Here is a 65,446-nt window from a genome sequence, read left to right on the forward strand (position 1 = left end):
TGATATATCAGTGTTATTTGCATTTCAAAATAGTTTATTTTCCTTTAATTCTGAAAATAGACCCTAAAAGCAACACAATACCTTAAAAAAGCCCGAAAAAGAGAAAAACCGCACTGTCCTAAGTTGAGCGTGAATAAGAAGCTACAAACGCGGAAGCGTCGCGTCTTTTAAGGTGGACCGGATAGCGTCAATAAGAAGCTGCGAATAAGAAGCTGGATTCAGCCTCCTGATTAGTCCACTTTTAAATAAACTTTTCCTGATAATTTACTCACCCCCATGTCATCTAAGATGTCCTTGTCCTTCTTTCATCAGTCGAAAAGAAATTAAAGTTTTTGATGAAAACATTCCTGGATTTTTTTTCCATATTTCCAGACTTCAATGGGCACCAAACAGTTGAAGGTCAAAATTAGTTTCACTGCCGCTTCAAATAGTTCTACACAATCCCAGATGAGAAATAAGGGTCTTATCTAGTGAAACCATTGCTCATTTTCTGAAAAGAATTGAAAATTATATAAGTTTTAACCATAAATTCTCATCTTGAACTAGCTCTCTTCTTCTTCTCTATTACAATTTCAGAAGTGTAGACACTGCTAAGTGTATTACTGCCCTCAACTGGTCAAAGTTTGAACTAATTGTTATATACTAAAATATTGCATATAAAAATGAGTTAAAAACTTTGACCTGTGGAGGGCAGTAATACACTTAGCAGTGTCTACACTGCTGGAATTCTAAACTCTTCAGCTAGTTCAAGATGAGCATTTATGGTTAAAACTTATATAATTTTCAAATTTTTTCAGAAAATGAGTGATGGTTTCTCTAGATAAGACCCTTATTTCTCACCTGGGATCGTGTAGAACTATTTGAAGCTGCACTAAAACAAATTTTGACCTTCAACTGTTTGGTGCCCATTGAAGTCTACTATATGGAAAAAATGCTGGAATGTTTTCATCAAAAACCTTAATTTCTTTTTGACTGAAGGACATGGGGGTGAGAAAATTATCAGGAATGTTTATTTAAAAGTGGACTAATCCTTTAATGAATACATACATATGCAAACACACATACATACACACACACACACACACACACACACACACACACACACACACACACACACACACACACACATATACATGTATAGGCTATAAACAGTTCATAGGTCTAACTATAACAGAAACACTCAAAGCTGATCATTCAACTTTATTTAAATTAAGATTATTCATGACATTCCATATTCAGTGTTCAAGCAGGTAAACACTTTATATTAGTGTTAGATAAAATAATTTGGAGATCAAATATTTCGAGAAATTCTTTTAGGTTGAGCAATCTAGCACAGAAAAGCAGGTACCGGGATGCCAAAAAATGAGACAGACACAGAGTGCAGTTCAATAATTGGCACACAGTTTATTGTCCAGGGATGCATTATATAATTAGAATATAAGAAGTCAAACTAGCAGTTCAGTGACTGAAGTACATAAAGGGACTAGACTATAATAAGATCACTCATTACTATGACGTGAGGCCTGCATCCTTTTAAGGTGTACAGAGAAAGATCACATGATAGAAGGAGACAGGGCACAATATAGCTGCGTTCCATTCGACAGGGTCCCTACGCAGTGTTCACTGCTCCCTACTCCCTACTCCCTGAGCACGGCATATCAGTTGAAGTGGACTTCGCTGGTAATCGCTCATTTGGAACACACTACAAACGTCATCAAAGAAAGTCAACGGCGGTGTCGCGCAGATTATGATATAAATATAAATAGATATTATAATTTACTTTTGAATTTAAAATTGACTCTTAACATATTTGAAGCTGTAGCCTCTCATGCCATATGAAAATAAATTCTCATTTTGGTTAACTGTATAAATGTATTCTTAATCCATGGTCTGGGTCTCATCTCGTGCACTTGCACGCGCAGCCACATAGTAAACACTTCTGATGTAAATAAAGTAAAATAAAAAATGACAGAGCCTCAGCTGCTTTGTCATGCCTATTCATACAATAAAATATGCAAATACACTCATCGCCATAACCATTACTTTCGTTTGTATAATAATAACAAAATGTATGAATACTCAAAATTCAAATGTAAATTCCTCGGAGAGCCGTTTAAAAACTTTCAACGGCTCTGCTCCATCATAGTTCTGACTGGTGACGCGGCGCGCAATGACAGTTGGGTGATTTTACTTCTCTACTTCGTGTGAAGTGATGTATCGATGTTCCCTTATTCCCTATGCCGTTCGCAGTGCCCTTCGAACTGAACATGTTCGCTCCCTTCGGAATGGAATCTCACTTAAGATGGCAAAATACCCTGTGAAATCCACTTCGCAGTCCACTTGCGGTCGAATGGAACGCACCTTATGTTTCTAGAATCTCACAATTAGCTCACCAGTAATGACAAAAACATTAGACGAGTCGTACTTGTTCTCAAGTTAAATTCCGCAAATAAATAAAGGATAGGCTATAGGCTTTAACGCGTGATTAAAATTCGTAAAAGATTGTTATATGCCGCTTAAAGTTTAAACTAACGTTACGTTAAAAATAGCTGATGGAGACCCGATTTCAAGAGACCCTTTTCACAGTGACGTCAGTTAACTTCCGCCTATCCGCAGTGTATCAGTTGTTCCGTCTTACCTTCGCGCCGGCGACTTCTCGGGAAAATGCTTTAATAACTTTAAATGCGAACTGTTTATGTCAAGAATTTACACATTCGGGTTCTTCTGGTAATGATATTTATTATTTCCTTTCTGTAACTGCCTTGGTTAGGGTTTCCACGAGCAGAAACTTTAGCAATGTTGTGTCCGTGAATTGCTGTCAGTTTTATCACAACGATTGTGTGTCCACACAAATCTGTTAGCCTATTTGGAATAACAAGAACATTGTCTTTAAAAACAAATGTTTTTAGAAATTGGTAGGCTATAATAATGGATATTGTTCTTGTGAGATTTATATATGAGTAATGGACACCTGGAATAACACATCCACATATAATACTCCGAAGAATTAATAGTGGGAAGATTTGAGATAATTTTACATCATACCAGTTTAAAATGAACTGCTGCAATATATTAAGAGTGTATAATCTGTAAGGAGTGTATTGAAAATACAAAACGGAAGTAGCCTATGTGTTCATTTAATGTTATTCCCTGGAGAAATAATTTGATTTCGTTCATTTAATGCTGCTATAACAATGAGTATACTATTGTAAATCCTCTGTATATTTTTGTATGCGACGATCTTGTTCTGCAATAAAGAGATGAATGATGACAATGTTTTTTTTTTACTATGGTAAAAATGCCATGTACATGAGTAAGTTTTTACATTACAGTCTTCATGTAGAAATAGTATTATATTAAACACAATTTGCATTATTATGTGTCATATTTATCGAAATAAAAGTATAGACTTTGATATTTAAAAAGAATAAGCTTATGTTGATCTTCATTGTACATAGACCTGTAGGCACTGAAGTAGTACATTAAGCTTTGAATGATTAGTTTTTTACTGCATGTAAATGTTGGAAACATGCGTTTATTTCACAAATGTATATAAACAGCTTCATCTGCAATAAAGACAGCAAAGTTTGCAAGATATGGGCAGCAAATTGCATGGCCTCAGTAACTGTTATGTATTCAACTCCTCTGACTTCAAGCAGCAAATCGCGCCGATCGGTAAGTTTGTTTGAGATCTGCGGCTGCCAAATACCTCACCTTGAATGTACATGAAATTAGGCGACTACAGTTATCCTTTAACCACATTTGTGGCATATGTACAAATATTGAGTGCACTTCATTCGAGTCGCGCTAGTATTCCACTATGCTGACGGAAGTGAGGATACACTGCTTCGAGTCCTAACGGAAGCTGTGTGACGTCATGTGAAAAGGGTCTAGTGAAGGCACGTTTTGTCTCGACACTTGGTGATAGCCAGACAAGCCTGGCGCTGCTGATGTCCTGAAACTGCGGGCGCTGCAGGTCTGCTGGAAAAATCTTGTTTCAGGATAGCATCCAGGCGAGCAGTCTCAGACCGGAAGTTAGGGCAGAGCTGACAATCACCTAAACATACTGCTGATCTGGTTCTGTCTGGATAAATGCAACTTTATGGAGATATCAATCGAAAAACGTCATGTCTCTCGTTTCGAGTTTCTGTTGAGTTTAGTTTATGCATCATATTTTTTTGGATGCTTGCAGTTGTTAAATATTTAGCTAAATATTGCAGAATTTTATTGTGATTATACTAGCTGGGTTTACAACAGTGACACAGTAAATTAACACAGTATATTTTCTTTGCATATCCTAACTGTAATCGTGTGTATAATTATAATAGCCCCATAGAGAGGCATTTAATCGGCACTGAGCAGGTTTCTTTCGGCTACAGTGTAAGGTGTAAACATTAGGCGTAAACACAGTGGGACCACAGACTGTAAAAAAAGTGGGACTCTTGACTAATGAATATTAATTAGATAACGTGACTGTGCGCACCAGGAAGCGATAGGTAATTCGTTTTTGCATCAAAAAGCTTACTCACGTCGTGGAATGAGTTGTGAATTTCCTTTAGCGCCTTCGATTGTTTTGCTTATTGAACAGTGGCGTCGACACACTTTTGGCCTAGATCTGTACAATGGCTTGTATGTTACATCTCGGGAGATCATGATACAATCTTAAGATTCTGTTTGTGTGTGTGTGTTTTTTTTTTTTTTTTTTTTTTTTTTTTTTGATGCGGCGTTGATCAGTGCATTCGAAAATTCCCACGCTGTTAGAAAAATGTATAACAGCTAACGTTACATCGACATCGGAGAATCAGTTAGCTCAGTATGTGGATCCTTATGAGAACACAAAGCTAAAGGTAAGTGTGAATGATGATTTACCATTATTATACTAATTCAAGTCAGGTGTAAACGAGAGCATGCTACTTTATCGATAAACTATTTGTGTATGGCAAGCCGTTTGGACTTTTATTCATTCTCTGGATATGAATTCTTGATATCATCAATTCAATTCTTGACATCAGGAATTACATTTCCCACTATTAACAATGGCAATTTTAATATCAAGAACTGACTAGTGCCAATTGAATTCTTAATATGTCTACAATTCACATTTTTACTAGTAACGATTATTGATATCAAAAATTATGAATTTTACTAGTAAGAACTGTATTTCTGATATGTGAAATTGGAATTTCAACTAGTAAGAAATCAATTCATGATATCAACAATTGAATTTGAATGGCAACCTATGGTAACATTTCACTAGTGAAAATACAATTACAGATATCAAGAATTCTTGATATCAAACATTTGCATTATAACTAGTGAAAATTGAATTGTTGATATCAAAAATTAACATTGTTACTAGAGGAAATGTTATTCCTCATATCAAATTGCCATTGTTACTAGTATCAAGAAGTATCTGATATCTAAAATTGAATTATTGATATCAAGTATTGAATTGTTATCAAGAATTCATATCCTGAGAACGAATAAAAGTCTAAACAGCTTGCCATAGTTTGGGTGCTATTGTGATGTGCAATATACCATATAAACCAAATTAGCTGTTTTTTGAAATGTAGTGAGTAAACCCTGTTTGGGGTCACCAGACACTTGAGTAGTGAAATGATATGATAAATGAAATATGTCATTATGTTTTTATAAATATCTTTTTGACTTAAATGATTAGTCTACTTTCAAATAAAATTTTCCTGAAAATTTACTCACCCCCATGTCATCCAAGATGTTCATGTCTTTCTTTCTTCAGTCGAAAAGAAATTAAGGTTTTTGATGAAAACACTCCAGGATTATTCTTCTTATAGTGGACTTCATTGGCCTCCAAACGGTTGAAGGTCAAAATTACAGTTTCAGTGCAGCTTCAAAGGTTGTTTCTCTTACATTTTGATATTTAGGACAGATGAGTAGAAAGTGTTTCTCATCCTCTATGTGCTGTAGATCACAGTATAGATCCTCTGCTCTCTCTCGCTGTCCATGATTGTCTGTCTTCCTCTTATTTCTAGATCATGGTCACTTAATCTGTACAGTGGCAACAAAAAGTATGTGAACCGCTTGCAGAATATGTGAATAATTTTAATAAAATTAGAGAGATCATACAAAATGCATGTTATTTTTTGTTCAGTACTGTCATGAGTAAGATATTTTACATAAAAGATGTTTGCATTTAGTTCACAAGACAAAACAATAGCTGAATTTATTAAAATGGCCCCATTCTTAAATATGTGAACCATTGATTCTTAATAGCCTACTGTGTGTGGTTACCTGGAGGATCTATGACTGTTTTTTTGTTTTGTGATGGTTGTTCATGAGTTCCTTGTTTGTTCTGAGCAGTTAAACTGAGCTCTGTTCTTCAGAAAAATCATTTAAGGTCTTGCAGATTCTTCAGTTTTCAAGCATTTTTTGCATATTTGAACCCTTTACAGCAGTGACCTAATGATTTTGAGATCCATCTTTTCACACTGAGGACAATTGAGGGACTCAAACTCAACTATTAAAAAAGGTTCAAACATTCACTGATTCTCCAGAAGGGAACACGATGCATTAAGAGCGGGGGTGAAAACTTTTGAATTCAAATATCAAGGTAAACTGTACTTAATTTTTTTTCCAGGAAACATGCAAGTATCTTCTGTTGCTTCCGAAGGGCAGTACTAAATGAAAAACAATAATATTTAAACAAAATAAGAAAAATTGTGACATCTTCATCCTGTTCAAAGGTTTTCACCCCTGACTCTTAATGCATTATGTTTTTTTATGGAGCATCAGTGAATGTTTGAACCTTTTTTAATAGTTGTGTTTGAGTCCCTCAATTGTCCTCGGTATGAAAACACGGATCTCAAAATTATTCAGTCACTGTTGTAAAGGGTTCAAATATGCAAAAAATGCTTGAAAACTGAAGAATCTGCAGGACCCAGAGGATTTTTCTGAAGAACAGAGCTCAGTTTAACTGCTCAGGACAAACAAGAGACTCATGAACAACCATCACAAAACAAACAAACAGTCATAGATCCTCCAGGTAACGACACACAGTATTAAGAATCAGTGTTTCACATACTTATGTATTGGTTTTTTTTAAAGGTGCCCTAGAATTAAAAATGTAATTTTATCTTGGCATAGTTAAATAACAAGAGTTCAGTACATGGAAATGACATACAGTGAGAGTCTCAAACACCATTGTTTCCTCCTCCTTATATGAATCTCATTTGTTTAAAAGACCTCAGACGAACAGGCAAATCTCAACATAACACAGACTGTTACATAAAAGTCGGGGTGTATGCCCCCAATATTTGCATATGCCCCCAATATTTGCATATGCCAGCTCATGTTCAAGGAATTACACAAGGGCAGCCAGTATTAACTTCTGGATGTGCACAGCAGAATCATCAGACTAGGTAAGCAAGCAAGAACAATAGCGAAAAATGGCAGATGGAGCAATAACAACTGACATGATCCATGATAACATGATATTTTTAGTGATATTTGTAAACTGTCTTTCTAAATGTTTCATTAGCATGTTGCTAATGTACTGTTAAATGTGGTTAAAGTTACCATTGTTTTCTTACTGTATTCACGGAGACAAGAGCTGTCGCTATTTTCATTATTAAACACTTGCAGTCTGTATAATTCATAAACGCAACTTCATTCTTTATAAATCTCTCCAACAGTGTAGCATTAGCCCGTTAGCCACAGATCACAGCCTCAAATTCATTCAGAATCAAATGTAAACATCCAAATAAATACAATACTCACATAATCCGATGCATGACGAACACTTTGTAAAGATCCATTTTGAGGGTTATATTAGCTGTGTAAACTTTGTTTATGCACTGTTTAAGGTAAGCGCGAGCTCCGTGGGCGGGGAGTGTGAGCATTTAAAGGGGCCGCAACCTGAATCGGCGCATTTCTAATTATGCCCCAAAACAGGCAGTTAAAAAATTCATAAAAAAAAAAGGGGTATTTTGAGCTGAAACCTCACAGACACATTCAGGGGACACCTTAGACTTATATTACATCTTGTAAAAAAACGTTCGATGGCACCTTTAATAAATTCAGCTGCTATTTTGTCTTGTGAACTAAATGCAAACATCTTTCATGTAAAATATCTTACTCAGGACAGTACTAAACAAAAAATAACATGCATTTTGTATGATCTCTCTTATTTTATTAAAATTATTCACATTTTCACAGATTCTGCAAGTGGTTCACATACTTTTTCTTGCCACTGTATTTGGAGAGGATTTGTCTTTCTTGAAATTGTTTCATTAATAGATAATTTGCCAATTTAGTGGTTCTATTTAGGGTCGAGTGACATTGGAGTTTATTTTGGAGTTCAAAATGTGCTTTTGATTCATCATGAGTATCTTTTAGATTTTTGTCAATTTCTTTAATAATAGTTTTGAGGTTGTAGCTGTGGTCATTTGGGAATTGAGTTTCATGGAAAACTTGAAGAGCGAGTGTGTTTAGAGGATGAGATTCTGCTGAGGTTTCATTGGTGAGGAGGGCTTTATATTGGACTAAATCTGGATCAGACTGATGGAGGTGATGCCAGATCTGAACACATCTTCCGGATCTCAATGTTTAGTGGGTACAAACTTAATTCAGCCCTGCAGGTGTCATTGGATGTGCTTCTGTGAAAATGTTAAAAAGTTTTTGCCAATTTCCAATTGTAGTTTTTCTACTGAAGTTCTATCCCAATTTCAAAAATTTTGTACTGGTCCCCAAATTTCACATCCATATAAAAGAATTGGTTTTATTATTGAATTATATAATTTTATCCAAGTTTTAATGGGTAATTTTAAGTGACCACATCATGAATTTATAGCATTAAAACCCCTCTGAGCCTTTTCGCTCAGTGTTGTGACAGCCAAACCAAAGCTTCCCGAAGCGCTGATGTCTGCCCAGATAACAGTAGCTGGTGCTATGCTGTAGGACCTGGCCTTTATAAGTGAACTGGTGTTTGTTTCCCTGAGATCTGTTTTTTTTTTTTTTTGAACACCATTAATCTGGTTTTTGCCAGACTGACTGTCAGGGCCCACTCATGACGGTACTGTTCCAACAGGGACGGGCTTTGCTGGAGACCCTCAGGTGTGCAGGACAGCAGGATCAGATCATCCGGGTACAGCAGACATCTGACCTCTGTGTGGTGTAGAGTGAGGCGGGGGACAGTAGAACGCTCTAGTGCTGATGCCAGATCATTTATGTAGATGTTAAATAGAGTCTGACGCGGACTGCATCCCTGCCTCACTCCACGTCCCTGCCGGAAAAACACTGTTCTGTGGTTATTGATTTTCACCACATATTTACTGTTGGTGTACAGGGATTGTATATCAAAGGTTTTCCCGCTAATGCCAATTTGTAGTAGTTTGTACAGTAAACCGTCATGCCAAAATGAGTCGAATGCTTTTTTAAAATCTAAAAAACATGCAAATATTTTCCTTTGTTTGTCCTTGGTGTTTTTGTAAATTAGAGTGTGAAGAGAATAGATGTGGTCAGATGTGCGTTGTTTTGGTAAAAAAAATGATAAATTATTATGTGAGTGACATATCAGTAAGATTTATTTATCAATGTCTTTTTTAGATAACTGGTATCAATCTCAGACAAAATAATTTGCCATGGAACAACCTCTAAGTAGGGTTTCCCTAGACCTGGCAAATTATTTTGTCTGAGATTGATACCAGTTATCTAAAAAGACATAAACAAACAAACATTTTCTTAGAAAAACTAAAATCTGAATGTTTATTGTACTGAAATCTTACTGATATGTCACTTGCATAATAATTTGGAACACAGTGTATTTAAAATGTTGTGTGTGGAGATGTGTGTGACAATACAGCTTATGATGCTGCAGAACAGTTTTCCTAACGCATTGGAGTTTATTTTGGAGTTCAAAATGTGCTTTTGATTCATCATGAGTATCTTTTAGATTTTTGTCAATTTCTTTAATAATAGTTTTGAGGTTGTAGCTGTGGTCATTTGGGAATTGAGTTTCATGGAAAACTTGAAGAGCGAGTGTGTTTAGAGGATGAGATTCTGCTGAGGTTTCATTGGTGAGGAGGGCTTTATATTGGACTAAATCTGGATCAGACTGATGGAGGTGATGCCAGATCTGAACACATCTTCCGGATCTCAATGTTTAGTGGGTACAAACTTAATTCAGCCCTGCAGGTGTCATTGGATGTGCTTCTGTGAAAATGTTAAAATGTTTTTGCCAATTTCCAATTGTAGTTTTTCTACTGAAGTTCTATCCCAATTTCAAAAATTTTGTACTGGTCCCCAAATTTCACATCCATATAAAAGAATTGGTTTTATTATTGAATTATATAATTTTATCCAAGCTGTGTGACAATACAGCTTATGATGCTGCAGAACAGTTTTCCTAACGCACTGCCCACACAGATGCCTCTAAGTATTGGGGTCAAATCGATCACCTTTTTTTAAATATGGGGGTGATCAGTCCCTCAAACCAGATCTCAGGGAAGTTACCGGTCCATAAAACCAGATTAAAAAATTTGCCTAGAGCTTTATTCATGCTGGGACTGATGAGTTTAAGCATTTCATTGCTAATGTCATCTTGACCACATGCTTTCTTTAATTTAAGTCTTTTAATATGCTCTGTTATTTCAGATATTGTTTATCTAATGGCTGGTTAAGGTTAGTATGTTAATTTTTTTGACAAAGATTTTACGAAGCAAGATTTCCAAATTGTGCCATTGTTCCAAATGATATTTCTGATTTGGGTTTTTCAAGATTCATCAATTTCATCAATTTTAGTTATAAAATAATTTTCTCTTTTGTTCCACAATAGTCACTTGTAATTTTTCAGACAGTAAGCCGTAATGTCTGGCTGGATGGATCTTTGTGCTTTTTGTTAGAAAGTCTTCTTAGTTCTGTTCTGAGACTTGCACATTCATCATCAAACCAAACATCCTTTCTTATTTTCTGTTGATTTGTTTTATGTTTATGAAAATGTCATTTAAGTTTTTTGTTGCTAAATTTATCCCATTAAAATCTAAGGTGAAATTAGTGGATATAAAGTCATCCAGCATTGTTAATATAGTAGGATTGTTTTTGTTTTCTTTGAATTGTTCAGAGCTGGATTGGTTCCATAAGTTTAGGTTTCAAAGGAAACATTTTTTCAGATTCAAGTGTTGCTCCTTTCACATGGTGGTTTCAGGTAAAGCCTGTCTGTGAAGGCATTAATAAAATTTGGATCAATATCTGTTATTGATTAATCAACCACACTGGTTCCTAATCTGGAGCAATAGGTGAATCTACCTAATGTATCTCCTCTAGTTATGCCATTAATTATGTATCCTTTGCTTTCCATTCATGTTGACTAAACTATCATAACTGTTTCTTGGTGTGATACTTGATGAGTATCTACAATATTTACATAATCAATTTCCTCTGGACTGAAAGTGAAAGATGTCAGTCTGTAGTTTGGAAAAGCTTTGCTCTTCATAATAGGGAGAGTCATGAGGTGGAATATACAGTAGACTGTAGACTGTGATATGACAGATTTCACTTCAAGCCAAATAGAAGATTTTTCAGTTTTAACAATTTTAATTGAATGTTTCAAATTGTCTTTGTGCCATATAATAAGTATATAGTATATATAATATAATAATATAATATAATAGCATGTGCAAGTTTTTATGTTTCTGAATGATCCAGAGTTGGATGTTTCTTTCAGAATGTGGCATGAAGGAAAATCATATGTAGTATATGTGCATACCTGAAGTATGAAATGCTTTAAGACATTGGTCATTAGAGCGTTGCATGTCCACTCATAATGCTTGTGACCATGTTTTAAATATCGGAAGTACACCCATCTCAGGCAGAGTAATAGGCCTACTGTTACTGTGAACTAATAAAAGGAATACTGAGGGAATGAAGATAGCTAGTGAAGATACAGTTATAGCAAAAGTAAGTGGAGTAGGTGCAGAAGCAGTGATTGGTGAGATAAGTGGAAATAAAATTGAGCAACAACCTGAAATGTTATAGGGCTTTGAAATGAGTAATGACAATGAGATAGTGGATGATGATGATACTTGTTTTGAATGTTTCTGAAATTGGTTCCTAAGTTATAGGAGATCTATATGCATTGCAGGAAATAAATGATTTCTTGAAAGATTTCTTGATTTCAGGAAATACATGATTTCTTGAAACATTGGGAAAAACTTTTTTGGGGGAAAAACTAGGAAAAACTTTTTTTCTTTTTTTTTTTCCATATGTGGATAAATGTATTACTTTATGTTGCTACAGAGAACAGTAAACTATGAGGTGCTGAGTAAGAAGAAGAGATTTAATTTAAAGATGAAAATTCTGTCATCATTTACTCATCCTCATGTTGTTTCAAACTCGTAAGACTTTCATTCATCTTCTGAACACAAATAAAGATTTTGATGAAGTTTTAAAGGTTTATTTCCCTCCATAACCCGCTACGCAACTACCTCTTTGACGCTTCAAAAAGTTCATAAAGGGATTGTAAAACTAATCCATGAATTGAGTGGTTTATTTCAAATTTTAATATAAATAAAATTGCTATATAAATACACGGTTTCTCTTTTGCGCCTCAATTTTAAATTGCTAATTTGAAAGCAAAAGTAAAATGTCCACGGCCGCACGGGCATTCATAACAGTGCAGAGCAGAGCGAACGTTTTAAATTAATTTATATGGAAGTTGAGCTTCCATAGGAATGAACTTAAAATGCTCTTCAGCAGTAGACGCCTTTATGCATGCCCATGTGGTCGTGTGCATTTTACTTTCAAATTAACGCCGATTCGGGGGCAGCAGTTACTTGAATAGTGGGTTCTAGGGCTGGGCTATACAGCTAAAAAAAAAGATCACAATATAGTGTCTCATATTGTTCGGTATCAATAATTTTTGAGAGAATTTTTATAACTTTAAAAAAAAAGACCAGTAGAAAAAAAAATGTTTGAATTTAACAAATGCATTTTTAATTAAGGCAAACAAAGATAAATAAGTAAAACAAAACAAAATAAATAAGTAAATTGTAAACAAATCTTTCTTATATTTTATATGAAGATTAAATTAAATTAAGTGTTAAAGAAACTTAGTTGCACAATTCTGGATAAATTAACACTTTTTTTTGTTTGTTTCAAAATGAGATCATGATTCTTACTGACAACTAAACGAAATAACGTAATTTACTAGAGGTTCTGACAAAATATTAATTTCAATGACTCACTCATAAATACTGTTTCATTACTGTATGAATTGGTGTATTTGAAAGAATCTGTTAAATGAAGATTAAGTATGGTTTATAAACACAAATGATCGCCTCGCAATTGCTTCCGCCAGACCGCACTTCCGTATTCTTCAAAAAACTTACGCTGTATGTCCTACACCTTCCCTACTCAACTTATGGAATGAACGCGGTGCCAGTCCCGTTTTTTCCATAAGTTGAATAAGTAAATTATGAGGAAATTTTAATTTGATGCCTCTGTAATAGTGATTGACCGATATTGATTTTTTTTTTCATTTATTTTTTTTAGAAGTGATAATTTGTGTTTATGTGCCGATAACCAATATGCAGAACTGATATTTATTTACTGTTGTACTTCCGTTTTTGACACGATTACAACACCACTGAACTGAACAAACATTACATTTACATTTACATTTAGTCATTTAGCAGACGCTTTTATCCAAAGCGACTTACAAATGAGAGTAGTAGAATCAATTAAATCAACATGACAACAACAGTATGTAAGTGCTGAGTGAAGTCACAGTTATGTCAGTAAAGTGCTCATAGCGAAAAAATTTTTTTTTTTTTTTTTTTTTTTAATAAATAAATACACAGATAGGAGAAGAATATTAGTCAAGGTAAGTTCTACTACTACTGGGTCAAGTGCTGACGAAAAAGATACGTCTTTAGCATTTTTTTGAAAATGGCTAGAGACTCGGCTGCTCGGATAGAGCGTGGTAGGTCATTCCACCAGCCAGGAACAGTCCCGGAGAAGGTCCGTGAGAGTGATTTTGTTAAACCATTTTATTAATAACCATTTTATTAATAACAATCACTCCCTCCTTGCATAGAAAACAAATCTTATTTATACACCACTACATAGAGGGGTTTGAAAGAAGTTTGTATGAGCTGTAGTTTATTTATCAGGCGAGCAGAACAACCACCAAATAGTGTTACAGTAATCTAGCCTTGAGGTCATGAAAGCGTGAACTAACTGTTCTGCATTTTTCATTGAGAGCATATGTCGTAGTTTAGATATATTTTTAAGATGGAAGAATGCGGTTTTACAGTAACATGGCCTTCAAATGAAAGATTGGTATCAAAGAGCACACCCAGGTTCCTAGCTGACGGCGAAGACTTAACAGAGCAGCCATCAAGTGTTAGACAGTATTCTACGTTATTATGTGAAGAAGTTTTTGGTCCAAAAATTACAATCTCTGTTTTTTCTAAATTTAGTAGTAGGAAATTACTGGTCATCCATTTTTTTACTACACCACTGAACTTAACAAACCATTTTATTAATAACAATCAGTCCCTCCTTGCATAGAAAACAATGGTATTTATACACCAATAAATAGAGGGGTTTGAAAGTGCAAGAAATAAAAAAGTGCACTGTTACTAAACTGTTTTAGTTTAAAATTAGTAGTCTTTCATGTTAATTTTAATCTTCATATTACAAAAATAATTTTATTTATAAAAAGCATCAGATGCATCAAATTAAAGACAGGAAGTCATATCAACTTTGCAGAAATGTAATACTTCATTTTAAACTACAGTTTTAATAGATTTATAATCTGTTTTAATAGGTTAAAGAGTGAAGAGTTATTCATTGGATAATCGTTATTCTCTAAAATGTTTAAAAAACAAAAACAAAAAAAAACCTGTACATTAGACGTTAAAAATATTTCTGACTCTAGTTTTGTCCACTGCCTGACTCTTAGATTGTGACAAGCTGTTACGTATTTTGCTGCTGTTGCAATCAAGTTGGAGTTTTCTCCCAGAACATGACTTAATTTTTCTGTATTTGATAATGCCATAAAATTTGGTTCTAATAGTTGGAATTTAGTAGCCTGACTTCGTCATACTCATATTCTAGGCAGAATGAGAGTCTGATACTGCTCCATTGCACTTGAATTATGGGGCGTGTCTTAACTGAACCAGTAAAAAACAACAACTCTGCACTCAATTGGATAGACCTACAACCAATCAGAGCAACGCAGTAAGTGACGTATGTTGAACTTGTACTTAAACTTTTGCCGAATCCCGTTGGAAGGACGGCAAACACATCTTTCCCATCGACAAATGCCTTGATTGCGGTTCTTTGTTCGTCTTTTAAAATGAATGCGCTGTCGATTTCTTTTATTACAGACGTGATAGCGGAATCTAAACATCTTACTTCTCCAGCTGCAGTCATCGTTGGTGAAAACCAATTCAACCCAAGCGCTCTTTGATGACGTGGGTGGTTGCGTAACCGCAGATAGCCTGTCCATCATCGATTAAAGCCCGCCCTAGCAATTTGATTGGCTCGGCCTTCTAATTACTCCACAATGGATCGAGTCCAGACCGAACTTCCCGTCCAAAAAATGTTGTGGGCGGGGTTCGGGCTGGCACCCAGGCTAGGAATTTAGTTGAATAGGCCAATGTTGAGATAGTGATCACAGTGCAGCAGGAAGTGTTTCTCTGTCTAGCCTTGTCCAAATACCCACACTTGCGGTCTTACATGACATATTTCCTGTATTTGGCCCAAGTGTTCACGTGGGCATGAAGTGTGTGTAGAACTTTTGATTGCCCGATGGGACACACTTATAGTCTTTCTAAAAAATGCAAGCGTTTCGTTTTTTTTTTTTTAATTCTTATTTTCAATACTCTGCATTTTAAAATACAGTTCTAAATGTCTGTTCAGTGGTCGCTATGTAACTAACAGAAGACACTATTTTAAAATTGTGGTGCTTCTTTGAGTGATAAGTTGCAAATGATGTACAAAATACACATAGGCCATCATCTTTGCATCAATAAAATGCGCAACACTTTATATTTTACTACCAAATTATATGTATTATATACATATAATTTAACTTACAGTCGTATGTTTTCCTTGACATCTCGCGATTTCGGGGCACGGGAGTTCCCGAATATGCATGATGGGATACGCTTAGCCTTGAATACCGCTCAGAAGTGGTATTCAAGATAGTGTGGGTTTAGTGTGCATTAAGGGCACTGCACTTGGGCATTTTTAAGACATGGGACAGTCTTGCACACTTCTTGCGAGAGGCTGTGTCTGGCTGTTTGTGGCCTAGGATGGGTACTGTACATTTCAACATAATTTACCTGATTTGAATGTGTGCAGTAAAAAGCACTTTTGAATTTTTATTAGTTTTAATTTGTTTGTTTACAAAAAGGATTTAAGGGTGTGTTCACACTTGTTCACAGTTCGGTTCTTTTGGACCAAAAAAGAAAATGATTCATAGCAGCATAAATGTAAATTTATGTCCCTGTTACACAATTTTCCTGGTTAAATAAACATTACATATGAAGAGAGATAGATATAGTGTTCTATTTACTAAAACCAAGTATAAATTTAATCAAGTTAGTGATTTTACGCATGTTTATATTTATTCCCAAATTATAGTAAACTCGGTAACAATTTAAACAATATATATTATTTTTGAACTAATGTTCAGCTTTTCTTTTTAATAGTCAATTTATTTTCAGCAGTCATCAAGCTTGTTCACACTGGTCAGTGGTCACAGACACGAAGATGCTCACTGAAAAAAAATGATGATTGCTCACACAAAAATCCTGCAGCCATCATGTTTTCTGCCACTTCGAGTTTGCTTTTGACGTGACAATGCGGTAGCTAAGGGGGTGAGTTGTTTACTTAATTAATTTTTAATTAGTCTTCCCATTAACGGCATCAGTGTCTTCATTTAGGCTGATTCGAAGAGAACACGCATGAAAACAAGAGGCGGGATTTATCGCACAAACCAGTCATATCCAATCATAACCGATCATATCCAGTCATAGCACAATGCCTCCTCCCACCTGACTTTCCCCCATTCATTCTCAATTACCCCCATCATACAATGTAAATGTATGTTTCATTCTGAAACATACATCTACATTGTAAAGAAATAAAAGATCCACCTTTGTTTGTTGAGACTTTCTGGTGCATTTCACTTTTACCCAATAAGATTTCCTGTAGCATAATCATTGGTCAGGCATGGAAGTCTATTCTGATTGATAACTTTTGACAACGTTTAAGAGCACGGAGATCACGCTTGGGTCGTTTTCTGCCATTACATGAATGTGCTGTCGTGTTACAATAATGCGCTCTCCACAAACCTGCGGGTATGATTAAAATTATGTGCAATACCTGCAATCCTGCGCTGTAACTGAAACAAGTGACAACAGGAGGAGGCAGGTGTGTGTCAAAGTCGCTGTCAGGGAGATAAGAGAATGAGAACGCGCCGCTGGTAAAATATCAGGGTTTTCATTGGTCCATATATGATCGCATAATTTTATTGGCTACCGATATGCCGGTCAAAGGTTTCAGTGTTAATTAAAATTGTTGGTGTCTTCAGTAACGGAATGTGATTTTACCATAGACTGTAAAAAAATATGGACGTAGCGTCCGTGACGTCACCATAGAGTTCTGAACAGCCGTTTTGACCAAAAAGAAATGGACACAGCGACCCCATTGGAACTCAATTGAGACAAGTGAAGCCTATTTTTAGCGATTTTGGAGCCTGTCTCCAAAACTTGAGAGCCCTGTATGTGCCACGTGGCTAGTGTTATTAAACTCAACGCGGAGCTCCGCGCTGAAACCGAGCATATGCACGGAGCGTGCATTTATCGCGCGTTTATCAATCACAATCGTATTTTTCATGTGTTCGTATTCAGTTCTGACCGCATCGCGAGCAAAATACAAACACGTGCTGTGCTGAAGGAAACGGAGCCTACGACTCACGTGTTTAACCGCAGCTAGAGGTGATATGAGCCGCACTTTAGTGACATTTGAATTCTCTGCTGTAATGCGGTCTCACGCGAACATATTTTCCATTTATGCTGGTAGATTACAGCAAAATAATCCACATGCACACAAACCTCTGCTCTGGTCGCGTCGCAGGAAAACACATTGTCTTGTGGCACTGAGGAAACGAACACCAACGATACGTCTCTGAATGACAGACCGAGGCGAGAGAAGTGATACTTCCTCATGCATAATACCAAAATTATAAAAAATTATGCATACTACAGCGCAGTGATTGGATTAAAGGAGCTTTATGTCATGAATATATGTCGAGAAAGAGTCTAGGTCACCATGTTCGACCATGTCCATACATACTTGGGCCGAAAACACACGATGACGTTACTTCCACCTCTGCACTTTAGGGGTTCTGCTTTATTTCTATTAGCTGAAGGGATGCACGAGAGACTCGGACTCCTGCTGTAACTTCACCTGTGGGTGTCGCTGTTGGACAGTGTTTCTTTTGAAAAATTTGTGACTTTTACACTTTTTAATGTCAAATTTTGTAATATTTGCATTAGGGATGCACTGATGTATCGGCCGACGATATTTGTCGGAAGATTTTTGCTCAGTTTACAACCATCGGCCAATATAACAAACCAATGGTTTAGTAATCAACTGCGTGAAGGCACTGAGCTGTATAATGACTGTTGCATAATCCTAGCGTTGCTGTCTGTGGTTTAATGTTAATCAAATAATAAAAGATTGCACACTATTAAATAACTTTTGAAAATTTCATAAGTGTAGCGGACCCCATCCGAATGATGACTATTCTAATGTACTAATGTTTTATGAAGTTTATTGCATTCATTTTCACTCCAAAAACATCACCACAAAAGCTAAACAATACAGAGCACAAGAAATGCGCATTAAACTCTCTCTCTCCATTTCATTATCATCAACATACAGCAAATTACTCAAACACTTATTACAACTAATAGTAAACAAATACATACAGATCGTATGCCTTTTCAGGGGGTGGTTAATAAACTGACAAACTTTAAATCTGCAAAATATCTCAGAAGAACTGCGTGCTCTCCATTACCCGCCTTAGTAAAGGCAGATCTCATACTTAAAGGTGCCCTAGAATGCTTTTTCGCAAGATGTAATATAAGTCTAATGTGTCCACTGAATGTGTCTGTAAAGTTTCAGTTAAAATACCCCATAGATTTTTTTTTTTTTTTTTTTAATTTTTGTAACTGCCTATATTGGAGCATCATTATAAATGCGCCAATTCAGGCTGCTTCCCCTTTAAATCCTTGCGCTCCCCGCCCCCAAGCTTGCGACTCTAATACATTGCATAAACAAAGTTCACACAGCTAATATAACCCTCAAAATGGATCGTTACAAAATGTTCGTCATACATGCTGCATGCATGCATCAGATCATGTGAGTATAGTATTTATTTGGATGTTTACATTTGATTCTGAATGAGTTTGAGGCTATGCTCCGTGGCTAATGGGCTAAAGCTAACAGTATACACTGTTGGAGAGTCTGATTCAGCTGTGCACAGGTCCAGACGTTCATGCTGCCTGCCCTTGTCTAATACCTTGAACATGAGCTGGCATATGCAAATATTGGGGGTGTACATATTAATGATCCCGACTGTTACGTAACAGTCAGTGTTATGTTGAGATTCACCTGTTCTTCGAGGTCTTTTAAACAAATGAGATTTACATAAGAAGGAGGAAACAGTGGTGTTTGAGACTCACTGTATGTCATTTCCATGTACTGAACTCTTGTTGTTCAACTAAACCGAGGTAAATTCAATTTGCAATTCTATGGCACCTTTAAACTTACAAAAAATATTGAAATGTATACAAAAACAAATTAGAAGATTAATCACAGTAAAGTCTGTTACAATAAAGGATTAAGGTGTATATTATTTATACAGTGAAGAATATGCAGTGTTATTTTACACTTGTTTACTTTGTCCCTAAAACTATTAAACCTACCTAAAAAGCACTGTTTATTTCATATGTATCTTTGTTCTGTTCTTTATGTAGGCCTGCTGAACGTTAAATGGATCCAATCCATGTTCATTAAAAATTATTTGATGATGCAGCAATAAACCTGCTAGTATATTTTAATGCACGTGTTTTTGAACTTTGCTTATTTAAAACATGATCAAAATACTATCTATTTTGATGACAAAATTTCAAATAAGAGAGGAAGTGACAAATATCAGTATCAGCCAATAATTGTTTGTTAAATTTGGTATCGGCCCCAAAAAATCATATCGGTGCATCCCTAATTTGCATTGTTTTATATTTGTAATATCAATTATTTTCTCATCCAGTTTAGGGCTGGGCGATATGGCCTTTTATAAATACCGCAATATTTTTAGGCCATGTCACGATATATATCTCGATATTTTGCCTGAGCCTTGAATTAAAACTTTGATGCATACAATCACACCAGTATGATGATTCTCTATGTCTACATTAAAACATTCTTGTTCATACAGCATTAATATATGCTAATTTTAAACTTTCATGCAAAAAAGGGGATATCACAACTAAGTCAAAGTTAACAATTGTATTTATTAAACAGTGAGTGGCACTAACATAAAATTGTCAACAGAAAGTGCATGTTTTGTGCAAAATTGTCAGAGTCAACATTTCAAAACACAAAATTAAAGTGCACTTCTTGTACATAATGCCACTACAATAATTTAAAACAAATAAAAAAGTGCCCTTTTGTGCATGTTGTCATTAAGATGACATTTCAAAACAACACTAAATTTAAGTGCACCTGTTGTGCATAATGCCACTAGGATATTTAAAACAAATATATATAATGCGCTTTTGTGCAGGATGTCACAGGTAATTTCAAAATCAGTAAAATAAAAAATAGCTGAATAATAGGAAATCAAATGTTGGAAAAGAAAGTGTATTTATAAAAATGACCCTCCTTTTAGTTTTTTAATAAACAATCCTATGGTTTCAAACACAATACCTAAACATAAAACAATTCACAAAAGGTGAATCTGGTCCATTATGGAAAAGTTTGCAGCTTTAGTTTTGGTTTCTTCTGCATGAAATATGGCACAAATAAAAAGTAAAAAAATATGTAGTTGTATTTCGTGCATACTATGTTGTCCCTTTGTTACAACAACCAGGGAATACCAGGTTGTTTAGAGGTTTTGTGCCAAAAACACAAGCCTATCAACGGCGTCTGGTTTGAGAGATGCTCGATGGCATGTAACTATATTACCACTGGTACTAAATACCCTTTCCGATGGGGAACTGGTGGCGGGCACACACAGATATTTTTTTGCCACATTTTTCAGGTTTGGGAACATTTCCTCATGGTCGTTCCACCACTGCAATGGATTTGCTTCACTGTCAACATTAACAGACTGCAAGTAGGCAGACAACTCTTTTTCAATAAGCTCTCTCTGCGACAGTGTGGTGGAAGATGTTGCTGCAGTTTTAAAGAAGCTGCCCAGGGATTTCTTTCTTAGTGGCTCTTCTGGCTGTGATACCGTTGTTGCATCTTGAGGCAGTGAAGCAGCCAACTCAGCTGTGCCCTGGTCAGTCTCATAGAGCATTGCCTCCATCTCGGTTATGGCTCTGCTCTTGATGGCATCCACCTTTTTTTCTGTGCAGTATGTTATCTTGAACCTGGGATCCACTAAGCCTGCCATGTCCAGCAGGTCGTTAGTGGAAGGATCAGAATACTTCTCCCTTAGGTAATCCAGGATGGAGGCTTTGATAGACTGGGTCAGTGGGGTGTCATTCTCCTGACGTGCCAAGAGGCTGGACTGGAAGAGATGGAGAACAGGCTTGACATAGGACACTGTGACATAGCTCTCACCGGATAGAGCGTCGGTGAATTCCAGGAGAGGTTTGAGAGCCTTGTGCACTGACTCTAGAACTTCCAGGTCTTGCCAGGTGAGAACGAGATGCCGGGTTTTCTTGTCTGCAGCCAAGACTTGAGAAATAGCTTGCTCCTGCTCCAGTACCCGCTCAATCATCTTCTCTCGGGATCCCCACCTGGTAGGAGACTCACTGATGAGCTGGTGTGCCGGGAGATTTAGCTCTTGCTGCGCTGTGGCCAGGTCTCTCCTCCTCTTCCAACTGAAAGAGAAGCTGCTCACTACCTTCTTGCACACAGCAACAGCACGGTCAATACGGGGGTCCTTCATGCTTCTCTCTGAGAATGAAAACAAACATTTAAAATGTTATAATAATTTAAAAGGGTATAGTAATTGTGAAGAAATCCACTCAGCCTAACACTAAACTAATTCTTGGTAATTATTTATTTATATAGTACTGTGTAAAAGTGAAGATGCTATCAAAAAATGTTTTGTTATGGCAGCCGTCCCCTCTGCATATATATTTTTTTCGAGAATTTGCACTCCTGTTGCTGTTTGTTATTCTGAACGAAACTTCATGCCAATAAGAAATATTGCTGACTTGTGCGTTTCCAGCGCTCTCTTTACGTTCGTCCGTTATTTGACGTTGAAAAAGGAAACGTCTTTTTTTAGACATGGAAAATCGATTTTACAATCGATTCAATGAACACTTGTGTCTTAAAAATCGAAAATGATTTTTTCACAAAAGTGACAGCCCTACTCATATATCAATAAAGATAATTACTATTTTATCACAGTGGTAAAAAACACTCACCAATTGCAAGATGCAGGCGATGGCCAAAACACTGTAGACGTGTCCAGTTGTTCAGGCTCACAGCTTTGACGATGTTAGCGCCGTTATCGGTGGTGATGCACACCTGACGAGCTTCATTTAAATTCCATGACATGAGAGCATCTTGCAGGCCTTGTGCGATGATCCCACCAGTGTGATCCTCAGGAAGAAAGCTCGTCTGAAGGCACTTGCTTTTCAACTTCCAATTGTCTATATAGTGGACCGTCAAACTGAGATATGGCTCACATGTTCGGCTGCTCCATATGTCGGCAGTTGTTGAGAAGTGGGTCACATTTACAAGCTGACTGGCCAGCTCTTCCCTCACTTTAATGTACAACTCAGGCAGCGCTTTCTCTGCAAAATGTTTGCGACCCGGCAGATTATATCTTGGGTCAAGTGTGTTAATGAGCTTTCTGAACCCGGGCTTTTCAACAACATTAACCGGGGCCATGTCTTTCGCAATGTGGTGGGTTACTGCACATGTTATCTCCTTCTGTTTTTTACTGTTTTTGTCGTACGGCGTTGATCTGGAAATAGAAGAGGCCAGACTCAGTTGCTGGTTGCTTAGGCACTTTCTTTGATATTGCACCGCTCTGAGATGTTGTCGTGCGGAGTTTCAAGCACTCTTCATTTTCTAGCGGGTGGGTTCTCAAATGGTGATATAAATTTGATGTACTGCTACATTTTGAAGCGATGCTTTTGCGACAGATTTTGCATATCACCGTTGTTTGTTCAACATCTTCCTTCTTGAATCCAAACCACCGCCAGATGATGGATCCTGTGCTGTTTCTTTTTTTTATTAATTCGTCGTCCTCCATGTGTAACCGTTAGCACCTGCTGCCGCTATCTTTCTGCTGGTCGAGGGCGTATGACGTTGCATGCGCGACAGACTGACGTTTGTAACTATGTGCGTTTGTTTTGTCTCTCTGTGAGAGGGAAAGACCGCGAGTATGTAAAAGTTAATCTACAAACAAAAAGCATCAAAAATAAAATAAAATAAGCTTCTTAACTTAGGTTATCAAGGTGATCATTATGCTTGCGCTTCGATGCTGGACAGGACAAGAGGGGGGAAAAACAAAGGAAAAAAAATGTCCGCGAGTTTCAGGATATAGTAATTTTCTACATCGCACGGACTACAAGCCGCGATGTATCGAGTATACCCAGCCCTAATCCAGTTTTTTTTTTTTTTTTTTTTTTTTTGAAGAGGCATTGCCTCCCTTACCTCCTTGGAGGAAACGCCCCTGATTCATAGTCCTGGCTTAGTGTTCACACTGTCATTTTAAGACCAAAACTAAAAATTATCAAAAAAACAAAGTCCCCAAAAATTTGACATTGCATCCTGTTTTTGGTTTGTTTTTAGATGTTTTTGGCCTCTGTTAAGTTCATAGTTCAGTCGAACCGCACTGGAGTTTGTTTGGAAGCGAACTGAGACCCACCTCAGCACCAGGGTTTGGATCGTGGAGCGTTCACACTTAAATGAACCACACTAACAGAGCAATCTCATTTGAATTAATTTTAATCAAACCAAACCTGCCAAGTCTGAACACTTTAAAATGCATTACTACATGCATTAACACCGCTTTTTTTGTGCGTGTTTGTGCTATTTTAAGTGATCCGTCTGGTTTGTTCCTCTTTTAGGTATCATCAGTCACATGCGGAAGCACTGTGCATTGTGATCCTTTTTAGGCAGCAGAAATAAAGAGAGGACTTGGTGGTCACATACCATAATGAGGAGAACTGTCAAACCATGGCTTTGTCATCCCAGGTAAACAGTAGACATAATAATATTAAAATGTCTTCCTTACCCATAGACCATTAAAACATTAATTCACCTAAAAATGTCATGTTATTGATGTTGTTAATTACCTGACCTTTTTTACCTCAGCAAAAGGCTGCTTATTTCTCTTCTGAGCTTGGCAATGCTTTCACTGGCACTTTTAAAACTGCCTCTCTTTCACACGGACCCAAAGCCTGTTGAAGTACCAGTAGACATCATATACCGAGAGGTATGTCTTCATTTAATTTAATTTTACATCAGATTCTGGAAGTATCTACACCATGGTCCAATTTAATTTAGTATTTAATATTAATATATATTAATTTAATATTCTGTGGGGTTAACCGAATAAAAATGTGTGACGAATTCAAAATGACATTAATCACAAGTAATGAACACTGTTTATTTATTTTATTATTATTCTGTGGTGTTGATTCACTTCACACCACAGAAGTGATATTAATGATGACCAATGTCCTAAAATTTATTTGGTTCATCACAACTATTGGGGTGCTTTGAATATTAATTCTGCCTATGTATGACTTTTTGAATTGATAATTTTTATTTTGGGTCACTGGATGATTCCCATACTTCTATTAGTGATATTTTATAGTTTTATTGACTTTATTATTTTACAGTGTGGAAAATAGTAAGTATTAAATGATTCACTCTAACATGACTAAATCTACCAAAAAAAAAAAAAAAGTTCAAGGAGTTCAATCATTTGTTATGACCAAGTGCTCAATAACCATTCAAAAGTTTGAGTTCAAAGTCTGCAGTTGTCCATTAATCATTTCACTGTGCCAGTGTGGCTAATAGTAATCAGGAAGGTTATTTTTCCGTATTTATACAGATTTCTGTATTTTCACGAAAGCATACACACAAAGGACATTGCTACATGGCAGATTACACCATAAGCATATTATTATAATAATTGAGAGCATAAAATAATTAAGCAAAAACTAATACAATAATTCTAAAAATTCCACTTAACTTAAAACAGTTTGGTAATGCTTTAGATTACAGCCCAGAAAGTACTGCACAATTACAACGAATTTACAGTGTAACTTTCGATAATTATAGTGCACCTATAAAGTAAGTACGTGTAAGTATAGGGGAACAATATGTTAAGTCTTGGGAATAAAGGGGTAACAACCAGGAAAATAACAAATTATTTATACTGTCAGTATTTTAGAACTAAGCATGAGGGTAAAAGATGAGTAAACGTTGAGCACATTTCCAGTGTACTGTATTTTCTCTTAATACAGAATAGCAAATGACATTCCCTCTTAAGATTCATCAGTGGAAAGAAAAAGAAGAAGAGGAACAAGAGGAGGAGGAAGCCAAGCAAGAGAAACGAAAGTCAAGTCAAGTCAGCTTTATTTATATAGCGCTTTTTACAATGTAGATTGTGTCAAAGCAGCTTTACATTGATAACTGTTACATTATTTTGGCTGCACAGCAGCTCTTAAAGAATAGTGTCAATGCAGGCAGATCAAAGCACTGTTGAATATCAGATGTCAAGTCAATTGTCAAGTGTCCCCAACTAAGCAAGCCATAGGCAACAGCGGCAAGGAACTCAAACTCCAACAGGTGACATCAGTTGGCAAACAAGTGGCAAATAGGTGTTAAAAAGAGAAAAAAAAAAAACCTTTGGAGAAACCAGGCTTAATCTGGCGGCCAGTTCTCCTCTGGCGAACAGTGCATTGTTACGATTCCGGTTGCTATCATAAGTCCAAAAGGATCGCAACATTCAGTATTTATTTCAGTTCCATCCAGTTGAAGATTGTATTCATCACGGCAGTATGGACGGTTGTTGAGGAACTGTGCCATTGGTTGCCGTGTTGATGAGGCCTTCACAGTGGATGATCTAGTTGACTCAATCTCTGCTGATACTTCAGGGCTGTATTGTGGTCGTGTCAAGGCGCAGGTCCTTGGTCTCACATAAAGACTAGCAAAGACTAGCTAGTAACATGGCCTTCAAATGAAAGATTGGTATCAAAGAGCACACCCAGGTTCTTAACTGATGACAAAGACTTGACAGAGCAGCCATCAAGTGTTAGACAGTATTCTAGGTTATTATGTGAAGAAGTTTTTGGTCCAAAAATTAGAATCTGTTTTTTTTTCTGAATTTAGTAGTAGGAAAATACTGGTTATCCAATTTTTTATATCAGTTATGCATTCCATTAATTTTGTAAATTGGTAAGTTTCGTCAGGGCACGGAGAAAAATAGAGCTGTGTATCATTCAGCATAACAGTGAAAACTAACGGCATGCTTCCTAATGATATCTCCCAAGCAGGGGCGTTTCCTCCGAGTAGGCAAGGGAGGCAGTGCCTCCTCAAAAAAAATAGGATGAGAAAATAATCCATATTACATATAAAACAACACAAATATTACAAATTATGACATTAAAAAGAGCGCAAGTCACGCGTATTTCTTAAGGAACACTGCCCAACAGCGACACCCGTAGGTAAAGTTACACAGGAGTCATGCCTCCCTTTCCTCTCATAGGAATCCATAGAAAATCATCAGAACCCCAGCGTGCAGTGGGTTTTGTGGGGGGTAATTGAGAATGAATGGGGAAAGTCATGTGAGTGGAGGCAATGTCTCCATCGCGTTATGATTGGATGTAATTGGTTATGATTGGATATGATTGGTTTGTGCGATAAATCCCGCCTCTCGTTGACATGCGCTTTCCGCGCGTTGGTTTGACTGAACAGATAATGGCGCCAATCAGAAGACTAACTGAAAAGTAAGTAAACAGATCACAGTTAGATATCACTGCTTTATGTCACATCAAAATCAAACTTGAAATGAACTGAAAGCATGATGACTGCGGGGGTTTTTAGTGCAATCAGCTTGGTGAAATTAAAAATACAATTCGTGTCTGTGACAGACTGTTTACAGAGCATGACTGATGATCCAAAATATCCTAGGTTGACAATTAAAAAGAAAAACCGCAATAAATAAATAAAATATATTGTTTAAATTATTATTGCCTTTAGTTATTATTTTGGAATGAATGTAGAAATGCTTAAAACACTAACTTGATGAGATTGACTTGGTTTTGATAAAAAGAACATTACATTGTCAATGTAAAATTACAAAATAGAATTGTATTTGGTTTCTTTTTTTTTCTTTTTTGATGTACTGTAAAGTAATGTTCATTTAACAAGGAAGATTAAGAGTAATGCACATGAATTTACAATGAATCATAAAAAAAATAATGTGCCTCCTCATTTCAGAACACCACTGCACGCCACTGCTCCCAAGGGTAGCATATACAGAGTGAAAAGCAATGGTCTTAGTACTGAGCCTTGCGGTACTCCATATTGAACTTGTGATCGATATGACATTTCTTTGTTTACTACTACAAACTGATAACGGTCAGATAAGTATGATTTAAACCATGACAATGCAATTCCACTAATGCCAACATAATTTTCGAGTCTGTTTAAAAGAATATTGTGATCAATAATGTCAAATGCAACCACGATCTGATGATAAGAGCAAATCATTAGTAACTCTAATGAGAGCAGTCTCAGTACTATGGTGCCGTCTAAATCCTGACTGGAAATCCTCACAGATACTATTTCTTTCTAAAAAGGAACATAGTTGTGATGATACTGCCTTTTCTAGTATTTTTGACAGAAAAGTGAGATTTGAGATCGGCCTGTAATTGACTAATTCTCTATTGACTAATTGATTAATACATGTTGTTGATTTTGATGATTTAACAAGTTTAAACAATTCTTCCTCTCCTAAAGCAGTAAATGAATTAAATTTTTCCTCAGGGACACTACAATGCACTGTCTGATGCAATACTGTAGTAGACGGTTGCATGGTTACAATTTTTTCTGTAATATCATCAATCTTGCAAGTAAAGAAGTTCATAAAGTCATTGCTGTGCTCTTTGGAAATATCAAAAGTTGAAGCTTTATTTCTTGTTAATTTAGCCACTGTATCAAATAAATACCTAGGGTTGTGTTTATTTTCATCTAAAAGTTTTGAAAAATAGGCAGATCTAGCAGATTCTAAGGCCTTTCTGTACTCAATCATTCTCTTTCTCCACAAAATGCGAAATACTTCTAGTTTTGTTTTCTTCCAGCTGCGCTCCATTTTTCTGGCTGCTACCTTTAGGGTCCGAGTGTGCTCATTGTATCATGGCGTTAGATTAATTTCCTTAATCTTTTTTTAAACGCAAAGGAGCAACTGAGTCTAATGTGCTGGAAAAGACGGAGGCAATAGTTTCTGTTGCAACATCGAGGTCTTCTAAGCTGTCTGGTATGCTAAGGCGATGAAACTGATCAGGAAGATTATTTATAAATCGATCTTTAGTAGTAGAAGTGATGGTTCTACCATATTTATGGCAGGGAGGCTGTTTCGCCACCTTGACTAAATGTAGTATACACAAGACTAGATAATGATCTGAGATGTTGTCACTCTACTGCAGAATTTTAACGGCATCAAAATCGATTCTATGTGACAATATTAGATCTAAAGTATGATTACGACAATGAGTGGGTCCTGACACGTGTTGGCTAACACCCATAGAGTTTAGAATGTCTGCAAATGCCAATCCAAATGAGTCTTTTTTTATTATCTACATGGATATTAAAATCACCAACAACAAGGACTTTATCTTCAGCTAGTACTAACTCCGATAGAAAATCAGCAAATTCTTTGATAAAGTCTGTATGGTGTCCTGGTGGCCTGTATACAGTAGCCAGCACAAATGTCAACTTACATAATGTTACGTAAAGTATCATCACTTCGAAGGAATTATATTTGAAAGACTTTTGACTAATACTGTAAATATTACTATAAACTACAGCAACACCTCCCCTTTTGCCTTTCTGACTAGGATTGTGTCGATAATCATAACCTTGAGGGCTAAACTCATTTAAAGTAATGTAATTGTCCAGTTTTAGCCAAGTTTCTGTCAAACACATCACATCTAGATAATTGTCTGTGATAATATAATTTACAATAAGTGATTTTGAAGAAAGGGATCTAATATTTAACAACCCAAGTTTTATCATTTGTTTATCATTGTCTCTATTTTTTATTTGTTGAACATCAATTCAATTTTTACCATTAAATGGGTTTGGAAGTTTTTTGTTTTTACTAATTCGGGGTACAGACACAGTCTCACTATGTGATAATATCTAGGTGTAAGAGTTTCTATGTGCTGGGAATTATCTGACTTCTGTAACTTGAGGCAGCAAGCAGACGGTCGGTTTAGCCAGTCTGTCTGCTTCCTGACTTGGGCCCCAGTTTGTCATGTTTCAGTTCTAAGACTATGTGCTATATTACTAGAGAGAAGAGCAGCACCATCCCAGGAGGGATGAATACCATCTCTTTTCAACAGGTCATGTCTGTCCCAAAAACTTTTCCAATTGTCTATGAAACCTATATTATTTTGCGGACACCACTTATACAGCCAGCCATTGAGTGATAACTATCTCATCACTCCGACGAACAGGAAGGGGACCAGAGCAAATTACTTCTCCTGACATTGTACTTGCGAGTTCACACACCTCTTTAACGTTAATTTTAGTGATCTCCGACTGGCGAAGTCAAACATCATTAGTGCCCATTAGTGCCACGTGAATAATAATTAGTGGTGGGCATAGGTTATTTTTTTTTAATCTAGATTAATCTCACTGTCTAGATTAATCTAGATTAAAATGGCTCATTTGAATTCTGCCGAAGACATTCAGAATATGTGTGCTACCCAAATAATGACAAAGTAATCCACTATTTTGTACAACAAAGCAGTCAGGAGTTAGAAGATTAACCTCGGTGGAGTTAAACTTAAAAAAATTGTGTATATTGACATCTTTCCGCATTTAAAACGACATTGATTCTTATGTTCATTCATGTTTATTTGATGCTGTGGACTCGTAAGAAATGATCGGTTTACGAGCCTCTTGAGCTGAGGGGCTACAGCAATCTGTCACGAACAGGGTTTGACATTAACTTTTTTGCTCACCAGCCACTGTGGCTAGTGGTTTTCCAAAGTTACTAGCCACTCAGCATTTTCACTGGCCACAATTTTGATGTTGGTAAATTACATTTTATATGATTAAAGTTGACTTTGTTATGCTTAAATTACTTTATTTTGAGTAATTTTACTTGATTTAGAAGATTTAAAACCCTTTCAAACTTTTAAATGCAGATTGACCACCCAAATCAAGACAACATTGTATATCAGTATATGGTATGTACAGGTGGGCAAGAGGTGGACAATATGAGCATGGGCTTATATGAGATAAGTTATTTGTGTTAGGCTATATAAAAGAACAAAGAAGCAAATTACAAAAACAATTTTTTCAGATACAGTAGGTTTAACATATGGCCTACATTCCTTTAACATCTTTTGTTGTTTGATTAACATTAATGACCTATTTAATTGGGCAGCTGAATGCATGGACGTAACTGACGTATATTCAGTTATTACTCACCTGTTTACGTCTACTTAAGCCATACCGACTATTCACATGAGATACTCCACATGAAGGACATTTAGACATCTGTGTGCACATGTATTTGACTATTCAGGCGCGAGGAGAACTGATCGAGCTCGCGACAGAGAGAGAGAGCACTTCTGTTATGTGTCATTCAGCACAATTCAAGGGTGGCGGGTCTTTGCGAAGGGTCAAATCAGCTAGGTATACTTCCGTGCTAAAATATCAAGGTGAAAGCCATCATAGCTTGCGTAGTATAGACCCAGCTCCCAACCCAACTTTGAGAATAGATTAACGGCGTTATTTTTTTTATCGCCCGATAAGAGTCTCACGTTAACGCAGCATGTTAACGCCGATAACGGCCCACCACTAATAATAATTTTAGAGTATTTACGATTAGCATTAGCCAGCACTTTTAAATTTACTTTGATGTCAGGTGCTCTGGCTCCCGGCAAACATGTGACTATGGTGGCTGGTGTCTCTATTTTCACGTTCCATGTAATAGAATCGCCTATTACTAGGGCACTTTCAACAGGATTCTCAGTGGGTGCGTCACTGAGTGGGGAGAACCTGTTTGATGTTCTTATTGGAACGGAAGAGTGGTGTTTTCCACGGCTAGGCTGCCTCACAGTTACCCAAGTGCCCTGCTGCGCGGGATCTACAGCCGGAACCGAACAATGTACAGAGTTCACGAAGCTAGTCGCATCCAAAACATCATCTGAAGCCTTTGCATTCTTACTATCCTCAATTAAAGTTTGGATGCGTGTCTCTAATTCTGAGATTCTCTCTGTCAGCCTGGCTATTTCCCTACATTTATGACATGTAAATCCCTCGTTGCTGACAGAGAGAGCTATGCTGAACATGTGGCAAATGAAACAGGACACAATGCCAGTAGAGGATGACATGACTCAACGTGTTTGTAGACTGATCCGAGTTACCACAGCTGGGTTATAGGTACACTATAATTATCGAAAGTTATGCTGTAAATTCGTTATAATTATGTGGTACTTTCCGGGCTGTAATCTAAAGCGTTACCAACAGTTCTTTTAAAGAAAACATTTCATTCTACAACAAATTTACCACACAGGTCATTTTGGGACTACATTAGATGCTAACGTATCATTTAGTTAGCTATATTGAATGGGGCTTTGTGTGTGTGTGTGTGTGTAATATAAATATATATATATATGTATGTGTGTATACAGTACAGTCCAAAAGTTTGGAACCACTAAGATTTTTAATGTTTTTAAAAGAGGTTTCTTCTGCTCACCAAGGCAACATTTATTTAATTAAAATTACAGTAAAAACAGTAATATTGTGAAAAATTATTACAATTTAAAATAACTCTTTTCTATTTGAATATATTTCACAAAGTAATTTATTCCTGTGATGGCAAAGCTGAATTTTCAGCATCATTACTCCAGTCTTCAGTGTCACATGAACCTTCAGAAATCATTCTAATATGCTGATCTGCTGCTCAAGAAACATTAGTGTACAATTGTACAAAATATTTGTGTACAATATATTTTTTCAGGATTACTTGATGAATTTTCTATTCAAAAGAACAGTGTTTATCTGAAATCTAATCTTTTGTAACATTATAAATGTCTTTACTGCCACTTTTGATTGATTTGATGCATCCTTGCTGAATAAAAGTATTAATTTCTTTAATTTCTTTAAAAAATAAAAAATAAAAAAAATTCTTACTGACCCCAAACTTTTGAACGGTAGTGTATAATGCTACAGAAGCTTTGTATTTCAGATAAATGCTGTTCTTTTGAACTTTCTATTCATCAAGGAATCCTGAAAAAAAAAAAAGTACACAGCTGTTTTCAACATTGAAAATAATCATAAATGTTTATTGAGCAGCAAATCAGCATATTAGAATGATTTCTGAAGGATCATGTGACACTGAAGACTGGAGTAACGATGCCGAAAATTCAGCTTTGCGTCACAGGAATAAATTACTTTGTCATATTTATTTAAATAGTACACAGTTATTTTAAATTGTAATAATATTTCACAATATTACTGTTTTTTACTGTATTTTTAATTAAATAAATGTAGCCTTGGTGAGCAGACAAAACTTCTTTTAAAAACATTAAAAATCTTAGTGGTTCCAAACTTTTGGACTGTACTGTATATGTATGTATATAAATTTTTTGAATTTGAAGATAAAGGTAAATTGTACTTAATTTTGTCTTCCGGGAAACATGCAAGTATCTTTTGTTGCTTCCGAAGGGCAGTACTAAATTAATATATATAACAAAATAAGAAAAATTTGGACATCTTCATCCTGTTCAAAAGTTCACACTCCCTGGCTCTTAATGCATCATTTTAAATATGATACAGTAGGCTAATATATACATAAATAGGCATCATACTTAATGTTTAACAAAATTTTACAAAGAATGTTTACTTTAAGTTATAAGGCTAAAATGTTGACAAACAAGCATTCTTTTTTCAATGGATTTATACCCCCAAAGGCGCAACGTATCCTGAGGGATACAAACATTAAAATAAAAATAAAAAATTTTTGTTTGTTTTTGTGTTTTTTTTTTTAAATCATGAAATTGTATTATTTGTTTCCTAATAAGGAAAATGGCAATAAATAAATTTTCTTTGGTTCCCTGGTGTTTGAGTTTATTTTTGTTTGTTTTTTTTGTTGTTTTTAATTTTGATCTTTGTTTAAAAAATATTTGTTGCAATTGCATCCTGCTCTCCCTTGCCTCTTTGCGTTACAGGGTTAAATGAGCATGTTCAAACTGAGAACAGGGCCTTTGATCCTTGTGGAACATCATAAATTACCCCCTTTTGTTCGGTCAGATATTTTCACCAAGTGATAGCAATCGTTTAGGTAGGATCTAAACCATAGACTGTAAAAAAAATATGGACGTAGTGTCCGTGACGTCACCCATAGAGTTCTGAACAGCAGTTTTGACGCCTAAATGACATCTTAGCTGCTCGTCACCGCACGTCATTCCCGGATAACTGAAAATGGGCAAAGAGGCGGGGAGGTGGTTTGAGCTGATGTGATTGGTTGCTGAAACCATGCCCGCCTAGCTCGACGTGACCATGTTAGCAAGCAAAGGAGCTATCTATCTAGATCTAGATACTATCTAAATTATTAATGAAGATAAGTTTTATCATCAGAAAGTTCTAAAGGTTTACCGTCAATCTACAGTGTTTCTTTAAGATATAACGTTACATGCTCCAACACCAGTAGTGTTGGGTGTGCAAATAACAACATGGAACATCAAATGGGACTTCATACTTTGTATAATGAAATAGAGATCGCGAGATGAATCCAATCTGTGGCACTTGGGTAAAATATAAATGTCCATTGCAAAAAAAAAAAAAAAAATTCACATTTCTTCTGAATGATCTGCTCTCTGTCATTGTTCTTCAAGAAAGGATGCAATCTGAGCAGCCTTTATTTTTTAAAACTGTATACGATCGTATCTAAAAAACAAAGTATGTCCAAAGTATATTTTTTTTCAAAATAGTGCAGCAGTTTTAGTTATATAGTTATGCAGCAGTAGTTAGTTATAATATCCAAGCAGTGCTGTCAGAGTTGTATATCCTCCTGGTATTGTCATTGTAATCTCGCAATCAAAACTTTCAGCCAATGCCACGATCCAACAACGTGTGTTCTGTGTCTCTTCCCCATGCACACACACAGATACACACATCAGTCTCGAATATTATGCAGCAAGCCATATTTTATAATTGTATAAAATAATCGAGAGAAAAAAAAGCACAAAAACGGCTGAGATGCCAAATTCAGCGGCAGCTGAGGTAACATGATGGCTCACAGACAGCGGCGCAATCTACCTGTCACTCAAGTGACCACACCCTTAATTATGCAGAACTTTAAGGCTTAATATAATTTAAACGGATAAGTTATAAAAAAATTCACCCCCCTTCAGAGTTGTCATGAAGGGCAAAAATAGCAGTATAGACCAAAACCACAATTTGAACCAACTTGTAAACATTTTTTTTTTCTGCTATAAACTTGGCCAATTTAACATGGGACTCTATGAGATTCTGCTCTCTTTTGGAGCCTGTCCCTAGCAGCCAGTCGATGAATCGCAGTTTAAGTTACTTCCGTATTGGCTTCACGAGAGAAAGGGGGAGGTTGCCGCTTGATCTAAACCTGACTACTGCCTGTTCCCGATTGCCAAAACATGAAATTATTATTTTTGCTGTTATGTATAAGGTAAAAATAAATGTTTTCAAATTTGTGTTGAAATGCGAATTTGCTTTAAGCACTGTATTTTCACTTACAGCACATCCATTCCTATGTCAAAGAGATACTGGCCAAAGAATGCAGACCGTCTTTTGCCCGACAGAGAATGGAAGCTGAACATCACAGCTCCACACAAGTGGTTGAGCCCTTTTTGAACAAGAACACTCATTTAAATGATAAAATATTCCAGTATCCCCCACCGTTTGGTTTCATGGATTTGAAGAACAAGCTTCAGGAAATCTTGAACCTCCTACCAGCCTCTTCTGAAGTGAGACATGGAGGGCGAGATTGTCGTCGATGTGTAGTGATTGGAAATGGAGGGATACTGAAAGGATTAGGACTTGGACATCTTCTTAATCAGTTCAATGTCATCATCAGGTGAGAGCCTGCTCCTATTAATTTGTGTGCCTGCTCCTATTAATTTAAAATTATTATATATATATATATATATATATATATATATATATATATATATATATATATATATATATATATATATATATATATATATATATATTAGCTAAAGGACCTCTAGGGCTGGATGATATAGTTTTGTTATATATATTTATATATATTATGATCTGAAATGGCTATAATTGCCTCCAAAATCAGAGTAACTATAATTTCAGCCAAACAGCCATTAGCAGCCAAATACATTCTAAATATTTCAAGTATAATTATATAATAAGAAGTGTGTGTGTGTGTATATATATGTATATTTATATATATATATAAAAATAAAAATGCATGTTATTTTTTATTTAGTATTGTCCTGAGTAAGAAATTTTACATAAAAGATGTTTACATATAGTCCACAAGACACAAAAAAAGGCTGAATTTATGGTTCTAAATACTGTGTGTGGTTACCTGGATTATCTACGACTGGTTTGTTTGTTTGTTTGTTTTGTAATGGTTGTTCATGAATCCCTTGTTTGTTCTGAGCAGTTAAACTGGGCACTGTTCTTCAGAAAAATCCTCCAGGTCCTGCAAATTCTTCAGTTTTCTAGCACCTTTTGCATATTTGAGCCCTTTCCAGCAGTGACTATGATTTTGAGATCCATTTTTTCACACAGAGGACAATTGAGGGACTCAAACACATCTATTAAAAAAGGTTCAAACATTCACTGATGCTCCAGAAGGAAACATGATGCATTAACAGACGGGGGTGAAAACATTTGGAATTTGAAGATCAAGGTAAATTGTATTTGATTTGTCTTCTGGGAAACATGCAAGTATCTTCTGTTGCTTCCGAAGGGAGTACTAAATGAAAAAAGAAAAAAAGAAAAATCAACAAAATAAGAACAATTTGGACGACATCATCATGTTCAAAGGTTTAATGCATCATGTTTCCTTCTAGAGCAGGGGTTCCCAACCACATTCCTGGAGGCTCACCAACACTGCACATTTTGCATATCTCCTCAATCAAACACACCTGATTAAGGTTATCAGCTCATTAATAGTGACTCAAAGGCTGCGTTTACACTTGGCATTAATATGCAATCACCGTGATCTGATCAAGCAGATCAGATCATTAGCAATCAGGACACAGCGCATTTATATTTGTTCACATTAAGTGGCGTCTGTATCTGGGTAACTGATCGGATTTCTGTTTCCCGCACAATATTTAAATCAGGCGCGTTTGAAAGGCAGACGCTTCAAATGGCTTCATAGCATAAAAAAAAATTTCACATTAGCCTATCAATGCAGTGCACACAGCACAGATTTTTTGTGATTTATTCCACAAAAGTACAATTGATCACAAATAGAGAACTTAATCTACCAATTTAAATTTCCCAACATTAATCTTGTTTGGTGAAAAAAAATATTTCAACGCATTTCAGGATTGAAAGGAGCACGCAAGCATTTGTATCGTTTGTGTAATATGTAACGGCAGAATCCGAACACTTTGTATTAAAGAAATAAAAAAAATGCACATCACATTAAAGAGAATTAATTAATACTAAACAAGGGTAGGCTATACGAAACCAGATAAGAGATGATACAAATTAAACAATGTCTTATTGCTTTCACTCATGGCTACTTTACTTTCCAATGCAACCAGTCTTAGATCAAATTAATTTTTTTAAATGAAAACATACTTCCAGAGTTGAAAAATAACTGGGTTGATCATGTTAAACAAGTCACATGATCCAGGTTTAAAGTTAAGTTAAACATGCAATATTGGAAATAAACTGAAACAATAAAAAAATATGCGATTGCCTCATTTAGATAATGTTGCACAATTAACCCTCTGGAGTCTGAGGCTGATTTGGGGCTTGGAGAAGTTTTGACATGCCCTGATATTTTTTGCTTTTTTCAGTTCATAAACATAATGACAAAGGTGTCATTACACTGTATTCAGCACAAACTAGGCTGCCATAATATGTGAGGAACATGTATGCACATGTTTGTGTTTTTGAAGGAATAACGTTTATGCGTGGTTATTGAAAAAACAAAACAATTAAGACACTGAAATAAGGCCAAAAATATATATTAAATCTGTGTTTACAAGACTGAAACAACTTCTGGGTATTGGGGGTTGTAGGCTAGAGTTTTTGCTTCAAAATTATGTAAAAACTATAATGCCTACTTGTTCATATAAAACAGTATATTGATTTAGTTTTTGTAAGACACTTTTTGTCAAGAAACACAGTATGCGTGGAGGTGTGAATCATCATGAATAATGGGTGATTTACACCTGAAGACAAAAGAATCGCATAAAGAACCTCTAATGGTGCTGCATATTAATGAGGCCTTTCAGTCAGGTAGGCTGTGAAAAAAACCCTCCGTAATCATGTCTCAGCTCAATTTAAAATAATGTTATTCTATTATATTCTTTAAAATATAATGTATTTCTGTGATGCAAACAGTCTGAAAATAGGTTTTTAGTTTAAAAGCATTCACATTTGGAGAAATATTGATGGATACTCATATGTTTGTCAATTTTATATACAGAGGAGTTATATTTATTCTTTATTCATTGTTATCACTATGAGCGCTGGTGTTTTCAATTCATACTTGCAGCCGGAGGGCGCTCTCTGTGCACATTTAGTCCTCAAATTATTCTAAAGAAGAAGAAGAACCAGGAACTAACGGCTTATCTTCCAGAGCTCGCTAACCATGGCTTTAACATCCAGATACTTTTCAAGACAATGTATACACGATTGAGACTATGTATGCAGGTATTGCCTCTGAATAGTGCTGGCTCCGTGGGCGTGGCCGCATTAGCAGATAATGAGCTGAATCACGGATTTCTGACATGTCTCTTTTCATACAGATTCCATAAACACTGAATTTTTGTTTTAGATTTGACTTACACGATTTAAAACCTGACATTTAACGTTTTTTTAGACATAAGTCTAATTTTTTTGTGATTAGTATTCACTAAGTTATAGTTCATTTTCTGAGAACTATCAGATTAAACTTTGTTCAGAGGGAGAGGACAGACATTATTTTAGTTTTCTTTATTTTGCAAAAAGCACAACATTTTGTTTTTACTCTGAGTGTATACAAATAAAAGAAGACATTCTATAGTTTCAATTGATATATTACTTATGTCTCTATGACAAAAAATGACAGAGTATTATAAGTCTGTTTTGCTGCAATGTGAAAAAAAAACTGAAAACGCGCCGGTGCACAAGGTATCATGTAAGTCTAAATAAACGATAAAGATAGACTTTTAAAGATAGACGTTTATTGTAAAGTACAAAGAAGTTTAATTTCTTGTCAAAACTGCGTATGTCCATTATTTTTCTGACAGCCACGCGGAGAGACTGGGCAGGGATTTAGATGACATCACCCTCTGAATGTAGATACGATGGCTGGATTGCGTTTACATTACACTGAGATCCGATCACAATGCGTCCTCGACTACCTCCGAACCAGGACATGTTGATCGGATAACATTTCGATCACAAACACATTTACACTTGTCTTCTCAATGCGTATGTGGACAACATCCAGATACAGGTCGCATGTTAATGGCGAAGTGTAAATGCAGCCAAAGATCTAAAATGGGTGTGCCAGACAAAGGAGACAGGCAAAAGGTGCAGTGTTGGTGGGCCTCCAGGAATGGGGTTGGAAACCACTGTTCTAGAGCATCAGTGAATGTTTGAACTTTTTTTTAATAGTTGTGTTTGAGTCCCTCAGTTGTCTTCAGTGTGAAAATATGGATCTCAAAATCATAGTCACTGCTGGAAAGGGTTCAAATATGCAAAAGATGCTGGAAAACATTTGAACGGGTTTATTTTAATAAATTCAGCTTTTTTTGTTGTTGTCTTGTGGACTATATGTAAACATCTTTTGTATGAAATATCTTACTCAGGACACTACTAAATAAAAAAATATCATGCGTTTTGTATGATCTCTCTTTTGTTAAAATTATTCACATTTTCTTGCATTTTCTGCAAGTGGTTCCTATAAGCCATAATTCATTCTGGCACTCACACTTACGTTCTCCTTTCACATACACACATTTCTACTCTCACACACTTACATTCTCCTTTCACATACATGTGTAAATTCTGGGTTGTTTTTAGCCCAAGGGCTGGGTAATGTAATATAAGTCTAATGTGTCCCCTGAATATGTCTGTGAAGTTTCAGCTCAAAATACCCCATAGATTTTTTTTTTTAAATAATTTTTTTAACTGCCTATTTTGGGGCATAATTAGAAATGCACCGATTTAGGGCTGCTGCCCCTTTAATTGTTCGCACTCTCCAGCCCCCCCCCCCAGAGCTCTCGACTCTGTCATTGCATAAACAACCTCAAAATGGATCTTTACAAAGTGTTCGTCATGCAGCATGTCTAATCGCGTAAGTATAGTATTTATTTGGATTTTTACATTTGATTCTGAATGAGTTTGAGGCTATGCTCCGTGGCTAACGGCTAATGCTACACTGTTTGAGAGATTTATAAAGAATGAAGTTGTTTATGAATTATACAGACTGCAAGTGTTTAAAAATGAAAATAGCGACGGCTCTTGTCTCCGTGAATACAGTAATACACGATGGTAACTTTAACCACATTTAACAGTACATTAGCAACATGCTAATGAAACATTTAGAAAGACAATTTACAAATATGACTAAAAATATTCACCTGGGGTCTCATTTATAAAACCGTGCGTAGGATCCCTACTAAAAGTGTACGTACGCGCAAATGTTAGATTCTGCGTACGCACAAAAAAATCTGATTTATAAAACCATGCGTACGCCAGAACCTGCGCACAAATCCCTTTATAAATCCCAGTCAGCGGAAGATTGTGCGTACGTCCATCTCCACCCTGTCTCCTCCCCAACATCACCATATATGGAGCTTATGACGCCTAGTTTTACTATGCATAACCTCATCTGCATATAATTTCCATACATATTCCGATCCACGTGACACCACGGTTAACACCCCCAAAGGTACAAGACATTGGAAAATATTAGATATGGACTATAAATGCCATTTGTGCCACACATTATATTGATAAAGATCATCCAATATCCTCTTTATGTTTTAGAATAAATATATCAAAATATCCATAAAAACAAAATTGTATAAAATACTTCAGATAAAGGTTTTAGGATAGAGTTGATTCATTCATTTCCACTGGCCAGATAGTATTTTAATAGTTTTAAGCAATTCAAATCAAATTTATGCAGTTTTGCTGATGAGGTGAACATATCTTTTAGGAAGTTTATAGGCTATTTTTAGTGGAAACAGATCGGCCTACTTATTTATTGCAGTGTAAATACAATTGTCTGACTCGGCGCGTCACTGACAAAGTATTTTAAAAAGAAAACATGCAACGTGTCACTGGAAAAGTGATCGAAAATAGCATCTACTATCTCAATTCATATCACTTTTGTCTCCAGAATGTGCGTATACGCACGGCTCAAAGTTTGCTTAAAGGTGCGCACATTCTTCCGTCAAGTTTGTTTTTATAGATCACAACCTTTGCGCAGGAACTGGCAAATGGGGCTGGAAACGTGCGTACGCCAGTTCCTGCGCAAAGGTTGTGATCTATAAAAACAAACTTGACGCACACTTTATAAATGAGACCCCTGTTCTTCAGAGGTCTTTTAAACAAATGAGATTTACATAAGAAGGAATAAACAATTGAGTTTGAGACTCACTGTATGTCATTTCCATGTACTGAACTCTTGTTATTCAACTATGCTGAGGTAAATTCAATTTTCAATTCGATGGCACCTTTAATTCATTTTTTTAACTGCCTATTTTGGGGCATATGCGTCGATTTGGTGTGCTTCCCCTTAAATGCTTGCGCTCCCTGCCCCCAAGCTTGCGACTCTATAATACATTGCATAAACAAAGTATACAGACTCACTGTATGTTATTTCTATGTACTGAACTCTTTGTTATTCAACTATGCCAAAGTAAATTCAATTTTCAATTCTATGGCATCTTTAAAGCTTTATATATATATATATATATATATATATATATATATATATATATATATATATATATATATATATATATATATATATATATATATAATATATATATATAATATATAATATATAATATATATATATATATATAAAAGGCCGTTACTAACAAGTTGCTAAATGAGAATATAGAGGTTGTTTGGGACATCGAACATCATCAGTCAACCGAAACTTTGACGTTTCGTTCTACAACGCAAACTGCGCATACCCATACTGAATACACAAATTTTGAAGCAGTCATGTTTCTAATAAGTAGGTATGAGTGTGTACAGTTTACGTTGTCGAACCCTGATAGCAAACATACATCTCGAAGACATCTATTTGATGTGTGTTAACATCTGAAAGACGTATTTTTTAGAGCAGGGGTCGGCAATTAAGTTAGAAAATTAGAAAATACTAGAAAACTAGAAAATTTTTACGATTTTTTTTTTTTAAGAAATTAGGCTAATTGATAAAAAAATGCAGCTAGAATTGCCTGTGACAGACTGTTACAGTGTCTTTTGTAACTGGTATTGAGCTGTTACTCTGTGTTAAATCTTGTAGTATGACAGTCTTTAACAAAAAGCCACATTTGTGTGGCGGTGTCCAGGTTTTACACTAGATAAATTAATAAAGCAGAGTAATGACTCACAACCTGGCAAGTATCTTCATTCACCAACTTGCAACACAGACCCCCTTGCTAAAACACACATATGTGGGAGATGTGGAATGGATAAAAATAAAAAAATAAATAAAAAAATAAAAGCGGACTTTAATAAGCCCATTAATGGCATGTTTGAGTCATGCTCATAATGAATTTGTTAATGGATTTATTTCCATATTGTGAATGAGTATCATTTTAATTTGCTTGTTACACGAAGGAGCCTAACTTATTGTAATAATTATTCGACGTAGCCTACTTTTACACTCAGAATTATTCCTTGGCATTCTCACGTACTAACTCCATTTTTTAAATTGTTTACGTGCTGGAGATATACGCTATTACGTCGTGTGCAGAGTGATGTTAACGTTTTAGCTAGCTGGTGAGAGAAAATGGCAGTATCAAAGAGTCCAATGAGGAAAGTTGACAGCGAAAATAGGGCATACAAAGAAGGATGCAGACAACTATGTGTTCATCCAACTGGTTTTGTGAATGCAAAGCCGGTGTGTCTTATCTGTACGGAGCCCCGCACATGACATGCAAGAAAAAAAAATAAAATTGTGCGCACAATGTACTAATTAGTTCCCTCGATTTACTAAAACGTGTGCAAGATTTACTATTTCATTCCCTCGATTTATAAATCATGCACATGATTTATAAATCGAGGGAACGAAATGATAAATCGTGCAACATTTTAGTAAATCGAGGGAATGAATTAGCAAATCCCACGGGCCGCCTATTGCCGACCACTGTTATAGAGTGTTTGCTCATCTGCAATTTCCTGTTAAATAGATGTTTAGAAAATGTCTTTAAGCTGTTTATGATTTAGAATATATGTAAAACGGACGTCTTAAGGACATCTGTCAGATGTTTGAAAACAGCAGATGCTTTCCAGGTGAAGCGATTTTCAACAGATATTTATCTTGCAGATGTATGTGTGCTTAATGTTTCATCAAGTTGTGTACAACTTGTGGCTTTTTAAGAAACCACTGGCAAATTAGTCTTTATCTACACTGCCAGTGCGCTTGCTCATAATACAACACGTTTGAGACAGCGGGAGCAGTAAAAGATGTCTGTTATGAGACTGTGGTCAGGCCAGCCTCCACTTTGAAAAACAGTCATTCTAGCCCACGTTTGTGGTAACAGTCAAAACTTCAACATAACATAAGAGAAACTCTTTCAAATGTCAAACATAACTGAACATTAAACATTAACAGATATTTCCCTTCACTCAAAGCACATAAAATAATACTTCAATATTTACTCTCTTTTCCAGCCATATGCAAAACATCCTGGGAATTAACAATGGTTATTGTAAATAAACTCTAAATAAAACCGCATAATAGAACTAATTCTATTAAAATAAATAGGTAGCCTTCTTTCCTTCATTTTATAAGCTTAATTGGTTCCTCAATTCAAGCCTATTTTCTGTACAACACTGAACCATAATTTTATTAATAAAATGTACTTTGAAATCTGAAAATTAATATAGTTTCCTTTAGATTGACACCCAGCATTTATGGAGATTTTAAATAGTTTAGTGTCCTTGGAGACACAGAATTTTAAAGTCTATTTTTGTTGGGTACCATGCCAATTCCACCCTCAGACCTATTATAAATGCTTACATTTGTAAGTAATGGCCAATTGAATGGGATAAATATACAACAAACAAACTATAAAATCAATCCTGTGGTTGGTGCAAAACGTGTTCAGTTTGAAAATCGCTGGGACAATGTTATTTACACATGCTGTCAAATAGGGCACTCCAAACGAACGCATATGTTTCTGTTAATAGGTTAAGATCCTCCTTTGTGCCCTTTGTTCCAAAATCCATTATCATTGAAGCATATTTTGTATGGAGGACCAGGGGTGCCACTTAAAAATAAAAAGAAGAATCAATTAATTAATTTAATAATTCAAACATAAAAATGTATATAAATGATTCACTTTTTACATGGGCAAATTAATAGACATATTTAAAGTTGTTTATTTAAGTCCTGTTTTTAAATGTAGTTTAATAAAACAATAAAACAATAAATTTGAAAAATCTTTTTTGAATGTATAAATAAATAGACAAATTTGAAATGGGATATTTAATTCATTTTTAAAATGTAGATCAATAAAACAATAAAAAGTTCATTAGTAAATCATTTTAAATGCGCATTTAAATCGCTTTTTTTAAAAAGAATTTGGCAAATGCTTTTCTTTCTCTATTTACCAGTTGCTTTTCTTTGTCGGTTTGCCAAATGCTTTTCTTTATCCATTTGTCAATCGAGTGGTAAAATGCCATTGGACAGTACACACGTGGGAGCAACCAATCAACTTTCCCCTCAATTTGAAGAGCCAATCCTCTCTCATTTGTAACACTCACTGTCATTGGACAGTTAATACGGTGACCGGGAGGGGACATGTTCGGTTCATTTAGTTTTGTCGTGGCCACAACATATAAACTCGTGGGAACGTGATAATATGTCGTGGCCACAAGATCATTTTGTCGAGGTAACGACATCCTTATGCCGTGGCCACGCGATGTAAAGTCGTGGCCTCGAGATCATATGTTGAGGGAACGACATAATTTCTCATGGCCACGAGTTAAATGTGTAAACAACCTGCGCAACCTGGAATTATCACAAATGGACAATACCATAATAATATTTTTAATTAAGAATGAAAAATAAGGGTGGTATATATATATATATATATATATATATATATATATATATATATATATATATATATATATATATATATATATATATATATATATATATATATATATATATATTATTCCCGTAAATGAACTCCTTGTAAAATTCCTGTGCGCCTACAGAAATAAAATAAAATCATAAATAAAGCTTTCATAGGTTATATACAAATAATAAACAAAATATTCTAAAATAGTAACACATTTTTTAAACTTAAACTCTGAATTAATTCGAATGCTGTCACAGGCACGAGGGGCTACAAGAGAAAACAGACGCTCATTTACAGAAATAGGTTACAGAAATACAGTCATAAAGTAAAGAATATTAATTAGATAAAGAAATATGGGAAATGAAGGGGAAAATAAAGCAAATAAATATACACAGGGTGCGATTTGTAGGGGGGACGGGGGGATTTCTATGTATCCCTGCCTCTGCTGAATTATCCCCGGTAGGGATAAAAAAAGAAATATCCCCCTGGGTGATGCTACTCCACAAACCACCAACAGAGCATATAAAATACCAAAATCTTTTTTTTTAAATATCGCCAAATAAAACGCTGCGTTTATATAGAACTGTCTCTTTACCACCACAACAAACGGGACACTTTTCAGATGCGCATTCCGACTTCGCCTCAGCGCCAGGCGCAAGTCAAACGAGCGCAGAAAAGGTGCATGTGACAACGAGTGAGCTTCAGTTGAACAACAGTGAACTGCGATCAGATGATGTTAGTAAAACTCAGAAAAATGAACATGACTGTCCAATCAGCCGTTATACTGTGCTCGTGGCGCGCACTCAAGAGTTGCATGCGCAAATGCGCCGGCGCGCGCTGCATAATTACTTTATTATAGCTTAAATAAAGTTCAAAAGAAACTACTGTACGAGTAATGGCCGTCGGTGTTCTTTTAAGCCATGAAATTACCAAACATGCGATTAAAGCTGCCTCAAAACTGTGCATGCATTTGTTGACATGGTTTTAAAGCAATTGTTATCCCATTTGTTGGCCGTAAAACGTCCTAAAATGCACATATGTACACCAGGGAAATCTACATTTTCTCGGGGGAGCATGCCCCCGTACCCACCTAAACTACATTTTCTGACCTTGGTAATTATGAAGCCCTCTGTACAGCACAGATTATATTCTATCTAATGAAATCTGAGGTAAACGTGTATAAATAAATGGGACCAAACGCGATTGAATGTAAAGGGTTGTGTCTCGTTATTCTATTAATAGCCTAACTACCGATTGATTTTGCATGTCAGAAATTAAGAATTATTAGTGTTATTGTAGTGCTGCAAATATCTAAGCTATATCTAATACTTCAAATCTCAAAATTAAATCAGAATTTTTTTGTAAAAATGTTTCTGTAACAGCTGCCAAAAATAGTATATACACACCTGAACAAAATCTTAAGACCGGAAGAAAAATTACAAGTATTCGCATTTTGCGCTGCTGGATCATAACCAGGTTGTAAGTACTGCTTCAAAATGCCAAGAGAAGAAAAGGAGCAAGAGACAAAAAATATAGAGTAGGCAATTTATTGAAAACTGCATTTAAACTCAAACAGGCTGTTCATCAGCTGATCAAAAGTTTAAGACCATAGCCTTAAAAAGTTCAAATCTGTGCAAAAATTTGGCTTTCATGTCATTGTCCTTCATACAGTCACACTGTCATGATCTCCTGATGGCAAAGGCAAAAAGGCTTTCTTTCTTTGAACGTGGCAGGATTGTTGAGCTGCACAAACAAGGGCTCTCGCAGCGCGCCATCGCTGCTGAGGTTGGACGCAGTAAAACAGTCATTTTACATTTCTTAAAAGATCCTGCAAGTTATGGGACAAAAAAGTCAAGTGGTAGACCCCAAAAAATTTCACCTGCACTGAGCCGGAGGATCCTACGGGCTGTCCGTGAAGACACAGGCCGATCCTCAACCCAAATTAAAGCCCTTACTGATGCTGACTGCAGCCCAATAACCATAAGACGGCATCTGCGACTGAAGGGCTTAAAGAACAAAAAACGTCTTCAAAGGCCACGTCTCCTCCCACGCCACAAACTTGCCCGTTTGGAATTTGCAAGGGAGCACCAAACATGGGACATTGAAAGGTGGAAGAAAGTTTTATTCTCTGATGAGAAAAAATTTAACCTGGATGGTCCTGATGGCTTCCAACGTTACTGGCATGACAAGGAGATCCCACTGGAGATGTTTTCTACGCGGCACAGTGGAGGAGGCTCCATAATGATCTGGGGTGCTTTTTCCTTCAATGGGAAAATGGAACTTCAGGTTGTGCAGGGGCGTCAAACGGCGGCTGGCTATGTGGACATGTTGCAGCGGGCATCCCTCTTGACTGAGGGCCCTCGTCTGTGTGGTAATGACTGGGTCTTTCAACAGGACAACGCTGCAATTCACAACGCCCGCCTGACGAAGGACTTCTTTCAGGAGAATAACATTGCTCTTTTGGACCATCCTGCATGTTCCCCTGATCTAAATCCCATTGAGAATGTTTGGGGATGGATGGCAAGAGAAGTTTACAAAAACGGACGTCAGTTCCAGACCATGGATGCCCTTCGTGAAGCCATCTTCGCCACATGGAGCATTGTTCCCATCAGCCTCCTGGAAACAGTTGCATCAAGCATGCCAAAACGAGTGTTTGAAGTGATCAACAAGAATGGTGGGGCTACTCACTACTGAGTCCTTTTTTGAGACTTTTAGTTGTATTGTGGGTTTTTTTTGGGCTATGGTCTTAAATTTTTGATCAGCTGATGAACAGCCTGTTTGAGTTTAAATGCAGTTTTCAATAAATTACCTACTCTCTATTTTTTGTCTCTTGTTCCTTTTTCTTCTCTTGGCATTTTGAAGCAGAACTTACAATCTAGTTACAATCCAGCAGCGCAAAAAGCGAATACTTGTAATGTTTCCCCTGGTCTTAAGATTTTGTTCAGGAGTGTAGCTCCACTGTGTTTTTTAAAAAAAAAAACAACCCCCCCCCCCCCTCTCTCTGGTTTTTTCACAAATCGCACCCTGAATATACAGATGTAACTAATAATATAAAAATATTAAATAAAAAATAAACAATAAATTAATGGATTTAAAAGACTGTTCGGTGGGATTAAAATGTACAACATATAAACATTGATTTATAATCTTCATTCGAATGCTGTCTGCAACATCGCGCGCAATACAATATAATATGCACTATGTTAATATAATTATTGCTTAATTCCGTTCTTTTTCTTAATTAAAAATATTATTATGGTATTGTCCATTTGTGATAATTCCAGGTTGCTATGGTTGCGCAGGTTGTTTACACATTTAACTCGTGGCCATGAGAAAAATATATCGTTCCCTCACCATATCTCGAGGCCGTTCCCACGAATGAATATCTTGTGGCCACGACATATTATCACGTTCCCACGAGTTTATATGTTGTGGCCACGACAAAACTAAATGAACCGAACATGTCCCCTCCAGGTCACCATACTAACTGTCCAATGACAGTGAGTGTTACAAGTGAGAGAGGATTGGCTCTTCAAATTGAGGGGAAAGTTGATTGGTTGCTCCCACGTGTGTACTGTCCAATGGCGATTTACCACTCGATTGACAAATGGATAAAGAAAAGCATTTGGCAAACCGACAAAGAAAAGCAACTGGTAAATAGAGAAAGAAAAGCATTTGCCAAATTCTTTTTAAAAAAGCAATTTAAATGCGCATTTAAAATGAGTTACTAATGAACTTTTTATTGTTTTATTGATCTACATTTTAAAAAATGAATTAAATATCCCATTTAAAATTTGTCTATTTATTTATACATTCAAAAAAGATTTTTCAAATTTACTGTTTTATTGTTTTATTAAACTACATTTAAAAACAGGAATTAAATAAACAACTTTAAATATGTCTATTAATTTGCCCATGTAAAAAGTGAATCATTTATATACATTTTTATGTTTGAATTATTAAATTAATTAATTGATTCTTCTTTTTATTTTTAAGTGGCACCCCTGGTCCTCCATAATTTTGATGGATTATGTTAGTTTGAAATCTGTTATATCTCTTTATTTTTCTGTTGACTTTTACAAAAAGATTTTTAATGAAGTAATGCCTGATTTAGTTCTAGAATTTTTATCTAAGATTAAATTTAAAAATCTAATTTTATTTTTTTTTCCTTTTATTAAAATAAATCTTGTTCTCACAATGAATATAGCCAAAGTAGCTTGTATGGCGTTAAATCACAAACAAACAAACAAACACTTTAGATTGATAGTAGACCTTCTCAGGGTGTTACTCACACAGTCTCAGGACTGTCTGATTTTGCATTACAAAATAAAAGCCCTATAAAACTATACAACCTGTTTTGCCTAGCAGTTCAGATAACTCTGAAAGAAGAGTGTGTTTCCAGAGACCAGTATCACATCATATTGATAGTAGAGCTTCTCAGGGTATCATTCACACAATGTCAGGACTTGTTGATATTGCATTACAAAATTGAAGCCCTCCAAAAACTCATACGCTCTTTTTTTTTTTTTTTAGAGCTATCTAAATAATAATAATAATAATAATAATAATTAAAAAAACAGAGAAGTCTCTGTTTCCACAGCCCACTTTCACTTCAAATTTATAGTAGACCTTCTCAGAGTTTTACTCGCCAATATCAGGAGTCAGTCCTTCTCAGTGTCACTAACCTTTTTCTCAATGAAAATAACCCTATAGCACTATCTAGCCTCCAAATTGTATGCTTTTAAGTACCTGTTATTAGCAAATTTATGTATCTTCCTAAAACAACAATACAAATATTATTCATCACGTAATTACATTTCATAACTGAAAAGGTGTATAGTGACATCTTTGACTTGGGTGTTAGTAAGGTTCTTTGTAAAACTGCTTAAAACAAATACACTGAATTGGGTGTGCAAACATTGGAATGTACAAGCATATTTATTTCTGTAACATCTGTAATTATTATTTAAAAAAATATCTCTGAGATACGAGGAAGGGACTAACAAGATGGATATGAAGATGTGAAATGAAGAGTCTAATAACTTTTATTTTATTAGATAAAAATGTATGCAGACAGAGTTTTCCTTTGGGGACATTTGCAGTTATAAAAGAAATTTAAATAAATCTATAAAGCAAAATATTTTATTGCAATATTCAGCATATGGCGCAAAATGTTTAAAATCACCATAATATTGTATTGTTCGCATTGTATAGAATCGTGATAATATCTTATCACTGTGCCTTTGTTGATTCCCACTCCTAGTAAGCCACTACAAGCAGGTTCATGAAATTGTATTTCTTATAGTTTTTGTCTTGCAACCCATATTAAGGTCCTTTTACTGAGTTTCACACTTGTCAAATGTTTGTTTGTAAATATTTAAAAGAGCAGAGGAAACTTGCTTCTGTGCAGACTGAACAGTGGTCCTGTCCAAGATTTCAGTGCCGATGTGGGGAACCGCACCTCTATCAGGATGAGTTACCCTGAAAGCTGCCCAAAGATGTGGGAAGATAGGGATTCAGATCTCAAGTATGTGACTGTGATCTATAAGTCTGTGGACTTCCACTGGCTTCGTGCAATGATTACCAAGACGTCTGTTGTGAGTGTTTGTTTATTCATCAGATGACTGTCTTTTAAAATTTTGTTGTTGTTCAGTACAGTATGTCTGAACATCAAGTTTTAACCTGTAACTTTTCAGTCGCTATGGGACTGGCTGTTTTTCTGGCAGAATGTGCCAGTGAGTGTTCCGATCAAGGCCTCCCAATTCCGTCTCCTGAATCCAGAGATTATTAGAGAGACGGCCTTGGATCTACTTCACTATCCCAATGCTAGAGAACGGCTCTGGGGCTGGGACCAGGTGAGTTCATTTTAATTCCTTTTTATAGGAGAAAAAAAAAACAATAGATAAATATATATAATTTTTTCCCCCTGGTCCCTCTCTAGAATGTCCCTACTATAGGAGTCTCTGCTCTCAACCTGGCAACATACATATGTGATGAGGTCAGCTTAGCAGGCTTTGGCTATAACCTCAGCCAGAAAGAGGCTCCTCTTCATTACTATGATGACAGACCCATGACATCCATGTTAAAGGAAGCCATGCATGATGTACACACCGAGACTGTTTTTCTTAAGCATCTGGTAACTTCAGGCAGTATTACTGACCTTACAGGTGGGATACACTGCAGCTTCTGTTCAAGCTAAATGTTTTCTTTACCACCAAACACCTCTATGGGCCAAGCAATAGCACGTGTGTAAGAATTCATGCAAGTGGAGGAAGAACTCGAAAACTCTATCAATGGAAAAAAAAAAATGTTTAGTAAACCGTGAGACTGATGCTGTGACTTTTATTTTATGTCAGTTTTAATTTTCATTTTAGTCTTTTGTTTTAAAAAGATGTTTTGCCAAATACATTTTGTTGTTATTTGAAGCAATTTGTCTGGCAACTGAAGTCTGTTTTTATTTAATTTAAATTGTTCATTTTTTTTTGTCTGACCATGCTTAAAATTTGTCATTTACAATTATGTATGTAATAATTTTTCACTGCAATAACTGTACTTTTCCAACAGATGGAGCAGTTGCAGTTTTCCTGCAAGTGTGGGTCTTTTAAATTGGAATAACAACAATAATAATAATAATTACACACACACAAAACATTTAAGTTTAAAAGATTTTCAGTTAAAACCCTATAGTATTGTCAATTCAAAATCCATATTAAATCATAAGGCACATTTGTTAGTTCTTCTCTCGTTGCTTGTAATGATTGAAATGAATTATGTGTCTTTTTTTTATTCTGTATACACAAATTAATGCAATAAATACAAAATTAAATAAAGAAATATTGTGATTTATTCATTTTTTTATTGTAGGATTAGATTGCATTTTGCAGAATCTGTTAAGGAATAATCCACGGTTGTGACACATGATCAAACACTGTTTCTGGGTCTGTTTCAAGTGAGAATACTCTCCTAACAGCCATTTATGAGCATTTTGTATTTAAAGCTTATATTTAAAGGATTAGTTTACTTTAAAAGGAAAATTACCCCAAGCTTTACTCACCCTCAAGCCATTCTAGGCGTATATGACTTTCTTCTTTCTGATGAACACATCGGAGGTATATTGATAAATATCCTGACGCATCCAAGCTTTATAATGGCAGTGAACGGGACGAGGGTATGAAGCTCAAGAAAGTGCATCCATCCATTATAAACATAAACCCCGGAGCCGTGTGGAGAAGTAAAAGCCTTCTGAAGTGAAGTGAAGCGATGCATTTGTGTAAGAAAATCTTTTAACAAGTTTTAAAGTAAAAAATATCTCGCTTCTGCCAGACCACCCTCCATATTACGACGAAAGTGTAAAAGTCACACAGTTCAAAACGCTTAAGCCACGTCTTACGCCTTCCATATTCAATTTACGGAAAAAGCAAGTTGAATATGGAAGGTGGTCTGTCTAGATGTTTTTTACTCTAAAGTAAACTAATCCTTTAAGCTAAGCTTTTAAAAAACACTGTGTATATGCTACAGTGTTCAGACTGCTTGACTGAGATTTGGGAATGAAATAAATGTTTCCGTACAGGACACCACAAGAGTATTTTAGCACCATTTGTTGTTTGCTTTTGGGATCTGATAGCGTTTGGACCTGGAAACAATGATGCGTGATGTCAGACTTAACAAGTAGATAGCACTGTAGCTGGAAGACCAGTTAATGTAAAAAAAACAAAAATGGGCAGAATATTTAGACAGGTCATTCTGATTTTCCTGAGAACACAACCTCTTTGCATGGTTCACAGCATTTTTGCCCAATACGCCATCAGACTGTTTAATTTGTCTGTGTTTTAGATGCATCTGTCAGCTGATGACACAAATTGTGAAAAGTCATTTAAATTATTTGTGTAGTGAAAACTAGTTATGACAGCATGGCTAGCCTTCACCCTGACCAGGATGGGAAAAATCCTGATGCTCCCTATGGCCAGTCTGTGCCTGTATAACTGGGTTTAGTGATGTTAGGTATATAGAAAAAGAGGGGGCCAAGCATTGACCCCTGAGCTACCCTGGCTGATGTTAGACACTTCTCCCTTACAGATAGCTTGAAGGGTCTGCCCTTTAGGACAGGCTCGAGCTCAGGTTTAGCATGAGGATGGACATCTCCTAAGGCAGCTCTCACCAAATTCTGGATGAAATGTCCCACTTTTTAGAAAATCTGTGGTAACAGTATGAAGTAAAACAAGTATCTGTGATTGTGTTAAAGTGTTAGTCTTACTATGAAAGGCACTTATAATAAAATAATTACAAATTACTTTTAAACTTAAAATGTGATTATAGACACCTTGAGATAAGCGTCTATTTAACCTCTTATTTTTCCTTTTACATGAGACAAAATTAGTAATATTCTGGCACCACTTCCCCATGTTATTTCGAATCATTTTAACAGACATTTCTGAGATTTCGTTTTCATTAAAAGATCAGTTTAAAAGTAACTCAATGAAACTTAGCAAACAAGAAACTTGTAATGAAAGTGAAGAAAAAAGACATGCGTAAGTTCCCCCTGAAGCAGATCTAGACAAGTGATGCTGGGGGAAAATATAATTTTGACCTGTCAGCTTGTGCTATGTAGAGTTTCATTACTGAAAACAATAATCATGTAACCTGTCCAAAAAGATGACCTTGGGCTGTCTACAATCTTAAAATATGTTTGGTTAACAAAGTGTTGGTAGTTAAAATGCTTATAAACACATAGGTTGTTGAATGTTTAGTGTTTGACCTAAGTTTTTTCATTTTCTCATTGGTGAAACAGAAAGACTTTACAATACATACAATTAAATACATTATATACACTGCCTGGCCAAAAAAAGACAAGAAAAAGTCACCCTCTGAATTTAAATAAGTAAATACTTGAGTCTATGACTGGATCATTATTGCAATGATTAATGTGTTTCTGGCATGTTATATATAAAAATGAAAAGTGTATATATATTTATATTTTCAGTGATAACAGCACTCCTACTGCCTTTTCACCGTTTGTGCACTCCGCTTGAAGTGACCGTCATGGCGGCCGAACAAATCAACCGTAATTTTTACAAATACTACTTCTTGTACCACGAACTGTAGTTTTAATAGTTTTTTAGGCGAGAATGTAGTTGTTTAGACCTGAAATATGTGACTCATATTTAATAACAGCGCCTATTTTACAATTTGTTTTGGTGTTTTCGGAGATGCGAGCTTGAGTGCGTCAGCGGCCGTTCAGTGATTCTGTAACCGCCAAGAACAGCTTCATCTCGGCCAGTGACTCTGGGATTTGCCGCTGGTTCTTATAGTGGTTAAACACGAGACATAATTTAATTTACATAGAACGGGCGTTACGTTACGTTACATATAGCACATTGACTACAACTAGACGGGACATATCAGACTCTTCTCTGCTTCAAATATGTAAAACATTAAACTTTATAAACATATGTTTTTTTGAGTAAAGAAAACGCTTTATATTTTTTTTCCAAACATCAGATCTTTATTTACCTTTGCATTGCACAGAGATGTCCAAACTGCGTGCGCACTTCATTCACGAGGTGAGGCCATAGGGTGAGGCGGATTGAGGCTTGATTGACAGTTTGAGGATCCAATGGAGTTAGTAGGTTTTGTCACAAGCTCTTTAAAATCCTTTTCATTCGTTAAATATTTGTAAAACCCACATACCAGCGTAAATGGTGACCTATTATTTTTTTTTTTTAATAACTAGTGCTTCATGTTTGACTGAACTGTACAATTGTGCTTATATGTTGTTCAATAAATATTATTTTATATAAATATGTCCATTAAGTAATATGGATTGAGTGAACATTACATTAATACGCCATTAGATGGCGACAACACTTTACAGGAGAATTAGTCAGGGAGTCACAAGAGACTTTTAAATTGAAAGGAACTTTTTCAAAAGGAAGTTGTTTTAGTGCTGTGGTGTTATGGATGGAAAATTCCCAAAGCTGAAAAAAAAAGACAAATACAAAGATTGCTTACCTCAGCGGACATCCAAACGGTCTTGTTTAAAGGATGTAATATTATGGACATCGACTTGATGAATGAATGTAATGCAATATACCAGACAGGTAATAGCTACTCTCTCTCTCGCGCTCTCTCTCTCTCTCTCTCTCTCTCTCTCTCTCTCTCTCTCTAATACTGTAGAAAATTCAATGTGTTTCAATGAAGCGACTCAACGTTCCTTCGTTACTAGTTCTAAAGTGACATTTTAGAGTTAGCAACGGAGGCTTGGTTCAACTGACAATTTGAGTTTTGAAACGTTCCTTCGTTACTAGTTCTGAAGTGACGTTTTAGAATTAGTAACGGAGGCTTGGTCCAACTGTCAAATTGAGATTTGAATCCGTGGCGGAAGGAAGTAGTGCTGCACAAAAGAGGGTTTTAAAGACACTCCGTTGTTGTTCTTATTTATTTACACACTCGTGCTGTCGAACTGTTGTATAAACACTGTGCACACTGTGATTCGTGCGTAGGCAAGAGGCCGCAGGCCGAGTGCTGTAGGTAATCGCACGGCTACTCGTGTGATATTGCTCATATATATATATATATATATATATATATATATATATATATATATATATATAATATAATATAATATAATATAAAACACATAATACTGACTTTGGCATAAATAAAACATTAAGTTTTGATGATGCAGAAGTTAAATGTTTGTGACCTGCTGATAGGAATCCTACACAGGTTTCCTCTAGATTTATTTTGTTTGTTTTTGGCGGATCACCAACGATTGCTAATTGCTGCCTCCAAATAAGAACTTCTTCTGTAATGAAAATTAATTCTTGTATTATATTAACTACAACATTAAGTATTTTAACAGTAAATACAGTTATAAAATACAGACTAACATAAAAAACTGGCTGACAAAGCCACAGCTCAGAACATACATTTTCTGAAGTATAGGCTCCTGTTTAAAAGTATGTTGGTGTTGTACAAACCAAATGAAAGACAGGAGATGAGTCTTCAATTAATTATATGCCAATTTCATTTATATCTGTGTTTATAATGTAATTTAATCACATGAAAAATAACAATTATATGAATTTAAAAGAAAAAGAAAATGTGCAGTTTCTTGATCTAGCGCATGGCAGGACATTTTTGACAGAATATACATAGGAACTTGAAAACTTAAAAATAAAGGTTCTTTACTGGCATTGATGGTTCCATAAAGAACCTTTAACATTCATGGAATCTTTCCATTCCACAAAAGGTTCTTTATAGTGGAAAAGGGTTATTTAGATTATTAAAATTTCATGCTAAGAAAATAAAATGGTTTTATTAAGAACTGTTCACTGAAAGGTTCTTTGGGGAACCAAAAATTATTATTCTATGACATCACAGCAAAAAAATAAAAATAATAATAATATAATAATAATAAAAAAAAGAGAGAGAAAAAAAAAAAAAACTTTGGGAACCTTTATTTTAAGTGTATGTGGGATTTTTTAAACTGTATAGGAACACTGCAAAACAAACTGCTGCAACCAATTATGCAACAATGGAAAGTGAAACTGATTTCACATCATCTGTTTGAAAAATGTTTGTGCAAAAGTTGTAGAATAGCATATTTAGAACCTAGACAGGTTTATAGGAGATTGTGTTTTTGACACTGTTTTCTGTAGTAAAGTCAATAGTGCAGTGTAAAACTCACATTACACTTTCAATACATTACAAGGTTTTTTAGTCTCCCCCACATGGGGAAAGTGTCTTCATGTTAATTGAATGAGGTCCTTCTTTCTCCAAATTCACAGAAGACATTCTTCATTTTATTCCTATTGTGAACAAAAACAAAAATACCAATTAGTTGACAGAAATACAAACACAAAAAGGATAATATTCTGACTAGATATAGTGGTCTAATCAATTTTTAAAAAATGACTTTTTGAAAAATGTTGCCGAATTGCAACACTCATGCACATTTCCATGTTCACTCAGTGCTTTTCATCGCTCTGCTTTGCCAAAACATTTTTCCCCTCAGACTCACTGGCTCTACTTGACAAAGGGATTTCTTTCTTGGACAGTGCCCCTCCTCCAAACCCTCCTCCTGTTTCCCCCTCGCCTCTGTAACAGCTGCTCTTTGGAGCCGTATCCTAAGAGAGTGATGATCGGTGCTTTTTTATTTCAAAGTGTTTTTTTGGAACAGATGGCCAAGGGAGAACTGGGGAGTCAGCCAAGACCGCGCTGGGGAATGTGCCAATTCCTGTAGTGAGCGAGTTCTCTGGGTTCCAGCTCGCGTGCCTTCCCTCTGCCCTCTGCCCTGAGTGGCGCCAGCAGGACTTCCCAACTAGTGTTGCGAACATCTGGTGTCTGGCTCTAACGGGGGGAGGGGGAGGCGCACTCAAACAGCTTCCTTTCAATGTGCTTTGCTGAAGGAACGTATTAGCTCACATAGGGATGGAGGGTTGCCTTCCTTCGCACATAATTTGTTGGGCTTCTGAAGACCCTTCATGCCTAAATTAAGTGCAACCTAATTATTTAGCATAACCATGGATTAGGTTTTGTCACAGCTGCTCAATTGTTGATAAAAACGTTCCATTCTTTCCTACAAGAGGATCACAAAAAATATATGGGTAACTGTACACAAACCATGAGCACAAAGACCATCATTACTGAGGGAACGCACATGTTGATATAGGATAACGCTGCAGGAAATTGGGACTACATAGATGACTGTGTCATAAAACTCCCCGCAAAAACACATCAATCACTCCATTTATTCGCCCGGGATGCTTTCTCAGCATAGTGGAGGAAAAAGCTGGCGGAACAGCCAGTACTGCCTCTGACAAAAGTTGATGATAATTTCATTTAATGGGATCATTATTAGGCAAGGGGAAATTCTCTCTAATTGGTATGTATACACATAATATATGTTCTGCCTTGGCTACCATTATCATTATTTTGCAGAAAATAACTAATGGATGACAGAATTATGTCTAAGAATACAGAATGCAGTTCTGCCTTATCCTTCTATTAGGCAGTCTATAATTATTCACAGTTTGCTGGGCAAATGTCATGGTTCACATGAGAGCAACATGACTTTCTAAAGACATGGGTTTGTTTTCTTTTCCAAAATAATATAATACAGATAACCATTAGCAAATACTTCCATTACATGACAGTTAAAAAGTTAAAGAGCAAATCAAAGGTGGGAAATGAGGTTTGTCTCCTGGTTTTATCATATAAGAGCCCTACACACAGGATACAGTAGCCCTTCATGAGACACTGGAAAACTTCTTCCCTACTGACTATTTACCTTCCTCTTCTTGGACCGACCCTCGGCCTGTAGAGTTCTAGTGCACTGCTCCACACACTCTCTGAAGCTCATGTTGCGGTGGTCTGGCGTATAGTCCAGGTCGGCAAGCTGAGCAAGGGACAGTATGTAGTTGCAAGCTATTCTTAATATAGCCAGCTTTGAAAGCTTCTGCCCATAAGAGTAGCAGGGTACCTGTAAAAGTAGATTAGGGTGTCATCAAGTGAGAAAAAGCAGGCCATGAATATAAAAATCAATTTCACTCTGTTATGATTATGAGGACATGATGCCTAAAAAGTCTAGTATCTCTCGCAAAACAAACAATCAAAATACTTAATCTATTAGTAATTCATCAAAAATCTACTTCACAAGAAGGTTACTCTGTTACACTAAAAGCATTTGGGTGTTTGTTGCAATAATTCAACACTGTTAATGTCATTAAACAGTTATTTATTGGATCATGGCTGTCTTCTCAAGTAGTTAGACTTGGAGAAAAAAAAACAGTGCATGAGTGTATGGCAGATGGCAGCATGGATGTGTTATATTCATTGATGATCTGACTCCATCACTCTTAGGTTTTTCATAATTTAAACTTTGGTTTGTGCTGATAGGATAATTCAATTATGTAACATTCCCATGAAAACGGCACAAAACTAAAATTACTTTTTATTAAGCTATCGGCAATATAGGGCCATTTCTTTCTTTTGTTGAAAAATGAAAATTGTAATAAAGTTTCTTTAAAGCTTCCTTTGTTTTTATTCGCAAATAATATAATATAATTCGCATGCGGGAATTTACCTGCTTTCTGAGCGCCTCAAAGGCTGCACTGATGGTGTGCACGCGCGTCCTCTCGCGCGCGTTCGCCAGTAGTCTTCGAGTCTGCTGAATGGCTTTGATCTCCGTGACTACGCCAGACTGCTCTCCAGTGCGTCTCCTAGGTGATTCCGCGCTCTCGCTTATGCCGCTGGCTGTAGGCGCCTGAGAGGCTGCGCGCTGAGACAACACAACGCGCTCCAAAGGAAAAACCTGTGAACTGCTCAAAGCCGAAACTTGCGAGCTTGTTTTAGCAGTTTTGTTATTGACAGTCTTCTCGGAGATGGATCTTAGTTTCGAGTCAGGTATCTCTCCAGAAATCACGGTGTTAATCCTCATATCTACGGCAGTATTTAAAAGTTCGTTTTCGCCACTCGCCGCGACGATTTCCGAACCGTGCGTCTCTTTTGGACAACTATCTCCCAGTGTCTCGGCCATTAGATGCGAGTTCTTATACAATTTGAAGTAAGGTAAATGATCGTCACTGGCACGCTTAATTGGATCTCGTGCTTTCCGTTTTAATTTCTTGTCTCCTGACACCGTGTTTAGGATCTTGCAATGACCGTTTAGATGTGGATTCTTCATTTCGGATGTCCACCCTGACTAAAAAAAAAAAAAATAAAGGAAGAGAAATGTTGTTGAGAGGTAATACACAAAGCACGCTGTAAGTGTCAAATCATCGCTCGGTCAGCTGCAGTCAAGTCTTCTAGGAGGAACATGTCTGCTTCGCTTGTTTAAATCTCCATGTCAGTGTATTTTTGAGGTGACGTGCTTCTCCTGTGGTTTCCAAGAGTCCTGTGAAGTCAGGCAGACATTGCCAGGACATTTTTGTGAATGTGCTCGACAGTTCATCTGTGTTTATTCAGCCTCAGTTAACACAGAAGCCCCTGTTGGTGAGATAAGTCAGCGCCGAGAGACCGCCCAAAATAAACCCTCAAGAGGACCTGACACATTACCAATGAAAGCATTCTCTCATTTTTCAATGATGTTGATGATGATGATGATGATGATAATAATAATAATAATAATAATAATAATAATAATAATTACGGCATTGTCATACCTAATATAGACTTTGTTAAAAAAAAAAAAGTAGGTCGTACCGAATTAATGGTGAGGTTTGATGGCAGTAATTCATAATCACAATAAACACAGTTGCAGAAATCTTTCTAATGGACTGTGTTTTTCATAATATTATATATTATTATAATAACGTATTCGGGAGCATGTTGTCACAAAGTCTACATCTTAGAAGCTACAAACATTTTACACCTAAAACTGTTTACAATATTGTTTACAATATAAACACTCTAAATGCAAATCTCTCAAATTTAAAAAAGTTTGTTGACCTAATCTTATTTTTTATTTATATCAATATATTTCTGCTTAGGATAAACAAGGTTATTACCAAAGTTTCTGCTTAGGATAAACAAGGTTATTACCAAAGTTCTTATTACTAAACCTATCAAGTGGTCCTAAACAGAAATGTCATAGAATCATAACCCAATAATAAAACCCATCCATAGATTCTGAATAGTTCAGTCAAATGACTGAAAAGCACACTTTTTAATAGGTGGTTGCACACAGTGAAATCTTTTTTTATTATTATTAGTAGTCCATGCAACTATTTGTTTTTGTTTTTTTAGTATTTTCAGCTCCTGGAATGTATTTCTTAAAAGTAATTCAAAGCTTATTAGAATCATTTACTTATATGAAAGTTAGTACACTCAAAAATAATATGCTCAATAAACTCCAAAATAGCCTCTTGGGGAGAGCAGGTGAAATAAAAGGGATGAACAAGTGAGAAAACACTAATCCCCACATTGACATTAACACATGACCAGACATTGCAACCAACTTTTCTTCCCTGTTGTGACCTATATCCTAAAGTGTAGGGCAGGACTTGATTTTGCCCATTGGGAATTGATTGGAATATTGTTGTCACTTGTTAATTACTGCATTCTTTTCATATGTTTATCAGGTTGCTGGAGGGGAGGGACTGAATATTGGACAGTCATATTGCGCCAGTGCATACATCATCTCAGGAAGAGATGTCATTGCAAGGGGAAGGGAACATTCATATTTTTAATCAAAAGTTTAAAAGGACATGCATTTTTAAAAAAGTAATGATGTACACGGATAAATAATTTATAATACTGCAATACAGCATTAAAAATAAGAATTATCCATTTAGAATTTTTGGTGTCTTTAAGTAAATTAAACAAGCAATTTTCTTTTCTTTCTTTTTTTTTTATTTGTTTTTTGTTTGTTTGTTTTGAGTATAGGGGAGACCAGGAGCCTGTACCATGATGGTAGATGAACAAATTCAGGGTTATAGGATTAGTTTCGAGTTGACAAAACCAAACCACTCCAATCCGGCTTTGTTGGTACCACGATGCTGATCATAAACTTTCTCTGTCAACTCAGGCTTTGATCCTGAGTTTGTGGAGCGCGTGCACATGAATCCGTGACATCAGTGGCAAACAGCCAATCATATGCCTTGCAACAGAAATAAACTGTGGTTCACTTCTCGCGAGAGAGCCAGCGTGATTCAAAACTCTTTCGCTGAAAATTAAGAATTTAAATGCATTTACACTAATGGAAAATACTTGTCTGTGAAAGAGGACAAAAGAAATGATCTTTCTCTATCAGTACAAGTGAAAGTTGTGAAGTTAGTTGATAATATATATATCGATGGAGACTTAAACATACAAGGTCACATGTAGTAATTTTTAAAGAGTATATTTACTCCTTATTTAGGCCTATATTACATATGATCTGTATATATTAATATTCATTGAAACTAAGTGCTTAATAACTACTGTTACACTAAATTTGCGTGTGTGTGTAATGGATTAATAAAAATATAGATCATATAATTATACAAATCATATATAAATTATATCATCATTAAAACCAGACAATTTCATCGTTAAATATTTGTTTTTACTATATAATGACCTTTAATTTGGAGGAAGAGACACTGGGGGAGTGACTTTATTGCGTTGGGTGTGTCAGTGTCACTTAGCTTATGTCTGATTGGTCCAATTTCAGGTTGAGGTCTCTAACCCAGAACATAACCTGCCCCGGAGCAGTTAGCCATGGAGTGTAAGATACTATGGCGATGAACACCACTAAAAGCCAAGTTACTTTCATGGTACCTAAAACCCAGGATTGGCGCAAACTAATCTGAAACTTACCTGGCTATCCAGCTAATCCAGCTTCATGGTACAGGCCCCAGGGATGGTTGTAACATAGGATCAGTTGTTGTAACATCATCATTTCACACTTAGAAATTAGAAATTTCCTTGCTATACAGTGACATCAGAGCTGAGCAAACAGTGAGAGTTCACTACTTTTTCACTTTTGGTAAAGAGTGAACTGTGAAAGACACACACACACACACACACACACACACACACACACACACACACACACACACACACACACAGTCTTTTATGCCCTTCTTTATTCTTAAAAAATAGTCTGCAGGTGTATTTGAAATGTTTTAACTAATTATCTTGTAATGAATGTCATTTCAGTTCTACTTTGAGTATGAATTATCATATGCAGTAAAAGACAACAATACTCAAGTACTGTAAAAGGTTTTGCCACACACTCAACTGACTGACTTCTCTTCTGTATGATTTCAGTCTCTTCAGACCTTACTGTACATGATTTATGAGCTTCTACAACAAGCTATATACAAGCAATATAATTGCTACAGTATTTATTAATCTTTATGTTAGTTAATAAAAATAGTCATTCATTGTTAGTTCATGATAGTTCACAGTGCATTAACTAATGTTAACAAATGAAACCTTACTGTGTGTGCTTAATAAGATTAAGAGCAGAGGTGGGTAGAGTATCCAAAAACTGTACTCAAGTAAAAGTACAAGTACTTATAGAAATATTTACTCAAAGTAAAAGTGAAAGTAATAATCATAATTACTTGAGTAAGAGTAAAAAAGTATCCAATAAAAATCTACTCAAGTAGCTCGTTACTAGTTACTTTAATTTATATATTTATAAACACACACACACACACACACACACACACACACACACACACACACACACACACACACACACACACAAACGATAGCATATTTAAATAGATATTTAAATTATTATCATAATTAGATATCTTTGCAACAAACACAGAAGAGACATGCATTATTTCTGGCATCTGTAACCCGAATATCGTTGCTATATTAATAACGTATGAAGGAGCCAAGTCTTATACTTTGGCTACTGAGAGGTTTGACCCCGGAGAAGTTGGTTTGACTCACTTTTGGTTGACGACGTGTTACCTTCTTGATAAATAACGCTGAGACCATTCTTCTTCTTGCATATAAGTTTAGCTTTATTTTCCTTTGTTATCATCGTGCAAAAGGTTCCATTGAAGCATAATGATGCCTAACACCACATCAAGCGTGGTTAAGCGGTCAAAAACCTGTTTGCCCTTCCGGGTCAAACACACCTGCTTACTCACACAATGCAGGCTGCTTATATACACGTACACACATATACAATTCCTAATAATCACAGCGCCACTCAGTGGTCATAATGAGAATAACACATTTGGCTCCTACACACCGACTCCTAATTGTTAATGGTATCATAACAATTCAAAAAATAAAGGAGCCAAAAATATTACCATCTTATTTAATTGTAAACCCTTAGTTACACTTCGCATAATAGACAAAGCTTTGTTATTGGTCTGTCAATAATACTGCTTTTTGTTTGCAACCTTACAGAACGCACCAGACCATTTTTGTCAGGAAAAACCTCTATAACCCTGCCAAGAGCCCAAGAACCACGAGGAGCTGATGAGTCCATAACTACAACAATGTCACCAGCACTCAAACTCCTTTTCTTCTGATTCCATTTTTGTCTTTCCTGGAGTAAAGGTAGGTATTCCTGAATCCATCTTTTCCAGAATAAATCTGACAGATATTGTACCTGTCGCCAACGTCTTCTTGAATATTGATCATGAACTTCAAACAAACCAGGGGGTAAAGTTGGTTTCCCTTTCAAAAGAAGAAGATGATTTGGCGTGAGAGGTTCCAAATCATTAGGATCGTCTGACAGTTTGGTAATTGGTCGATCATTCAAAATGGATTCTACTTCACAAAGCACTGTATGGAGTCCATCGTCGTCTAGCCTTTGTTGATGTAGAACAGAGCAGAGAACCTTCTTTACAGAGCGTATCATCCTTTCCCATACACCTCCATGGTGTGAACCTGCTGGGGGATTAAAGCTCCAACGAATTTCAACTTGTGACAATACTCCTTGAATCTTGTCATGATTTACATTAGCCAATGCTTCCTTCAGTTCTCTTTGTGCTCCAACAAAATTAGTTCCATTATCAGATCTTAAATGTTTCACTTGTCCTCTTCTACTAATGAAACGTCGTAATGCATTAATACATGCATCTGTTTCCAGTGAACTTGCAACTTCGAGGTGAATTGCTCTACTTGCCATACACGTGAATATTACTCCATACCTTTTACAGATTACTCTTCTGTTCTTTACTTCCACTGGTCCGAAGTAATCCACTCCAGTGTTGGTAAATGGCGGTAAGTCAGGAAGAATTCTCTCCTTTGGAAGGTCTGCCATTTTTTGTTCAATTGCTCTTCTATTATGGCGTCTACAAAATCCACATCCAGAAATGATTTTCCTTACCAATGCATGGGAATTGGTAATCCAGAATTTCCTCCGAACTGTTGATACCGTATGACTTCGTCCACCATGACCTAGACTTTCATGTACATGCTTCAAAATAAGCCTGGAAATATGTTGATCATTACCAAGTAAAAGTGGATGCTTGACTTCTTCAGGCATTGCTGCTTTACTCAGTCTTCCTCCAACTCTTAACAATCCATTCTCCAGAAATGGATCCAACCGATAAATAGAACTTTGTCGTTTCACTGACCCTTTCCCAGATAAAAGAGCCGCAATTTCCTCACTGAATTTTTGTTGCTGGCAATACTGAACGATGGCTTCCTCAGCTTCCAATAGATCATCCAGTGTCAACACAGAACCTTTAGTTGTTGCTACAAGTCTTGAGCACTTAGACAGTACACTGCAATCCTGTGTGTTCATTGGAAGTCCATCATTTATAGTCTTTTGCTCTTTTCTCAAGCGAATCCTTTTCAACAAGATTCTTTTCAACTTGAGGAACCATGCCACTGCTACTCTAAGCCTCCTCCACTCAGAAAAGTAAGTAATTAGCTGGTCGGTGGGATTAGATATTTCATCCACACTAATAACATTTACTGTGGTTCCTCGTTTGACCTCTAGATCATCAGAATCAATTGAGACATTCAATATGTCCATAGGCCAATTCTCCTCTTGTAACCACAAGAAGGCTGGA

The 65,446-nt window shown here is 36.0% G+C and overlaps 3 protein-coding genes across 6 annotated transcripts; 1 reads left to right on the forward strand and 2 right to left on the reverse strand.

The window, feature by feature from the left end:
- The first annotated feature begins 3,867 nt into the window (after positions 1–3,867).
- st3gal5 (ST3 beta-galactoside alpha-2,3-sialyltransferase 5) lies at positions 3,868–51,771 on the forward strand. Of its 4 annotated transcripts, XM_067390766.1 has the most exons (8): positions 3,870–4,847; positions 24,315–24,441; positions 24,562–24,682; positions 35,214–35,551; positions 50,377–50,563; positions 50,663–50,821; positions 50,908–51,133; positions 51,531–51,771. In XM_067390766.1, the coding sequence occupies exons 2-8, from the start codon at positions 24,404–24,406 to the stop codon at positions 51,569–51,571; spliced, it is 1,110 nt and encodes a 369-aa protein (XP_067246867.1). In that variant the 5' UTR covers positions 3,870–4,847; positions 24,315–24,403; the 3' UTR covers positions 51,572–51,771. The 4 variants fall into 4 exon arrangements, with proteins under 4 accessions (XP_067246870.1, XP_067246867.1, XP_067246868.1 ...); XM_067390767.1 differs by having other exon boundaries at positions 3,888–4,847; positions 50,908–51,771; XM_067390769.1 differs by lacking the exons at positions 24,315–24,441; positions 24,562–24,682 and having other exon boundaries at positions 3,868–4,847.
- On the reverse strand, positions 21,161–23,127 carry LOC137031445 (E3 SUMO-protein ligase ZBED1-like). Its single transcript, XM_067402430.1, has 2 exons — positions 22,659–23,127; positions 21,161–22,182 (listed from the first exon to the last, which is right to left on the reverse strand). Exons 1-2 carry the CDS (start codon positions 23,125–23,127, stop codon positions 21,161–21,163), a joined length of 1,491 nt encoding a protein of 496 aa, XP_067258531.1.
- Positions 51,772–55,943: 4,172 nt separating the features above from the next.
- On the reverse strand, positions 55,944–59,880 carry atoh8 (atonal bHLH transcription factor 8). Its single transcript, XM_067382386.1, has 3 exons — positions 59,053–59,880; positions 58,258–58,449; positions 55,944–56,776 (listed from the first exon to the last, which is right to left on the reverse strand). The coding sequence occupies exons 1-3, from the start codon at positions 59,650–59,652 to the stop codon at positions 56,771–56,773; spliced, it is 798 nt and encodes a 265-aa protein (XP_067238487.1). The 5' UTR covers positions 59,653–59,880; the 3' UTR covers positions 55,944–56,770.
- Between the last annotated feature and the right edge of the window lie 5,566 nt (positions 59,881–65,446).

This window comes from Chanodichthys erythropterus, chromosome 1 (genome assembly GCF_024489055.1).
Source record: "Chanodichthys erythropterus isolate Z2021 chromosome 1, ASM2448905v1, whole genome shotgun sequence".
Taxonomy (NCBI): Eukaryota; Metazoa; Chordata; class Actinopteri; order Cypriniformes; family Xenocyprididae; genus Chanodichthys; species Chanodichthys erythropterus.

Coding starts and splice junctions, on each gene's coding strand:
- LOC137031445 (XM_067402430.1), bottom strand. CDS start 23,127: ATGGCCCCGGTTAATGTTGTTGAAAAGCCCGGGTTCAGAAAGCTCATT. Junction 22,183..22,658: donor TCGCCTGCATCTTGCAATTG/GTGAGTGTTTTT, acceptor TTTCATTCTCAG/AGAGAAGCATGAAGGACCCC.
- atoh8 (XM_067382386.1), bottom strand. CDS start 59,652: ATGAAGAATCCACATCTAAACGGTCATTGCAAGATCCTAAACACGGTG. Junction 58,450..59,052: donor TTGAGGCGCTCAGAAAGCAG/GTAAATTCCCGC, acceptor CTACTTTTACAG/GTACCCTGCTACTCTTATGG.
- st3gal5 (XM_067390766.1), top strand. CDS start 24,404: ATGAGGAGAACTGTCAAACCATGGCTTTGTCATCCCAG. Junction 24,442..24,561: donor CCATGGCTTTGTCATCCCAG/GTAAACAGTAGA, acceptor TTTTTACCTCAG/CAAAAGGCTGCTTATTTCTC. Junction 51,134..51,530: donor CAGTATTACTGACCTTACAG/GTGGGATACACT, acceptor CTTTTCCAACAG/ATGGAGCAGTTGCAGTTTTC.